Genomic DNA, 72,089 nt, shown 5'->3' with positions numbered 1-72,089 from the left:
TATATATATATATATATATATATATATATATATATATATATATATATATATATATATATATATATATACACACACACACACAAAGGAAGACGTCAACTAAAGCCAAATCATGCATTTCGTAAGCTTCGAGTAAATATTACCCAACACTCAAATTCAGAGGATATGCCATGGACTTTTCACTCCAGGTGTGCGAACAAGAAATGATAGGATTGAAAACAGGTGTCAGGGGGCCGGGAATATGATGTCATTAATTTAAAAAATTAATAATAATACAATCAGCCGTGGGCAATGGACGCGGAGGGCACACAATTGTTGCTGCTGGTGGTGATTACATGTGTTGGAGGCTATAGAAGGAGGTTTGCAGCACACACACACACACACACACACACACACACACACACACACACACACACACACACACAGCCTCGGGAATGTCACCAACCCTCTCCTCTCCTCAAGCCCATTCTCTCCCCCTTTTTTGCATCCATACCGTACCTTACCTGTCTACAGTCATCCATTCCAGTTTATAATAACAGCTGTCATGATAAGCCTTTAATTATAATCATATTCTCAACTGCTTTAATCTGTTTATCTGATGATCATTCTCTCTCTCTCTCTCTCTCTCTCTCTCTCTCTCTCTCTCTCAAATTGTAGATGTACAGTTGCTAATTGCTTAAACGCTCCATTGTTCCTCCATTCTTCTCCCATCAGTCCTCGCATTCATCACCAGTCCAGCTGTTCTCTCTCTGTAGTTGTTCCCACGCATAATTCTTTCAGTTCAAGGACTTCTTTTGTATTACAGCCTTGCCAACATCAGACGATCATATTTTACTTAGGATAGACTATTCGGCGTGGAGAATTTAGATGGAACCTTCAAAAACCCTTTCACAGGATTTAATTCCATAATACCATCCAGTAGTTGACTTGTATCCCATTCGCTTCCATGTCTCTGATTCAATACCTCTACTCCCAAACTCCCACTTTTTTCTTTCTCGCTCTTATCTTCTACCGTATCCTCCCTTTTTCTCTCCCTCTTTCCTCTCATCTCTAACCTCTTCTTCCTCTCTTCCCTCTCATCTCCCACATTTCTCTCCCTCTCTTCCCACCAGTCTCTCACTTCCTCCCCCTCCTCCTTTCCCTCTGCTCACACCATATACAGTACGTCCACTAAGCTCTCCTTTTCGGTAATATGTCTCGTAATGCTTCCCTGGTATTGCCTCAGGTCTCTCACCTTCCTTCCCTCCCTTCTTCCACCTTTCCTCTTCCTTCATATAGCCTAGCTCACTCCTAGCGTCTTCTCCATGCGTGTACTATCAAGCTTCACAGTATTCTCTTATTTTGTTTTGTTACTCTCTCTCTCTCTCTCTCTCTCTCTCTCTCTCTCTCTCCAGCATGACCCCTACCACCTCACATACCTAATGGTGGCAAACACTCAAGCCCATCATCGGGTCAGCGGCTGAGGTGGCACACGGACATCTACACATCAGCACCAGCCATCCATTGCAAGAGATGTGAACGCTGCGTCTTAAGGTTCAATGACTCTCTTGTTGTTTCCTTCCTGTGCAGTTCCTTGGGGGTTAGCAAGATACAATAGAGTACAGCCTATTTTTGTTACCGCTAAGCTCTTCATTATGACGATTTTCCCCCTAGCATATCGTGTCACCTCCAGAAGAGTCCAACAATTTCCATTAAGCGTTTCAGACCAATGATGTTTTATTAATGTTATTCACACCTCCTCTAGATGGCATTAAATCAGGAAAGATGTACACGTTCCAAAGGGGTATTATTAGTCAATTTCGTTTTGCATATGTGAATGAACAGTAATAAGAACGATGTAGGCCAAATTAAGTTTATAAAGAACAAGTGAGGAAGAGGAGGGAACATGGATAAGAGAAGTTTGTGGAGGTGAAGCGAGGCTGAGGGAATGGTGTAAAAGAAAAGGAGGAAACAGGGATAAAAGAGTGCTGTGGGAGTGGAAAGGGAAAAAGATGAGAGAGAAGTGAGGGATGTGTTAGGAGAAAGAGGGAACAGGGTTGAGAAAAATGTCAAAAAAATATTATATATATATATATATATATATATATATATATATATATATATATATATATATATATATATATATATGAAGAGTGATTCTGGGGTGAAACACAGAGTGGAGAAGGGAGTGGAGAAGGAAGGGTGAGAGATGATTGCGGGGTTGAAGGGCGAGACAAGGCAGAAGGAAAGGTGTTCTGAGGGTGAGGTGAGGGCGAAGTCAGACAACGGATGAGTCTGGGGAATGATGACATGTGGCAAGCGGTGGTGGAGTAGAGGTGACAGAAGCAGAGGCAGGTGATAGGGGGCAAAAGGGAGGAAGGGTGGCAGAGGAAAATTAGTAAAGCTTTTAGTAAGAATGGGTATGGAAGTAGAGGGAGAGCTGATGGAAGAGAACTCATAAAACAAACAAGAGAAACGGAAAAACAGTAGCTATATGGAAATGGGATGGGAAATGGAAGTTCGGCAAGGAGGAGGGAATTAAGAAAGAGTGGGAAAGTCCAGGGAGAAGTAATGGACGAAGGAAATAGCCACAGGAGAAACAGAAAAAAAGGAATTGGGATAGGTAAAAAACAGAGAGGAAAAGATTTAAATGTAATGGAAACTTGAAAGGAAGGAGCTGAGAAGAGGAGTAAAAGGGAAGGAAAGACTGGAAATAAGGAAGAAGAATGAAGAAGGAAAGTACAAGAAGTAATGAAGAAAGAAATAAAACTTAGCAGGAACTGAAGCACGTAAAGAAAAGGAAGGAATATAAGTAACTGTGTTGGAAAGGAAGGAAATGAGAAAGGGTGAAGTATGATGTACAGGAAGAAGGCTGGAGGTGTGGCGTGGAAGAGGAGGTCACGGGCAGTAAGTAGGGGTAAGAAGGGGCAATAAAAATGAAGGAAGGGGTGAAAGGCGGGGAAAAAATAACCACAGAATGAGGGGGTCTGGTGTGAAAAGAAAAGGGTTAAGAAAGGAAGGGCATAAGGAGGGAAGAGGTCAAGTGGGAAGGAGGAGAAGGTGAGAAGTGGGCTAGGAAGTGGAGCGGTGCGGAAAAGGAGGATCCAGGCTTACTAAGAGTGGATTAACTGTTTCATGGTCTGGATGACTCTATAATCCATCTAATGCCAGACAGTATAATTGAGCTGCGAGTGAGTCATAGGAGCCTGAGTGTTAACAGTACTGTCACCATTAAAAGTCTCATGGTCAGAACAACTCTACTATTCGATTCCAGCTAACGACAGACGATTATAGTCAAAGGAGCCTTAGTTTTCAGGACGATTAGCCTTTTTACTTTAAGATGTTTCATATGTAAAAAAAAAATGCTCTAACATTACCAAGGATTATATCAGAGGTCATCGTACTGAAGGTAGCTATTATTGGATGTATCTAACTCCTTCAGTGTAAAGGCCTCTCTTGAACTGGATAAATCGTCTGACGGTAAAAAGAATTACACAAAAAAGATGTCAGCTAATTGAAAGGATTGAGAAGGGTAGAGGTGAGGATAAAGCTGCAGGGGGTAAGACAGGGAAGAGAGAGGAGGGAGGCTAATGATAGATGGCGAGGAAGTTAAATATGGATAGGAAGGGATGAGGGAAGAGGCTGGGAAATTAACGTCAGTATTGTAAAATGATAGAGCGGTGATAATAGGTTAGGGGCCGAGGAGAGGATAAAGATGTTGATGAGGGAGGAGGGAGGATAAGGATAGACAAACTGATGAGGGAAGAAAGTGGAAAGATGGCAACAGAGATGACAATGAAGGAGGAGGTGCAGACAGGAACAGAAGAGATGATGAGGAAGGGGAAAGATAAGGATAGAGATGATAAGGGAGGGGGAGGACAGGGACAGAGAAGATTGAGGGGAGAATAGGAAGAGGGAATGTGAGGGAAAAGAGGTGGGGGGGCATAGAAGGTAAGGAAGGGGGTTGAGATGTTGAGGAATAGGGTGTACTGATACAGATGAACGGGGAAATCACAAGGTGCAGCTTATACTAGGGGGTCAGGGTGTGTGTTGGGAAGGCGGGAGTAGGGTGAGGGAGGGGGGAAGGACGGGAGATGGTAAGGAGGCTGAAGATAAAGAAGAAGACTTAGGATGAATACCTGTCAATTAGAGAGGTACTATGATGGACAACCAAATTTTTGCAAAGTCCTCATATTCCTCCAGACTATGACATGTAACCGTCGAATTTACATTATAAGTCCCTATTTCATTTCTAGGGATGAACAGGTATGAGTAAAAAAAAAAAAAAAAAGTCTTTGCCGAAAGGTACCATGGCTGGCCAGGAATCGAACCAGAGATTTCTCGGCGGAGGCCCAAAGGGAGGGTGGGGGGTTGAGAGTGAGTGAGGGGGGTTAGGGATTGGTGTGTGTGTGTGTGTGTGTGTGTGTGTGTGTGTGTGTGTGTGTGTGTGTGTGTGTGTGTAAGGGGGTGGCCAGGGGTGGGTGGGTCTCCAAGGGCAATTTACCCTGGGGGAAGAGGGTGAGGGAAAGGAGGGGCGAGGGACAGGGGTAAGCGTAGGTGATTCTCCCAGCACACGTTACTCTGGTGTGTCCTGCCCCGCCCCACGCTACCCGGGACCACACACACACACACACACACACACACACACACACACACACAAATCAAAACACCTGCCAATAACACATACACACACACACACACACACACACACAAATCAAAACACCTGCCAATAACACACACACACACACACACACACACACACACACACACAAGCTATATGCGTGTTCTATGCATAATCATACCGAAAGACACAACTCATTCAGTACAGTCACGAACAAACAAATGAGGTACAACAATACGAAAGCGTCCCATACTTAACAAATGTCGAATGTCAAATGATCTTCGGGCTCTAAAGGACGATGACGCTTATTTTTTCCCAAGCGATTCATCTTATTTCACACATTTGAAGCAAATATAAAATACATACAGCAGGTTGATCTTAAAACGCACATATATGCTGTTGTCTCGTCTGTTATAGTCACTGGTCGTCTACAAAAAAATGCATTTGTAACAGCGTGTATTGGTAGTCATTTGCCAGATATGATCCTGATGCTTACTGACAACAGCTACACTTAAGTCTGTCATCTTTGTCTGGCCCGAAGCATTGTATTCCAGCGTTAAGAATCAAGCATCATTAAAAAATTGGCTCACGATTGAAATACACAGACACAACCATTAAACTGCCTCAGGTCCACAAAGCTCTGCACAGCACCCATAGTTTTCTGTAAGTCACTGTATGCACTTCATGTATTCTGTTATACAAGTTTCCCCTGACAAGAATAGTCCGGCGTGTCATCATAAAGAAATCAGTACCGAGGTGGCTGCCAGTGAGGCGGCGAGAGGGAGCGGGAGCGACACCACCCACTCAGACGGCCCACACCACACTGGCCCGCCTTCCCGCCTCACAGTCTTATATACCTTCCCTCTGCCACCTCCATCCCAGTGTCCCTCTGCTCCCACCAATACAGCTGGGGACCTGGATGGAAAGTCGTTTGTTTCGTGTCGTATTCTAGGGAAATATTTGAACGGAGCAACAACCGATTATCTAACTTACACTAATGTAGCCGATACACATTAGTCATAACAGCCTCCTCTGCCTACTCCTATTTATTTACTACTATTTCATTATCTCTTTACCGTTGTGTAAAGTACCAGTTACTACAGTTCTTACTATTAATAATGCCTGGTGTATGTGCCTTGGTGTCCATTGCTCCAACCGACCCTGCTTCCCCCTCCATCCCCCGCCCCAGCACATTCCTCTAGTCCTAATACCCCTCCGTTCCCGCAACACCACCGCTCTTTCCCAAGTGGTTCACCTAGGCTCCTCTTGACTGCTCTTTATTGCTCTTATCGTTCCGTTTTCATCATCTCCCCTCCTATAGTTTTTCCTACCACTTGCACGGTACCAGCAAAATTCTCCCTCCACCGATTACGAGTATTTCCACTTTGCTCCTTCTGTCTTCTCCCTCCTCCCGCTACCCTTGTTAACCTATTTAGTACGATGAAGTCTGTTTTATTTTACTCTTGCTACCTCTGGATGGCTTTATTCAGCTTAAGAATTATTTTGGTACTGAAGGGATTAATGAAAGCCATGTCCAACTTTTCCATTTCGAAAAGTTTCTTCAAAGCTAAATAACATCGTCCGGAGGCTGCATTAAAATACTGGAAAGTACGCCCTTCCCTAAGCTGATTAAAGTAGTTTCGGTCAGCAAGAACAGGTCCTCGGGCTGTTGGGGTTAACTTCAGATGGTTTCCTGGCTGAGCGGTGCAATGTTGGCTGGCGTGAGGCAGGACGGAAGGGACAGTAACTGAGTACTGGGCGCCCTCACCATCACCGCCGCTAACGAGACAATAATCACCGGCAATGAGGCTCCCTTTCAACAATACAATAACACACCTTCATACTGATGTTCAGTCTTTCACCTCGGCCCACCAGAGACACAAAACAAATACAAGTAGCTTTAGGAAAAACTCACGCACACACACACACACACACACACACACACACACACAAAAATTGTGATTGTTTTCTTGCCTTCAACACAGCTAGGGTGATTGCGGTAACTTTCAAAGCCGATGGTTGTAAAGCCAACGTAGTTTAATCACTAGAAATGACAGACAGTCCAACATCCAGGCAGCATAGATAAAAAATTGCTGATGACCTAATTCAATGCACCTGAATATTACAAAAACGGATATAACATGAATCGAAGTCTTGAGTCACATGATGTACTTTATTGGTATAATCTTGCGGTCTACCAACGATTCCAGTAAGATTAGTGTCGACTTTTAGGACTGAAGGGGTTAGGTACAGTCTTCGTTATCCCCTTGAATACGAGATGTGTTTCCTAAGGTCACAAAAATCGTCCGTTAACTGCAAATTAAAATAAAATATACGTCTTCAGGCTTAACAGACTACTAAGGTAAAGTAAGCAAAACCATAATTACATGATTGTTTTATGGCAACCCCGAATGCATGAGATTGCTGTCAGCGATTAAATGGAACTGTGTGTGATTGGTATGGCGGAGTAACGGGAAATGTGTTGGTGTGGAATCCAGCAAGGTGGCAACACTCTTGACCCCTCCACCCTCCTACTGCCTCCTGTCCTCCCTCTCACACCATCCACTCATCTTATTCATCTACACCACCTCATCACCCTTCTTTCCCTGTTCATTCTCACAGTCGTGTTTTTGTTCTTTCTTCTATACTCCTGCTCTCTTACGTCCTTGTTTTCTGTTGTGATGTCTCCTGTCTCCACTGACCCACCGTACCTGTCTTCTTGTCTCCTCTCTGTACCATCCACTCATCTTATTCATTTCATACTGTGCTCCTTCTTTCACTTGTCAGTCTCATCGTCTTGTCCTCTTCTTTAGCTTCCTTTAGTCACTTTTTTATTTTGTTGGTTCTCGTGGCTCCTTCACCCATGCCTCCCGTCCTCACACCAGTCATTCTCATGTTATTCGTTTGTCACATCATCCACCTCCTTCCCCTCTTCATTCTCACAGTCCTTTTTCCTCCTTTGCCTGCACAGTATTTGTTTTTGTTGTTTCTCTCGATATTTCCTGCATGTGTCTCCTGTTGTTGTGGTAGGTGGAGGCGCTCACTATCCACTCACTCGATGTAGTGCTGCTGTCGGATGTCTGCCCTTTCCTCTCCTCCATCCTTCTTTCCTTCCATCCTCTTCTGTCTTCCTTTCCTTCATTCTTTCCTTGTTCTTCTGCCTACGGGTGACTTTACACTCTCTCTTCTGTCTTTCTTTCCTTCATTCTTTCTTCCTTCTGCCTGTCCCTACACTAAGTGACAAGCCAAATGGTTTCCTGTACACCAGGAAACCATTTACTAAGCTGGGTGGTAACCATATAACCAAATTTTGGCGCCTGGTGGTTTAGTGGGTAATCACTGCTTGAGCTGGTGAAGGTTTATATCCAAGGGGTGGTTGGGGTTGATTGCACATGTAATGCCACTCAGGGATGAGTGAGGCTGGTCACTCTCATCTTAGATGTCAGGACCAACTACCTAGCCCTGGGCACATACACTCTTCATGGGGCAATGTAGGAATGGATGATGATGATGATGATGATGATGATGATGATGATGATGTCTCCTGTTACCTCCACTATAATCATTCAGTGCGGTGGCTTTTTTGTAGTTTACTCTTGCTCTTAACAGACTATTTTATTCAGTGTAATGGCTATAACTGTGAAGGCTATATCTACCTGATCCAGTCCTATTAGTCTCCTTTAGCTTAAATTACTCTCCTCTAAGTTAATCCTCTCGAGACAGCACAAATAAAACGCAGATGACCTCGTCTTGGGCGGGTATGGACACATCTTTCTTTTATCTGTTTATTATTTATTGTCTGTCTCTCATTCCCTCCTCCTGGCTCGTCTGTCCACTGCCTGCTTTCATCGCGAAGAGCATAGTTCTCGTCGATTTATAATATTTTGTAACACTTCGACCTTAGACATTTATTTTGTCTGTTATACCCTAATATCCACTTCTATGGTATTATTACAAAATGCCGATATTAAAAATGTATAGACAACAATATGGCTGAGATTATTAATGTATAATACACATAATAAAATGCCAAGAAAAACTGCTACTATGTCTCCATTGCCAGCTAGATTCCAACCCAAAGAATCTATGCCATTTCAGCTGTTGCTTCATTCTCCTCCCAGTGTCCTCCCTCAGGTGTACATCAGCTCTTTGTGGGTTGGTAGGTAATGAATACCGAGGTTAACACCTAGGGGAGGGAACTGTGGTGACCTGGATGATGCAGTGGCCTTGTACCCCACGTTGTTGGGCGGATAACCAGTTACAGGCTCAAAGACCTATGTTACGGAGATGAGCACCACGACTAAGCGCCTCATTGCTTATGCTCCCACCTTTACCTTTTTATCACCTCCCAGTCCACCTTTTATTACTGCCCCCCCCCCCTCATCCTGGCCTTATCGCTTACTGATTCCTGTTCTCTTCTCTCATTCACTCATCCCTCTGTTCTTCCTACTCCTCACATCACTGTTATCCAGCTTCTTTCTCCCAGCATTACATTAAGGGGCACGGATGGAAAGCGACTAATTCGGATAATGTTCTAGTCGAAAGATGCGTCTAAGTATCTACCTTAATGCCTCTTGTAGTCGACAGCTAATAACCTAACTGCCTTTCTTCCTCCTATTTTCTGTCCACTTCCCTCTGATTCCTATTCTCTCATCATTCTCTATTTCCACCACAGTGTACTACCATAATATTGGAAGTTAAATACAATCGTCCGTCCTGTTGTTAGATCCATTCTTCCTCTTATATCCTCACCTACTCCTGTTCTGTTGTCTCTACACAGTGTCTCAGACCATATTATTATCTCTCACGTCGACCCACTGTAGATTTGCTTCTACTGCTAATGCTATTTCAATGACACAGCGCATTAAAATTTATGTTCTTTGCTATTGTATCTAAACCATCCACTCTCATATCTCTATCCTGAGGTAAATAATCGTGAAGAGAAAACATGAAGTTAAAAAAAAAAAAAAAAGACAGGGAAGGGGAGGGTATGGTGTGAGTGGAGGAGCTAATTTAAAGCTGTCTCAACGCTGCTTCTGAACGGTTCCTGTCCCTACAGCTATCATCTCCATCCTATTTCCTCTTCCCTCCCCTCTGTGTTCATTCTGTTGTCTCCTATCATTCCTTTCGTTTGTCTCTTATCTTTCGTTTCTGTTGTCTCCTGTCTTTCGTTTCTGTTATCTCCTATCTTTCGTTTCTGTTGTCTCCTATCTTTCGTTTCTGTTGTCTCCTATCTTTCGTTTCTGTTGTCTCCTATCTTTCGTTTCTGTTGTCTCCTATCTTTCTTTTCTGTTGTCTCCTATCCTTCCTTTCTTTTGTCTCCTATCTTTCCTTCCGTTGTCTCCTAACTTTCATTTCTGTTGTCTCCTATCCTTCCTTTCTTTTGTCTCCTATCTTTCTTTCTGTTGTCTCCTATGTTTCCTTTCCTGTCGCCTTCCATTCCCTAAGGTCCCTAATTGTGTATGCTTCTCAGCTTGTGTTACTAAATATTCTACTGCTCACTCCTCCATTTCCTCTTGGATTCTCTCTCTCTCTCTCTCTCTCTCTCTCTCTCTCTCTCTCTCTCTCTCTCTCTCTCTCTCTCTCTCTCTCTCTCTCTCTCTCCCCGAAATCCCAGTCTCCACCTGATGAAAATACTGCATGTAAATACTTGAGCTTGAGCATCTTCATAATTCTGCTCTGCATTCTTCTTTGTTCCATTTCATTGGTTCTAGTACTTCCCCTGATTTTATTTTCCCTGCTGATCTCCCTCGTAATGTCCCGGGGATAGCCCTTCTTATGCATACTCTTTTAATGCTCTTGTTAGAGTTCCAAATCCTTTTGATTTTGTCCCTCTGATAGCTTCTACCTCTGCTCCCAATATTCTGTCGAACTTCCTAGCTCTGCTAGCAGTGTCACTGGGACAGTTCTCACTCTTACTAAGAATGTCCCATGAGAGCCCCTGCCCCTGCTGGCAATGTCCCGCTACAGCTTCAGTCCCCGCCAGCGCCCCCGCACCCCTGCCACATCAGCGGGCGGCACAAGGTTACATCAACAGCATGTGACGCCTCAACTGCCAGCCAGCCCAGTAAAAATAAATGACTGTCGCTATCCGCCTTCCTCCGCCTCCCTTGGCCTCATCAGGGGAAACTCCATATCCTCTTATATTTTGTCATGAACCCACCCAACTTCGTCCTGAGTTAGATAACATCTCGTAACTCAATACAATATGGCTAAAAAAGAATAGTTGCTGAACCCCTAAAGCACAACGAAGGTTGATTACAGTAAAAGACTATTCTTTTAGGAAAAATAATAATCTAAGCTGCGTTGATATTATTCACGGAAGATAAACACCCAGTCCCTGAAGACTACATCACTATGCCAGTCATAATCTGTCTGTCGTCACATCAGGGACACTCCCTTATTAAGTCCGACCTCTCAGAAGTCACTCCATGTCTTCCCTTCTGCTCAATAGAGTAAAGCACGTACCATATCATTGACGGCATCTGATGCATGTGGTTTAGTCCTTATACTTGAAAGCAATGAGGCACTGTAGGAAACGAGACAAGTAAGAATTCAGTGGTATTACAGCATAATGCTGCACAGTGTTCTGTATTATTATCAGACTCGGTGTACCATGTTGACTTTTACATAATTGCAGGCACCAAATATTGTAATCAACAGGGCCGACTGCCGGGGAAGACAAATACAAGAGTCATGCAAGTGATGTAATACTCAAAACAAGCTAGTGAAATAATGAAACGGAAAGAATGTGGCTGTACTCACTGTATGTTCGTAGTCACACTGCTGGTGTGATCTACACTCACCTGCAAAAGAAGTAATTGTCATATATATATCATGTAGGTTTATCATGGCAAACTTTAACAGAGCTTTTCAATGATCTAAGCTTACTTATCCTCACAAAATATATTATGCACTGTATGAACTGTATTTTTCGTCTCAAACTAAGCCTCATAGCGAATTCACACGTTAAAATCAAAACTTTTCTGAGTTTCATGTTCTTGAACCAGTCAACTAATTCATTAACATGCCGTTATTTATACATCTGTTGTCTACAGTACTGGGATTATATTCCAGAGGAGTATGTGATTTACCCATCGCTCAGAGCAAAGAAAATCACTAAAGTTCTTGCTTCTCAGTGTACAACCACAGGCCGAAATTTGTGTCATGCTCAGTGTTCAGAAGAGCAGGGTCGCGAGATAACCTCCACCCCCCAGCCCCCTCCATCCACTTCCACTGCTTTGCCAGATGGGGCCAGATTGTGAGAGGGTATTTCTTGGCTTGTTATATTTATACGTATACATAAAATTCCTGTAAATATTGAGGATTACCTATGAACTGTAGGTCGACGTAGTGTGTGTGTGTGTGTGTGTGTGTGTGTGTGTGTGTGTGTGTGTGTGTGTGTGTGTGTGTGTGTGTGTGTGTGTGTGTGTGTGTGTGTGTGTGTGTGTGTGCGTGCGTGCGTGCGTGCGTGCGTGCGTGCGTGCGTGCGTGCGTGCGTGCGTGCGTGCGTGCGTGTGTGTGTGTGTGTGTGTGTGTGTGTGTGTGTGTGTGTGTGTGTGTGTGTGTGTGTGTCCACGGGAACCACTTTGTCGTGGTGGGGGGTTTATGTACCCCGTAAAATTGGTGGGCCGTACCAGCTAGGGGAGTCTCCCCCAGAGTCAGCAGGAGGTCAGGGTTACCCATGGTAGAGGAGTCACCAGTGAGGGATCAGAGTAAATGCTCCCAGGCCCACTGCCTTGTGGACTGCCTTTGGATGGGTTACGGCTACGGGAGTAAACCCCGAACGAAAAATCTGTAAGTGCAGTCCCATGGAAGGCGGGGCTCTACAAACAGAGCTCCCGGCAGACTGCTGTAACCCTGATCAGTAAATGGTTGCCGTGAAACTTCATGCCACCATCACAGGCAGAGAGGGGCCAAGGTATGTGGTGGTAAGGACTACGCACCTTCACTATCACACCATATCCATCCATTGTGCAAAACCAGTGTTATATCCATCTCCCATTTTATCATTTCACCAAAATCAAAAGACCTTTAGCGACAGGAGAGGATGACGGTGACAGGTCATGGATGTAGCTGGAAGTCGCTTGCTCGAGTCCTGCACGTATGCGAGACTGGCGACGTGGTTGATGGCATGATGGCATAGGAGCAGGTCATGCCTTCGGCACCACCCAGTGCAAGCAGCCGGAACTGAACGCCCAACTGCTTACCCCTGACGGAGAAGGATACAGAAAAGGTAACCTAGGTAACCTAAACATTTGCTGCTCCACACTACCTGGGCAAATAACCGAGGGTGTTGAGGCATCCCACACTGTGGTTTAAAAACCAAAAGAATACCTCTGACTCCTGCTACCTGGTAAAAACCTTGCTTGATACTGACCACGACACAAGACCACGCCGTAGAACTGCCCTTATTGCCCATGAATGGAAAAGATATAAATCTGACATTGCTGCCTTGTCTGAGAGTCACCTCTCAAGGGAGGGCAATCTAATAGATGCAGAAGGTTATACCTAATTTTGAAGGGGGGGACACCCAGACAATGTAATATGAAATCATGGTACTGGCTTTGCAGTCAGAAGCAACTTACTACAGAACATCCAAGAATCACCTGTGGGTATAGCAGAGAGGCTGATACCCTGGCGAATACCACTCTCTAAAGACCAATATGCAACACTCATCATTGATTATGCCCAAACGTTTGATCGTGAGGACACACTCAAAGATTCTTTTTTGTGACTCTTTGGATGCTACCATTCGCTCAGTAGCACATAATGACAAACTCAACCCACTTGGAAATTTTCATGCCAGAAAAGGAAAAGATAATCACCACTGGCCAGGCATTATAGGCTGCCATGGTGTTGACATATATATATATATATATATATATATATATATATAAGTGTGTATATATATATATATATAAGTGTGTATATATATATATATATAAGTGTGTATATATATATATATAAGTGTGTGTGTATATATATATATATATATAAGTGTGTATATATATATATATATATATATATATATATATATATATATATAAGTGTGTATATATATATATATATATAAGTGTGTATATATATATATATATATATATATATAAGTGTGACCTTAGGGTTAAGGGACTGAACAGGGAGGCTGCAATGGATCGTGCAGCGTGGAGAGCCGCCATTAGGTGACCAAGGCCGACACATGCAAGCATGTTGGAGCCTTTAAAAACGAAACGAAAACGAAACGATATATATATATATATATATATATATATATATATATATATATATATATATATATATATATATATATATATATATATATATATATATATATATATATATATACACACACACACACACACAGGGTGTTTCAAAAATAGTGTTCGTAAATTGTAGAATGAATAGAGTAAGAAAAAATAAATATACCAAGTGACATTTTTGGAAATTTGTCACATTTACCGTGATATTACACATTTTATGTTTAATAGGAAGCTCTAGGGGATGACAACCATCAGTAGCTTACCATCACCTCAGTACCTTTATTTTTTCACACATTTCTGTACGCCGATGTATTGTACACCACAGAATTACAATAGGTGCTCGAAATTTCTTCCCCCCCTCGTTGATACAGGCTTGGGCTCGGCGCAGAAGTGACTGGCGTACACGTTCAAATACCCCTGGTGTATTCCTCACTTCTCTGCACGCCTCTTGAGCTCTTTGTCACAATTCCTGACGAGTGTTGACTGGTGTAGCATACACCCTGCTCTTCAGGTGTCCCCAAAGATAAAAGTCAAGTGGAGTTGGGTCGGGTGATCTAGGTGGCCAGGCAATGGAACCTCCGCGGCCTATCCACTTGTCAGGGTACATAGCATTAAGGAAATCCCTCATACCTCGTGCAAAAAAGTGAGATGGAGCCCCATCATGCTGGAACTACATTTGTGTACGTGTTCTGAGGGGCACATCTTCAAGTAGTATGGGGAGGTCATCCTGAAGTAATCTGGTGTACACATTGCCTGCAAGTCGTTGTGGTAGCAAAAATGGTCCGATTAGACGATCACCAGGAATACCGGCCCACACATTGATCGCAAAGCATTCTTGATGTCCCCTTGTTGTTGTTACATGTGGGTTTTCTGCCTCCCATGTGTGTGTGTATTATGTTGGTTTAGCATGTCACCTCCTGTGAACATAGCCTCATCACTCCACAAAACATGTGCAAGAAAACTATTGTTCTCTCTCGCATGGGTAAGAAGCCACCTACAGAAATCCACTCGCTGAAGATAATCACATTCGGTCAGAGCATGGATGGGCTGGTGATGATACGGGTACAGGCTTTGTCTTTTACAATCCTCCATACAGATGCATGAGCCACACCGAATCGTGCAACTACTTGACGTGTACTTGTAGATGGTTCATCTCCGATGGCGTTGAGAATATCCTCTTCTACATCAAGTAGGTGCTCAGCATGAGGCCTTCCTCTGTTTACTGCACGTGGATTCAGTGTGCCATATTCCTGTAGTCGCCTTTCTACATGGAGGAGAGTAGGCCGAGATGGTTGCCTCCGGTTAGGATATCGGTCACCATACATTCTTACTAATTCAGCTGCAATTCTTCCTGCTGCACCCAACGTAAGTAACATGTCTGTGTACTCTGCATGTATGGCTCCATATCCGGTGCTGACTTAAGACTGCCGGTACATCCTTCTTTCTCTCACCTTCTCACAGTACCTTCAAATCACGAAGCTTCGTTCAAACCCAGGAGGCAAACATGATTTGCTGCTTCAGGTTCACATTTATGTAGGTTCCGTTAATAGTGTATATTACATCTGTGTACACAAGATTATGAAAAAATAAAGGTATTGAGGTGATGGTAAGCTACTGATCGTTTTCATCCCCTAGAGTTTCCTGTTAAACATAAAATGTGTAATATCACGGTAAATAAGACAAATTCCCAAAAATAACACATAGTAAAGTATATTTATATTTTCCTACTCTATTCATTCTGAAATTTATAAACATTTTTGAAACATAAGCACAAAGTACACACACACACACACACACACACACACACACACACACACACACACACACACACACACACACACACACACGAAGTATAAAGCATACGTGCAGGTTCGACACATCAAAGAGAGGGATATTATCAACACCGCGGCCTCATCACTGGAATATAAGTGTGGTATCCTGAGCCATCAGTCCACTCGCACACCTGTCCACCCACCGGTCCACACACGCCCAACACACCCATCTCCCTCTCCTCCACTCCCTCCCCTGGCCTCGGGTGCCGGCGGCTGAGGTGGCCACCAGGAAAAGATACACGAAATATTTCAGTATAAACTTCCTCATACAATGTGAGGTAGATATGTACAAGGTGCGATAAAGAAGGGTAAAGAAAATGAGATGAATGAAGTGGCCACGCGATCTAAGTGTTAAGAAAGTGTGACACAGTGCGGTATAGTGAAACTGTGCAATGGATGAGCCTGAATGGTGCTGTGCGAGACACTGAGGAACACAGCGTGACAGTGATCAAGTGGACACAATCTGTAGGCGTGGCAGAGACGGACGGTTAGGATGACTGTGACGGAGGGATATGAATTTGGTAAAGAGGTATTTATTCTGACTGTCATTAAAGAGAAATATTCTGTAAAGATTACAAATGTACATGTACGAAATCATTACTCATCCGATTAAATTTCATACTAAGTAGCCAACTGTGTATCTGAAATAGTTATGTTCGAGGTGGTCATTAAGTATCAGTTTACTAAGAAAAATTATATTACCAATAAATAAATAATAATTAATGGAGCGTCTCTAATAAATTACTCGTATCTAATAACTGGTACTACCCGCAGCATAAATATGAAAAGGTGAAATAAAGGATGAAGCATACCGTTAGAGTGGTTACACGAATTCATATACAATATAGCGACAATAATGCAGTTTCTCAAAAATTCATGTTAATAAATAGATTGAAACTAGCAAGTGATTCAAATGTCTGTAACATCATAAAACAACTGCTCTCTTAAGTTACTTGTAGACTTAAATATCAGGACGAAAACGCCTGGCCTTGGCCAACCCCAAATATTTTCTCGTCAAGTTCTAATGCTCTCTGAATCGGATATGATACTGACACATATGTTTACATTTCTTCTGGTATGCGTGACCGCTGACTGCCTCGTAGCACGTCCCACACGAACAAGTTCTACAACAACATGGGCAAATGTACTCCCCATACCAGATACCAAACAAAAGCAAAGACGCAGTGACCAACGAGGGAACAATATCGATGCAAAGCGAGTAGCAACACAACGGGCAGCGAGCATCGCGGGCAGGACACCCCACGAATATTTCAAACATGACGAGGAAGCTGTGTCAACAAATACGAGGTTGCAAGAGTTCATTAAAAGCCTCAGGGCAAATGAAGTATCACAGAGAGCAGTCGTTAAGTCTTATACAAATCAAACTGATGAACCAAGCATAAATAAATCTGATTTAATTGCAAAAATGCAACCACAAGGTCCCACAGACATAAGAACTATAAGAACATCGAAAAACACATCAAAACTGCGTGAAGTCACGGCAGACTTCAACACCACGCAGCCTTCGAGACAAATCAGTAGAGATCACACACAAGATACGGACAAAAGAGTCGCTGGCCTGGATATGAACACAACTGGTGACCATCTTGAGATTTCCGGTACTGTTGACGGCCACGGAGCCAGTCTATGGGTTCAAGGGCGGCAGGTGAGTAAACACGGCTCGTTTCTTCAATATCATCCAACAGCCATTTTTTCTCTGTCACTCGTTACAGTCATAGGGATTATTGGCTCTGGAGAAACGAAAAGGTTAAAGTATCTAGATTTGTGTTTTCACGTGCATCCATTGTCTGAGGGTAGTTTAACATCACTTCTCCTGATGTTACATGGAAAATTGAATAAAAAAATCCCAACCATTATTCTTTGGCTAGCACAACCAAACGAAAAGGAGGGATATTGTGGAGAGCCCAATCTACAATTCTGTTATGGAGAAAGGAGATTTTCATCGGACAATGTCCAGCTAATTTCGTTTTCATAAACTGATTTCAAAATATACAGACAGGAAAATAATTCATGGCAATAGTCGCTTGTTTCCTCCTACCTCGAGGGTATTATAGCTCCTCCTGCCTATGGCATAAATCTAAGTTTGAAATATTCTCCTTTTGCTGTATTTTACTTCACGATATATCTGACACACACACACACACACACACACACACACACACACACACACACACACACACACACACACACACACACACACACACACACACACACACACACACACACACACACACACACACACACACACACACACACACACACACACACACACACACACACACACACACACATACACACAAGCACACACACACACACACACACACACACACACACACACACACACACACACACACACACACACACACACACAATACTTTTGTCTTAAATCTAAGCCTGAAATCTCCCTTTTTAGGTGTACTCGGTGCGTGACCAGATCCGCAAGTGGGCTGGGGAACTGCGAAGGTACCACGCTGGAGTGCACGTGGTGGTGCTGCACGCCACCACAGGGCACGTGCTTGCCTCACAGCTCTTCCTCACGTGGCAGCCAGCGGCCCACAAGATGCTGGCTGATATGCTGGCCACGCTGCAGCCGGACAGGATCATCGTCTGCATCGGGGCGGTCAGTAAGGGGGCATGGGGGGAAGGCAAGATGGAGGGGAGGGAAATTGAAGACTAGGAAACCATATTCAGTTGGGAAGAAATGATAAGAACAGATATGAAGGGTAGAAGAAAGAGAGAGAGAGAGAGAGAGAGAGAGAGAGAGAGAGAGAGAGAGAGAGAGAGCGCATTTGTGAGCCCATAGGATGGCAAGGGGCAGGAAGATGGAGAGGAGGAGAAATGACTACTGGGAACCTTTTCAGACGGGAAGAAACACTAACCACAGACTTAAGAGAAGGGATGGGAATAAGAGTTCAGGGTGAGTTTAGGGATGGGGGAAAGAATGAAGACGCTGAGAGACTTGAGGAAAGTGAAAATGAATAGCTGGGAGCATCATCGCCTGTGTGGTCGTTGAAGGAACATAGGGTTAGGGAAGCGAAGGGTGAAACGGAAGGAAATTGAAGACTGGGAACCATTTTGGAAGACAAGAGGTAATAAACACAAACCTGAAAACAGTCACGGAAGGAATGCAAACGTAAGCTTAGGCTGATCTGCGGAAAGAGAAAAAGAGTGAAGAAGGAACTGATAGACGGTTAAAAAAAAATTGGAAAGTGACATATTGAGGAAAGGGCGAAGAGAATTAGGGAAAGGAAAGATGACTGGACGGACGAGAAAATAACATCCTCATTTTATGTGAAATTAAAAACTGCGCAAAAAAAAAAAAAAAAAAGTAAATGGGGAAATATATGGTACCAATGTAGCGGATGATGGTAAAAACGGTATTAATTGAAATAAAGAGTAAAAAAAGAAAAAAAGAAAAAAGAGTACAGCTAAAAGTTAAAGGCCAAGCTAGAAATTCTGACTGGGAAAGGAGTAAAACAGCAGAAAGAAGAAAGAGAAGCTGGTTATATAAATTCAGGCTAATTATATTTATCAGAAAGGACTGTTGTAACTCGTGGCGTTGAGTGAATAGCGATAAGAATGAAGGAGGCGAGAAGTGAATGGATGGTGTTATAAATACTGTAACAGGGCTGACTGAGAATTATTTTCATATGTATGCTTAGTAATTAACGTATTTGAATATCTGAATTAACATAATCTTCGTAGTAATTCATAATTAAAACTCAGTAAATGATAATGAGAACCTGTGACAACAGTATTCCAGAAATTTACCCCTTCCTTCTCTTTCCTTCCAGCAGAATGTAGTCCTTCATGAATTTTCCTATCTCTCTCTCTCTCTCTCTCTCTCTCTCTCTCTCTCTCGACCGAGCCAATCTCGCACCTTTCATTCTATCATAGAATACAAATCCAACGCTAATTACCTGTCCCCGTCCCGGAGGGTCTCGGGGACGGGTATTGCTTTCACTCGGTTTGTCTGTTTCTTTGCTTGTCTGTCTGTTAACAACTTTACGCGAAAACCACTGGTGCGATTTTGACTAAAATTTCAGGGATGATGGTCTATGACCTTCTGATCACCTATATAAATTTTAGCCAAGATTGGACCACTGCCCAGGCTGTAGGCCCAAAAAATGTAAAAGAAAAAAAAAATCATTTTTTCGCCACAACTCCATTCAGCTTAGTCATATCGACATGAAACCAAAATCAAAAGGTGCATCTTTCAAATTTGCGTCGTATAACATGCTTGGCGGTTGGGGGATCAATGTCAGGTGGGTCGGACCTAAAGTTTCAAATGGGCATAAAATTGTCAATTTTCGGCTGATTCACTCGAAATTTGATATGCGACATCTTTGACTAGATATCCTGTTGTGTTTATATGTCAGCACTAAAATGACCGCCTGGGACGGGTTTACTGTGTCTTGGCACCACTTCTTGTTAACTATCTCTTTCCATGACTTTTCTCTTTACCCTTTACTATTTCAAATGATTCCATCATTCATAATTCCATATGGGAAGCTGTTTTTAGAGGCCCCTTTAGTTCAAGAGGCCTCTCTCAAATTGAAGAAAATGAAAGAGACGTCACTGTGGTGAAAGGGTTAAAATTTACTCTGCCATCTCTCCAAAACCTGGGAAATTTATGACTCCTCACCAAGGTACGCTACTTCGTCCAACTTGTCGAAAATTTTGTCCTTCTGTAGTTTTTCTATCTTACTTCGGCTGAAGAATAAGGCTATGCTACTTCTCAAGATCTTTGTCATAACATTTCTTCATGACTTTTGCCATATCCAAATTCTTACTTCTTATTATAGCTCAGCATACAAGCTGGTGAAATGGCAGTTTTAGGCCAAGTTCAAGTTAAGATAATACAGTTCACATTCCCCTGCTGTGTCCTCAGCCAGACTTCTATGGGTGGTTGTTGCGAGAGGGCACCCTGGCTCTGCACAAGCTAGGGGCGCGACTAGGACTGCAGGCAGTGAAAGGTGAGGCGTGGGTGATGGCGGGGTACACGCCTCACACGCCACTCTACGAAGTGCTCATCACCGCCAAGAATGCCTCAGCCACAGACGCCTCGCCCTTAGCCTTCTCAGTCACGCTGCCCCGTAGTCCAGGTGCCGTATTCATTAAGCTTTGTTGAGCCCAGATTTTGTATATGATTGATTATTCATGCTTTATCTTCATCAACACAGTTAGCACACTTCACAACCAATCTAGAATGAATATTAATATGAAAAATGCAATAAGAGAAAATAATAATAATAATAATAATAATAATAATAATAATAATGATAATAATAATAATAATAATAATAATAGTAATAATAATAATAATAATAATAATCAATTGTTGTAAAGACTTACTTCCCGTAAAAAAGGTCTAAGATCTTGTATGAATGCGGTCACAGGTCTCCGCTTTACAGATTTTTTTTTTTTTTAATACTATATAGAGACTCTTAAAGGACGAATAGAAAAAACAGAATTTCTCTCCTTCAAGGCAGGAACAATAACAAGGCTTACGGTACTGTAATCGAGAGGAAGATAAAGTACAGTATAGAGAGCTGGTCTGTTCTATCAACTCAGTTTCTTTCTTAAGAAAATAGTTTCCATGGAGCCAAGAAGGGGCACTGCGTCTGTTGCATGAAACGTCTCGTACAACAATACGGAGCAACATACACACACACACACACACACACACACACACAAACACACACACACACACACATCCTTTTGTCTTCCGTTAAGATACTGGGTCCCTCCCGCCCTTCTGGCTGCCACCCCATCCCATCGTGGTGGCTACTCCCACCCACCTTGGCTGCTCACTGTCCCTGCCTTGTATCCCAAGCCTGGTGCAACATTTATTTACACTGGGCGTCTGCCTCTTCTCTGATGCGTCACGCACAAGACAACCTCTGGGCTAACACTAATCTTCCCTCTCATGCAAGTATGCCTCACCCGCAATAAGGAAACGCATTATGTGGTTTATATGTATCTTGCCTCCTTATGCCCCTCTTGCTTCAGTCAATATTGAACACTGTTCTTTGTATTCCGTACTTATTCATCAGCAACTGATTCGGCTGTACTTGACGACAGTGTTTGTTTATATTTTCATGGTTGATGTGTAGCTTACTCAGATTTTTTACACTAGCTCCTGTTATTCACCCGAAAGGAATATTTAAGCTCTGAAAAGGACAGGTATATTTTATTTTTTTGAAACGTGATTTGTGTGTCATATCATTGTGTCTCATTTTCTCCTTTTTTTTTTAAATATCATTATTCAAGATTTTTTTAAGTTTACATATACTTTTCTCATAAATACTGCATATCCTGGAATATCAAATTAGTCCTAGGAAGGTTATACTGCAAGTAGATTGAGAAGTTACTAGTCAAGCCCTGTGTGGACTGGTTAAATGGTTACTAATAATATCACCTACTGTTAATACTGTTGCTTCTGGTGGTTATGGTAAATAATCAAAATATACTTATGAATCCTGCAGTGCATTAGTGCGATGCCTCCTCCAGCGACTTAAGTCCAAATTCTTGTCAGATTAGGCGGATTTCTAGCACCACTTCCTTAATACTTTATTTCTGTATATCGTACAATATTATTCTCGTATTACTGCGAATATTAAAGTGGTATATGTAACCATTAAGATAATTATATGCAAGATTAACTTAATAAAGAAATGTTAGAAATTATCTGAACTGACGAGAATATGATCATCAGGAAGGAAGTGCCCTTGGCAGGGGAGGTCGGGTATGGCGGAGAGGGCTGAGTTCTGTGAGCGATACGAGGGTTACGGCCAGTTCTGTGACTGTCACCAGCCCCTCCACCTCACGCCAACCACTGCTGTGAGTCAAAACAATCATCTCTACTCGTACGCTGTCCTGCATCTCAAAACCACCAGCCACTGAGCGATGTTTCTGTTTATATATATATATATATATATATATATATATATATATATATATATATATATATATATATATATATATATATTAGTATTTATTATAGTTTTTCTACATCCAGTCAATCAGAGAGTCATGCTTCAGCATGTGGTTTTACGTTCACTCTCACTATTATAACAGATCTAAACTAACCTGGTATGCGAGTATCTTAGCCTACCTTGCACAGATGTAGCCATGCTCAATAGGGCTTTGCCTTGGTCAGTAGCTCAGACGGTACAGCACCAGCCTCGTGTTTCTAGTGAATATGAGGTTTGAGTTCGAATCTCTGACCGACTAACTATGTTGGTTCATTTACAGCGGTATGCCAGCCACCTTGCCAACCCGTCCAAAGTCAGTTTGGTGAGGTATGGCTAACTCCTGTCGAATGGAGAGGTCCGGTTTTGTGGTTGACCCATCCATGTTGATGAACCTACAATCGGCTTCAGGACCTTAAATAAAATACGAAAGCATTATGTCCTAATCTAATTGCCAAATTTTTCTTTACGCCTTCAACACGAGGACGTCTTATTCAATTAATTCTAGCTCACATCAAAGTATTCTTTTCAGTTTAGGAGAGCTGTCTTGTAGTGCAGGGGTTAATGAAGGTATTAGCAAAGTCCTTCAGTTTAATGTCTCTCCTAAGCTGAATAAAACTGTCTGATGATAGCAAGAATGCAGTAAAAACTACGTCATTGGATGGAAAGGACAATTTCAGTCTTGGCTATCTGTAAATACCGCAGTGCTTTGTAACCTACAGTATCTCTTGTACTCCTCTCCATGACCTTCTTTAGCCTGACCTAGAGATGGAAGAGGTTATCCCTGTGGCGCTGGTGACGGCACGACGACTGCCCATGGTGGCCAGGCAGGTGCAGCAGCTGTGGCAGAGTCCAGGTACCGTAGATGTAAAGTTTCATTAACCAAAAACGTGTTTCCTATTGCTTGTTTGTACTTTAACCTCACTCATACAGCTGCCAAACTATTGACACTTAAACTGGAATACATACATGAAAAATACGACCAACCAAGTTCTTCCTGACAATAATTCAATGCTATGGAGGCACCATCGTAAAAATTAGTTGTGATCCTTTATCAATACGACGCAGGTGGAGCAAAGACGCCACTGGTCATGATGGTGGACGGGTACAACACACAGGCCGTCATGCTGGCCAACATACTCAACATCACCATCGCCATCCATAACAATTCCGCCCCAGTAGGTATGTACAGTTGGAGACAAAACTTATTGTCTATTTTTCACTTTCTGCTTCTCACCGCTGCTTAAACTGAGAGAAGCTTTTTAAGTTTCTGTTCCCGCAGATGATTCCCTTTAATACTGTATGATGCGTCAGGGAGAAAGGGGATACATATCCTATGTGTGAAACGGACATACAGTAGCTGAAAAGCAGGCGAACTTTTATCCGACTGAATATAATGTTTACCAGTGTACACATTAGTACGCGTCCACACGTGTGCTCAAACATGTGTTGGCAACACAGCTGGCAACATGTTCGGGAACATGTTTGCAGCAGTATTTGGACAGATGTATGCAAACACGTTTCAGTGCAGCTTCGAACACTGGCAGTAGAGGTGATGTGATAAATGTGTCCATACGAGGGAGCTGAGACTTCATCATGATGTTGCCAATATGATCTGGACGCTGCTGTTCCCAACACGTTTGCAGCTTGTTCGTTACTGTGTTGCATACATTTTGCCAGCATTTGTTCGAGCACACGTGTGGACGCGGCCTTAAGCCCTGTCCACACGAGCGGGCAATGCCCGCGGGCATTGCCCGCTCGTGTGGACAGGGCTTTAGGTAGGTCAACCCGAGCTACGAAAAATTAGAGTTGAAACCCACAAGATAAGTAAACTAAAGTAACCAGCTACTCAGATCTGAGTATTCTTGGAATTGGAAAATACTCGTGCCAACAATTCTGCAATACATTCAATTTCGAAGGAGGAGCATAATCAGTTAATGAAAAACCAGCCAATGAACTATGAAGAACTACATCATATACTGTATAGAGAGAGAGAGAGAGAGAGTATATATGTGTGTGTGTGTGTGTGTGTGTGTGTGTGTGTGTGTGTGTGTGTGTGTGTGTGTGTGTGTGTGTGTGTGTGTGTGTGTGTGTGTGTGTGTGTGTGTGTGTGTGTGTGTGTGTGTGTGTGTGTGTGTGTGTGTGTGTGTGTGTGTGTGTGTGTATCTTTAATAGCATCAAACTGGGGACATTTTTATCTTCACTGTTTTGTATTAGTCAAACAACTGAATATTTAACACTGCCAAGACCCTTCGAGATGATCGGTTCAAATCTTATTGCTTACCATGAAAGTATAAGGTAGTGTGGTTCACAAAATGGTAGAGAAAAACTTTTACATGGCCTTTCATTTAAAATTACAATGTTCCTATCACTCTAGTCAAGGTACAAGCCTACTTACAATCCACTAATATATCTAATTCTGCCTGGCTCGTGGCTGGCTTGTTGCACCCTGGAGGCACCAAGCACCGCGTCAACCAGCACATCAAGTTTTCGCTCAGCACCATCTTCGCCCTCTTCCCTCACGTGGACAAGGCTATCATACTGGAGGACGACCTCAGCCTCGCTCCGGATTTCATAAGGCAAGTGTTGTCGAGTGCGTCTGAACATGGTCATTTAACCCCTTCGCTTCGACGACATTATAGTATTCTTGCTATTTCTAGACAAATTTTATTCAGTTTAGGAGAGACTTCGAAATGGAGGTGTTAGTTATGGCCTTCATTATCTTCTGTTCTACTCTGGGACTTCCTTAAGCTGCATATAATAGTCTGGCCGCTGCCAGAAATAACTGATAATGACGTACTGAGTCTAAACTGGTTAAGAACACCAGTATTGGGGGCATTCTTCAGAAATATAAATTTTCTACTTCACATAATGTCCTTTTCTTCTGCTGGCTGGTTGTAGGAACGACTTAATGAAAGAAATAGATATGGAGGGCGCGAAAAGGTTAAAGAAGAGAATACAGACAAACAAACGAAGCTCTCTGCATGTGACATATTCTTGTGTAAAAAACAATACTCAGTTCTTTAAAAAATCCGATTACGTTGTTTTTTGTAGTTTATGACTGTTCCCTCTAAAATGACTAAACTCTGGAGAAACCATTTGTAGTGACGGGTTATAAACATCCCCAATAATCCCTACACAAATTGATTTCTCGCCCTAACCTGAAGAAAATCGTCTGGTGATAGCAAAAATAACATTAGAAATACGTCCTTGGATGGAATCGGCCAAGTTCATTCTCATCTCTAGTAGTGTTATCTAAAACTATGTATACCCTGTCCCGCTAACGATCCCAACATTCCTCACTAACAATGCCTGGCTCTATTCGCCTTCCCTTGTCTGCTTTACGTCTCGCCAGTTCTCCTTATAAGGCTGACAACATCCACATCATCTTTCTTTTTGCCTCCCTCACTTGCTCCTGCACTTGCCCTAACCCATCATAACCTCTCTCGTAATCGACGTGACTGTAGGCTGTACTTCAGTTTACAACAGACGATTTCATACACGAAAAAGTGAGTGCAGGAGCCTGGGAGTGTTATTTTTATATTAACCCTCTCATGGTCAGGACAACTCATATATTCTGTTCCAACTAACCCTGGACGATTGATTCATGTCAGAGTGGATATTAGCACCGAATATTGTTAATCCTTTCAGTCCAAGGACGTCATTTATATATATATATATTTTTTTTTTTGCCCTCTTCAGACGAGTTTATTCTGTCTGGGAGAGATTTTTTCAGCTTGAGGAGTTGGTTATAGCCTTCATTAACCCTTCCAGTACAAGATTTCTTTCACAGCTTAAATCATCCCGAGGCAGTAGGATGAAGCTAATAAATCATCGTAGTCAAGGAGTTAAAACCTCATAGTGATCTGCCTTACACTTGTTCCATTGCTCTTCTAATTCTGTCATATATTTTTTCATCCCCTTGTTTGCAAACAGCTTAGGTCCTATTCGTTTCGTGGTGCGCTATCCTAGGCATGACTCCCCCTCACCTTTATCTTTCCTTCCGTGACTCCCATTTCTCACATTCCTCCCTCTTGAGACCCTCCACACTTCTCAGCTTAGGACCGTATCTCCTTTCTCTCTCTCTCTCTCCATTTATCTGTCTGCCTATCTATCTGTCAATCTACAATATCTCTATCTCTTTCATAATACCTAATGGACAACCCTTCAGTTTTCTTCTATTTTATTTTTTCTTTTTTAACTTCCATAAATCTCTCCCTGTGTTTTATTCCACTTTTCATTTTAGAACAACCCCTACTTAAACTACTGTACGTCTTCGTGATTCTCCCTTCTTAAATATCCATAACTCTCCACATCACGGACACGGCTTCTCCTTGTGTCTCTTATCCTCTAGTCCTTACTTTCTAAAATATACCTCCTGCCACTCGACATCTACAATTCTGGACTGTACTCTTCCTCACACAGCATAATAGTTTCAGTCTGTATTATTAGTCTCTAACCTGTCCAGACTCATGGAAATCTCCTCCTATCTTTTATCCTCTTCACAGTCTTGCTGCTTCCCAACATTTACATTCGGCTTAGGGACAGTTTTTCATAATGGAGGGATAGAATATAGCCTAGACTAACCCCTCCATTGCTAGAGATCATTCAGAAGATGAAGGAAATTTTCTAGAGTGGAAAGATTAAACTAAAAACGTCATCGCCGTAAAAAGTGTCAAAAGCCTGCACATTATCCTCTGACTAACTCCCCGTCTGGTCCTTTCAGTTACTTTCAGCAGACATCCATTCTGATGAGTGTGGACAAGACCATCCTGTGCGTCAACGCCTACAACTACAACTCTTTCCCCCACACTGCCTCGGACCCTTCACGCATTTACAGGGTCCAGTCCTACCCCTACTATGGTTGGATGACTAGCAGGGCCCACGCCACCCGCCTCCTCTCTAACTGGGCTCCTCTTGATGTGGTTAGTCTTCTCCGTTCATTTGGGTGAGCTAAATTTAAACGGCTGTATCTGAATACAATAATTATGTAGTCTGGACTGACCTATTTGCAATAAGTAACGATATATGACACGTTTACACTAAATTCCCAGACCAAGACATAGTGCGATGTTCATTTCAAACCGGCTACAATATAACCTGTAATGATGCACGGATGCAGTCTTAATCACCTCTATACAGCTATATAAAGAAAATGCCTCGACAAAATTCAGTATGTTTTTGTGGCTGCAAGAATGAGTGCATACATTGTGAACATACAGTTCCATGTCCTAATCAGTTATTTGAATACAGTGCCTTCACAAAGAACATTTATTGACGGCCGGAATATGAGTGAAACTTGTGAACACACAGTTCCCTGTCTGAAACCTTGGTCTGTTCAAGAAGAGGGTGTAAGTGACCTTCCTTCCTTTTACCCATCTTCGAGACAGATGTCAAGGTCATAATTATGTTTGTGGAGAATGCGTTCCATGCAGAATGCAAAACTGTATTATCTTTCAATCTCCTTAGGAAAGTATACAAATATTTCCAGTAAAGCTACGCCATGAACTGCTTACTGAATGCCTGAGTTTACTAGTTCGATATAACCTGCTCTGCATGGAGGGAGTTTCAAAGATAACATCAAAATTAGTACATGAACTTCAATGCTAAACTAACGTTTTTGTTACGATGTTGCTGAACACAGGTTGATTGTGTACGGTTCCGAATAACTCTTGTGGTTTTCACTACCAGAATGCCGACTGGGACCTGTACCTGAGGAAGTTCCACATTGATGACCAGCACGAGGTGATCATCCCTGAGGTACCCCGCACGAGGCACCATGGCGGCGCAGGGGTGCACGTGTCAGGCCTGGTGCAGGAGACCACGTACAGCCAGCGGCCCCTCAACACACACCCCACACCCATCATCACACTCAGGCGGCAGTGGCACCTCGCTTACACTATCGATCTCATGCAAACTCTTCTGGAGGCACAAGTGGTGAAGGTCACACGCCACCCTTGTATTGAGTCACCCATTCCCAAGTACCAGGTAAGTGAGTGTGCACAGTCAGGTAACGTCATGCAAAAGACTGGCATGTTCATCCAGTCAGCCTCACCTGCTGATAATAAACTTGAATTCCGGTGGTAAATCTTGAAAAGTAATTTTCAAGTCAGTCTCTTCATGTATGAAGACTTACTTGAAATTTGGTAGCTTACAAAGTAAAATAAAAAGTCTAGCACTGAATCACTTAATATGCACAAAGGAACATATTATTCTGTTTCTCCTACAGAATGTAAAGAGACTTTAGTTCACGGACGACCAAAGGGTCTGGTATAATTACAGTTTAGTATTAGGTAAACCACAGCTTACACTGCCAAGCATGAAAAACGCCATAATTCACTGACGATACATACAGGACCCAACCTTGCAAAATATAACTTACATGAGCCTAACATAACTTCGACCAACCTAGCCCAACCTGTGTTAACTGACTTAACTATCTGAGCTTACCAATCGTAACCAGACCACGCCACAGTATCATTATAGTTATATTTTCGTCACGACCAACAATCCGCAGACATGTCACTTGTGTTCATGGGTACGATTTTTTCCTGTTAAATTAAATGTCCGGGGGGAGAGAAATGATGGCTTACATGTCATCCTTGTTATAACTGCTGATATACTCAATATAACCATGGCCAAAACTCATTCCTTATCTTTCTTTCTTATCTCACTGTACTGGAATTCATACTGAGACTCCTGATCAGCTCCCAGTCTTCTGTCTATTTGTCTGTCTTTAAATCTACATCTGTATCTACGGTATATCTGTCAATCTATCCATGTATCTATTTATAGATAAACAGATAAATATATAGATATATAGACGGAGATGGAGATGTCACATTACAATCTTTTAACTCTTTCACTGGTACTGTCACACTTAGACGTCTTCTCGTAAGCGCCAGATTTTACCTCCTAAGGGGAAATCCTTAATAATTAAAGAGTTTAACGAAGTTCTGTTGCCTCTATTTTTTATTACAGATAAGCATATACTTTTTCTTCTTTTTTAACAATAACTTGCTGTAACAAGAGTTTTTGTCACAAGAATTTAATAGAGTGAGAATGTAATGCTGCCAACATCTCAGTTAGCATTTGTTGTGGAATAAATCATCAGTACTTACTCTTTCCTTTATACTCCCTGCACAGCGGAACACAACGCATGTGATCTATATCGCGGTGGGCGGCGAGAACGACAAGAAGCATGCCTACCAAGTTCTGGGCAAGGTGAGTGGCTCAGGTGTAGGCAAGGGAGGTGGGGAGGTGGCAAGATTGAATGATGGTAATACGTTAGAAACACACACACACACACACACACACACACACACACACACACACACACACACACACACACACACACACACAGAAAACAAAACGACAAACAGCATGTGTGAGTCGGAGAGGAGGGGAGAGAGGGCATGCAGTATTGGAGGACGAGTGGCAGTATTTTAGCCTAAAAATATATATAACAACCGTGTGCATAATTGATTAAATATATATAACAACCGTGTGCATAATTGATTCTAAGTGTGTAGGATCCATTCATTTATTTTTCACCGAGAATAACAATTAAATTCATCTCATTTATCTCCCTACATTCGTGAGGCCTTCTAATTGACGTTTAAACATATGGATGGAAAACACACAATATAGCAAATGTACATATCACCAGGAGGGATGGGTAGGAGTAGGTGGTATAGGGAGGGAGAGGTGGAAGAGGGAGGTGGCAGTTCTTAACTCTTCCAACAATTTTTTTTTTATTCTCGCTGCTTTCACATAATTTTATTCAACTTAAGAAAACACGCTGATAATGATGGGGTTGGAGCAGGCTGTATTTAACCGTCCTAGTTGGTATAGTCTATCAGAACTGAAAAAGTCGTCAGGATATAGCAAGATGATTAAACAAGGCGTCATCGGAGTGAAGTGGTAAAGAAAACACAACACACACCTAGTTCGGTACAACTCATGTGCTGCATGAAAGGAAAAGACGGCATCGATAGTACAGGGGTGGCTATATATCTGAAAGTATTACACACACACACACACACACACACACACACACACACACACACATATATATATATATATATATATATATATATATATATATATATATATATATATATATATATATATATATATATATATATACGTATGCTAAAATAGTTTGTGGTTGGCAGGCATTAAGCAGGAATGTTGTGATCGTAATGAAAGTTACCGGAGCTTGTTTCTCATCCTTTGATTGCAACAGTCTCTCCATACTCTTAGAAAAATCGTAGGGGTGGTAAGAATAATTCGGCTTGGTACTGAAAAGGTCACAGCGAAAACGAATTAGTTTAATTCATTCTTGTTACCTTCAGACTACTTTATTCAAATTACGACGGACCCCAAATAGTGTACGGGTTAATGAGTGTTGTATTTAGGTAGTCAGGTTAGGAAAGTTCCCTCAAAACTAAATAAAGAAAACCCAGAGATAGCTTGAATAAAGTATAAAAGATGTTCTTGGAGTGAAAACGTTAACCAGTACACCTCCTTTGTCCATACGTGCACACCTGCTTCTTGTTCGTCGGCCGTTCTGGTGGTGGTTTTGGGGTGCAGTGCCTGGGCTTCTACCACCAGGGTATGTTCGAGCACTACCGTGGCACCTACTCCTTCAAGTTCTACGAAACGCCTGTCATCCTCGTGTCCTGCTACTCCTCCGTGTACTGGTAAGGGACTCAGTTTAACTGCATTCTTCCTCCCTCCCTCACAATATGCATCAACCAAAGAAATCTCGGTAATGAGATACTGAAGTTTTATTCTGCTCTATGTACTCCTCCATGTGGTGAAGACCATGATACATTTGCACAGTTTCTATATTTTTTTCTTTTTCCTCCCCCCCCCCTTTTTTTTCCTCTCTTCCAAACACTTGTCAAAATGCGTGTCAGTCCTTCATTTTGTTCACAGTTCAAGCTTGCAACATTTGTTCGCTGGGAAAATAGCAAAAGATTTTTCTCCCTAGTTAGACCTTTAAAAGTGTTTTGTGGTGTCATAGGCCAAGCCATACAAACACTGTATATGAAATGGAGTAACACAAATCCCTTGAGCTTACCAACTTCTGCAAAAAGGTATTAGAGTTTCCTGCTTTTGTGTGTGTGTGTGTGTGTGTGTGTGTGTGTGTGTGTGTGTGTGTGTGTGTGTGTGTGTGTGTGTGTGTGTGTGTGTGTGTGTGTGTGTGTGTGTGTGTGTGTGTGTGTGTGTGTGTGTGTGTGCGCGCGCGTGCGTGCGCGCGCGAGCACTTTCGAGCACTTGAGAAAGCCTCTAATACTGGGTGTCTGCAAAAGTTGTCCCTCCCAGAGAAAGTTGAGCAAAAGAGAGCCAGAATCAGCATCCGTTCCTTTCGAGGCGCCTTGACAAATCGCGTTTAAAAGACTGGAGATCATAGGTGAATGTAGCAGGAGATGAGAATGGAAAAATGTTGAATGTTATGAGGAAGTAAACTTTGTGGAAAATAAAAAATTGAGGAAGTAGGGAGGAAAGAAGAAATGCAGGTGAAAGGACAGAACGAAGCATGCAGTAGGATGCTGGAAGGATGACATGGGGAATTAAAATACTGATAGATAATAGATATGAGATGGAAAGCAAGAAATACAGAGACAAGGCAGGACTGGGGAGGGAAATCGAGAAGGATAAGAGGAGTAAGAGAGTGAGAAAGGAAACATCAAGGTGGACAGTAAGAAACAACTGACTAGAGAGGAACGAATAATCACAATGGAACAGAATAAACAGAATCAAAAGGTAATATGCAGGATGGAAAAAAAAGGAATACGAGTGTGAGGTAAAGAAAGGTGTGCACATAACCCAGTTTTACGTTAACAAATCTAAACGTATGTCAGTCCGAAACCTTATCTCTCACCCTGGTCTTGTCCACATCTAACTGCTTTGAGCTGATCTTGTTTTGTGACCTTGAATTTTGACCATCCTCTGTGAAATTGACCTTTGACTGATTGTTCTCAAAATCAAATTAATTTATCCTTGCCTTACCCTGAACACATCCACAAAGTTTGACGCAAATCAGATAAAAGCTGTTTAATTTGGCCTTGCCATGTGTTCTTCAACTTTGACCTATTATTCGAAATAAAAAAAAGTAGCTCAACTCCTTGGCTGATCCTCAACATACGACCAAGTTTGATCCAAATCGGATCAAAACTAATATAGTTATTTTGTTCACATACGCTCACACTGTTCGAATTTTGACCTTATCCTGTGACAGCATTTCGGTGATCGTTCTCAAAATCGAACCCTTCCGTTCTTGCATTACCCTCAACCCTTTCACAAAATTTAGTTTAAATCAAATGAAAACTGTCTAAACTGATCGCGCTAGGTCAAAACCTTGACCAAGACCTGTGACCTGTTGTTCTAAAAAAAAAAAGAAAAAAAAAAAAAAGGTCAGTCCTACCACTCCATCATATTTGGAAAAATCGAACAAGAATTGATTTTATTATTTTGTTTACACACACACACACACACACACACACACACACACACACACACACACGTCGATCAATCTATAACACCCTCTCTCGCTTCGCGAGTCATGGATGGCCCTTACATTCTTGCATCCACCTCCATTCCCTTGACATGTACACTATATTTTAATCATTCACTATTTGCAGCCACACACTAAACCGTTCTATATGATGATGTCTTTAAATATTACTCAAGGTTCTTCAAACGATTTTATTCTTCCAGAGGTAAATATCTTTTTGTGAAGGCGTTTGTGTGAAGGCAATTTCTAACCTCTTCAGTTTCAAGTCCCTCATAGATTCTTGTGAAATCGTCAGAGGGTGGCAAAAATAAAATGTAAAATGACGACATCACAATGAAAGAGTTGGCCTCTCCAGTTCGAAAAGTCTCTCCTAATATGAGTAAAATAGTTTGATGCCAAGAATTATTCACAAAAAATAAAGGCTTTGTAATGAAAGGTTAATTTATCCTCCGCCTCTGCCCTCCCTCACTCTATCTCTTCATACAGCTCTCAGTACCTCTCTCCCCACCTCTCATTCACTGCTCAGTCCCTTCCTCCCTCCACTTCTCAGTCTCTCTTCCTCATCCGTCTCTCAAGCTCTCCTTCTTCTCATCCATCTCTGTCTCTCTTTCCTCTCATCCGTCTCTGTCTCTCCTTCTCTAGACTCTCCTTCCTCTCATCCATCTCTGTCTCTCCTTGCTCTCATCCATCTCTCAGTCTCCCCTTCCTCTCATCCATCTCAGTCTCTCCTTCCCTCCACTTCTCACCCGTCCTTCCACCTATCCTTTCCACCCTCTCTCATCCATCTCTCCGTCCCTCCTTCCCTCTCTCTCTGCACTTATCCACTCGCTCTCCGGTCCCTCCCTGGCTACCCCCACCCCTGGCAGACTGGGCACACAATGACACCAGAAATACCTGCCCTCTCACACACCCCCACGACCTCACACCGGTACCTCTAACCTTCCTTATTTTTATTCACACTCTTTTCACTCTTCTCCATCTTTCAGTTTCTCTCTCTTTTTTACACTACTCTTCTTTCATCTATTATCTATTTCCTCCGTCGTCCACTCGTCTTTCATTACTTCGTCTTTTTCATCTAAACACCTTTATTCTTGCACCTTCACTAGCCTCTCTCCTTCCGCATCCTTTTCCCCTCATACGCCAGTCAATTATCAATAAAATCCCCACACTTCCTTATGCTATTCCCCTCTCTCTCTCCCTCTTTCACTCTAAAGTTTCTTTCTCACCAATTGCATTCTTCCATCCAAATCAGCCCTACAGTTTTATCACATCACTCTATCTGTCTCTCCTCTGTAAATTAAATATACCTGTGAATCTCTCTCTCTCTCTCTTCCAAATCATCCTTACCTCATCACTCTCATTCTTCTACCCTAATCAGCCTACCTAACCTCCTAACTTCTCCCTTGTCTCTCCACTGACTAACAATTATATTCCTACACTTGTTCTCTCCTTCTCTATATTTATTTCCCCCTATCTCTTCATCATTTTCCTCACTTATTATTTAATCTTTCTGGCGCCATCACCTTCATTCTCCTACCTATACAAACCTCCTCTTTGCCACCTCATCTTCTCCCCCTTCTATGCTTTCTACCATAAATTTAGCGGCTACACCTCCTCTCTCCTTCCCTGCTTTTATTCCTACTCTCTGTTCTTCGTTTTGATCATTCATCCCATCTATGTCTTCCTCATCTGCATCCCCTTCACTGTTCCATTCCACTTTATCGTTGTGCGTCCACCTGTCCCCTCCATTATATATTGATAGATGGATAAATTAACAGATAGATAGATACAGACAGACAGATAGATAGGTAGATAGGTAGATAGACAGATGGACAGACAGATAGATAGATAGACAGACAGATAAACAGATAGATAGATAGACAGACAGATAAACAGATAGATAGATAGACAGACAAATGTTCGTTCTTTTCTGCCTTTCTCTACCCTCCCGTGCCTCACCAGATCACGAGTGTATCACAGCAGCTTCACAAAACTAAGTCTGGTATAACCTCTGTGGTCACTGGCATTCCACGTTTTACCTCTTATTATGCAGTTCACTCACACCTTACGTCACCCCTCCAGTCCTTCTCCTTCCCTCTTCCCTTCTCCCATTCCAGCTTCTCTTCTACCCACACCCACCTCTCTCTCTCCGTGTCTCCTCCCCCTCTCCTTCTCCCTCAAGTGACGCTGCACAAGTGATCACCAGCAAGATATCTCACACCATCACGCCTCACTTCTCCCTTCTTGTGTCCCTCCTTGCCTCTCCTTTCTTTTTTCCCTCCTTTCCTACAGTTTCCTTGCATTCCCTTACATTTTTCTCCTTCAGTTGTGTCCCTCCTTGCGACTCCTTTCCTTCTCTCTCCTCCCCTATTTTCTCCCTTTATATTCTCATTTTTTATTCCTCCCTACCTCTAATCCCTTTTCCTCAATAACCTACACTTATCGTCATATCTCCCATCGTCTCCTATTATATCTCTTTCCCGTTATCTTCTTCATTCTCTTCACCCTCTTCCTACCTTCCTACCTTTATCTCCTTCCTTTCTCTATTCTTCATATCTGTCTAGATTTATCTCCATCCCTCCTCCCTACCCGTCTCGCTCTACCTCCTCTCCCCCTCTCACTCCCTAACTACGTGTACCTTTTGTTTCTCCCTAGTCGCCCTTCTTCCTGCCCGTTTCTTTCTATTTTTTGACTTCTTACCGTTTCCTGAATTATATCCCTTCCACACCTCATCATCTCTTCTTTCTTCCGTCATACCTGTCTCTTATACCTTTTCCTTTTTTCTCACTTCCTATCTGTTCCTCCTCTTCTTCCCACCATCACTCTCCTTCTCTGCAAGCTTTCTTACTCTTTCCTTTCCTAACTTTCCATCCTTCCCTTTTTCCTTCCTTATCTGTCTTCCTCTGTCTCCATCCTTTCTCTCTCCTTCCCTGCCTGTACTTCTCTGACAGTATTTTTTCCCTTCCCCTCTCTCTCTCTCGTCCTTTCCCCTTCTTAACATTCCTTGTGTTTTCTTCCCTGTCTTATCTCTCCTTACCTGTCCTTCTCTATATCCTCCACTGCCTCCCTGCCATCTAGTTTTACCGTGCAGCTGCGGTCAAATCCGAACTAATGAAGCGAGAATGCAACCCTTCCAACCGACTTAACTATCACTGGATGGTTTGGACAAATCTCCTCGGCTTTTTACACTGTTTTTGAGACACTGTAAAAGAACTACTGACCCCAACTGTACACATATTTGCAAAGACCATCACACCTCTTTCCTTCAGCCTCCCTTCATCCTTTTCTCGTACCTTCAACTCTGCTTCTTTCCTGCCTCTCCTCTAGCCCTTCATCTTATTAAGCTATTCATTTCCCTCTTTTCACCCAACCGTTTATTACTCCCACTGACTGAGCTATATTTGTGTTCTGCATCTCTAGTATCTCAGGCTACTCTTCTCTGTCTTCCTTCTCTCATGGCATCTACATTCGGTTACTTCTTCCACACTGCACTATATTCTACCGTTCCTCTTTCTTCCCTCTCTCCTCAGTTTCATACTCCAAGACTCGCGTATAACTCTCGTCCCTTACACGTCACTACCATTAATATTTCTGCATTATCTCTTCCCGTTCCTTTCCCATACTTCCATCTCTCACCAGATTCGCACCATTACGCTCCCACTAGACTTTTTCCTTCCTTACGCCTCCACCATTAGTTTCTCTTTCTTCCAGTTCTTTTTATTTTTCTTCCCTGTCACACCAGCTTTACACTTGCCTGACTCTCTTCTTCTTTACGCCACTGTCACGGGCCAGTTCCCCCCCTCCTCTTTATCTCAGTCTCGTCTCCTCCTTGCCTCCTTGCCTGTTTGACGCACGAGTGGAAGCAGACGTGATCTACAGTACAGCCCCTCCCTACAATCTAGCTTATCGTTTCCCACCATCCTGTGTCAATACCATACTCGCTCATTCTCTCACGCTCTCCCAGTTCGTCTTAATCCATCTGTCACTACTGAACACACTGATAATTTTAGAGCGCCCTGAAATTCTATCATTTCAGACGAGAGCAAAGATAACCTTTTCTTTTAAGTCTTTCCTCAATTCATTCATATATAATATTTTCGTCAGAATCTTCCACACGACTACCTCCTTCTCATCAGCAACACAATACACCTTCTCTCAGTATCTTCGAGTTCTCTTTTTGCCGCAACCACAGAGCCTATGCTTGTCCCTAACTGTGTCATTTTTTCACTCACGCACCCACTCACTCACTCAGTCACTCACTGAGTTACTGAACTTTCTTGAAGAATAGGGTCCAGGCCTTACCGGGGGGGGGGGGTTAGAAAAACCAAATTTTACTAAAAGGTAAACCTCCCTCCTCGCCAGGTTTCAAGCAAGATGAAAATTCCGAGGGCGGCACCCCACACGGGGGTGACAGATACCGGATGTCCCATCTAAAACCCTCAGGCATGCCAATTTTCTTCTTTTTTTTTTTTTTTTCTCGCCAGGAAAGAGAATTTTTACACTATGGAAGAGCTTCACTCGAGCAGGTTATAATTATAGCAGGACCCCCGAGGGTCACCCCAGGTGATCTTGACAAAATCGTTATTTACGGGTAAAGTTTTAAACCGAAAAACATGGAATTTTGCCTACTGGTAGATGTTCAGCCCAGCCACATTTTAAGATGATTGGAACCACCGAAGGTCGCCCCTCGCGGAAGTGAGCACGGCCTCCGTGAGTCCCGACAAAATCATTATGCATGGCCATAGTTTTTAATATAGGAACATGATATACCACATACTGGTAAGCGTTTAACCCAGCCTTACTTTAGGTAAAGTGAGACCCACAAAGGCCACCCCACACGGGACGGGGGAGAGGGGGAGGTGCGGCCCGCGAGGATCCTGGCCAAAGCCTATATTTATAGTCATGGTTCTTAACCAAGGAACATGAAATTTTGAACACTGGTAGATGTTGACTCCTACCTCGTCTTAGGCAGGGCAGTACCTCCGATGGCCACCCGCAAGGGGAGAAATTCTCCGAGAGGGACAACGACATAGTTTTTACGTAGGCAAACGAAATTTTGCCCATTACAAGACCTTCACCTGGACCACAGCTTATAGAGACTGGGACTCCTGGCAGGTTCGGATCTCCCCCTCCTCCGAAAAAATTAATTCCTCTTGCATTACAGCAGGGGTGGATGCAGCTATCAAAGGTGTCCTTTGTCCTGCTTTATTGTGATCTTGCCTCATAAGATCACATTCCTTTTCTTGTTAAATAGCCACCAAGAGAATGAGTAAGCAAAGACATCCCAGTATTGTCGTTAACAGCGCCCAGTCCCTGAAACTGTGCACGGGCCTGATTCGCTCATGTGTGCATGAAGTACAGTATTCATGTGCGGTGCAATTCACACGAGATCTTATGACATCAATGATTTTTCGTCTAATCCACACTTATTTAACTAAATGACTTCAATCGCTCCTCTCATGGCAGTGATCCATCACGATCTTTTTGTACGGTTGTTATTCCTGTTTACGCTCCTCGCCTGCACTCTGTGTCTGCATGCCTTCCCCTTCATGGCAAGAAAGCAACATGTTTTTTTAGTGAAAATATGCCTGACAAACTGGTTTATTACAAAGCCGTTTGGAGGTAGGGGTGAAATGTCGCCGCTAAGAGAAGAAAGGCCCTTAGGTCTAAATGGTGTATTAACAAGTGGTACCAGGCATAACAAACCTCGCTCGACAGCAGTTGTTTTATTGCTGTTAAATACTGACTCATTTGTGCCACTTAGTGTCAATGCACAATTAAAGTCTAAGATAATGGCGTAAATGTTTTCAACTTACGCCCTCTGAAAGTCCGTGATCTTGCGTTTGATCTTTCAAGGTCACTCAAGGTCAAAGTTCATGCTGCCAAATGAAAGCCCAGATGAGATATCCTATATATTGGTAATAGTAAATATCTCTATCTTCAACGAGTTTCGAGTTATAGCCCCCTGAATATCCGTGACCTTGAGTCTGACCTTTCGTCTCTTACGGTCAAAGGTCAAGGTACCAATTAAAAACCCATATCGGATTTCCTGTATGTAAATAATAGTAAATCTCTCTCTCTCTCGTCAATCCGTTTCGAGTTATAGTCCCCTGAATATCCGTGACCTTGAGTTTGACCTTTCAAGGTCATTCAGTATCAAAGGTCTGGGTTCCTAATGAAAGCCAATATTACCAGTTCCTGTATGTTTATAACAGTAAATATCTCTATCTTCAACCGTTTTCAAGTTATAGCCCTCTGAAAATCCGTGACCTTGATTTTGACCTTTCAAGGTCACTCAGTTACCTCCAAAATTTAATCACTTTCTTTTGGGACCAGTGCCCACATATCCTGAAAGTGTCATGTAATTTCATTCAGCTGTTTTCCACAATTTTCCTAACAAACAGACATAGAAACTCGACCGAAAACAGTACCTTGTGGACTCCGTCCCGGCAAGGTAATTAACGAAGCATGCACTGACACTTGTCTACCCATAATGTCACGCATAAAAACCCTTTCCACATAACCCATTTTTACATACCGGTAGTTAACCAGTTGGCTCAGTTATTCAAGTACATAACTAAAGAACTCTGGAACGATATTCGTTAATTTCTCTCTCCCCAGGCCGATGACCTCTAGTTTATCCAGGGCAGCGTGTTCAGGCATCTTAAAATGATCGACTCTTGAAATGGGTTTGTTGTGTGTATGAGATGAGAGGCAGGCATTTGCTTTCATTACGTCCTTCGTCCCAATTATGTTTTTAGTTTACTCTTCTATCCCCAGGAGGCTTATTCACCTTAGGATGGAATGTTGAGGGGATGGATATAATCTTCCTTAATCCCTTTACCGCCACAAATCTATCTTAATCTAAACAAAGCCTAAATTAATATAAAAAAAAGTAATAAGACTGAAGAAGTTAAATCTCTCTCTCTCTCTCTCTCTCTCTCTCTCTCTCGGACGCAAACCTTGGCCTCACCCCACAGCGACGACAGACGTGTGAGGGAAGACGTGATCTACCGTCCCACCGCAGGCAATGTGACCTACGCCAAGAAACACCCGTGGCGCCACACCAACGAGACCTCGACCATCCTGTGGCGGGTCACTCCAAGCTCCGTCTGGGAGGAGGTCAACTTGCTCAACGTGGCCGGCATAGAGGTGGTGCTCAAGGAGTGAAGACAGCGGGTTGGGTGTAATGTGGCTGGATGACGAGATTCCCGAGTTGTTGCAGGGAGGGAATGGTAGATGCAATGAATGAATGAATGAATGTGAGAGAGAGAGAGAGAGAGAGAGAGAGAGAGAGAGAGAGAGAGATCAAAGCATAAACCACACAAACATTGTGCTTCTTTCTAGGTGGTCCGTCCTAAATTCTGAATTTATAGATGGTTAAGAATAACAGACAAATAAAAACTGGATACCATGCCATAAGACTCTATCCTATCCTTTGAACCATCCGGCAGTTTTTCGTTAAAAAAAAAAAAAAAAAAAACTTGCTGGAGGGTCACACCGTGCATGATTGAAATGCTCGAAGGAAATTTCATGTAAACAGTAGACAGAAATTATTAAAATGAAGGAACAAATCCGAAAATATAAAATTAATTCTGCTGAGAATATATATTTTTTAACATGCACATGCACATTCATGCATACACGTATTATACAAATATCAATCATTTCCTGTGACACCCCACGGGATGCATAGGGCCTCGATGAACCCTCTCCACCAATATTTGTCTCTTGCCATCTCCTTCAGGTCCCACCAACACTCCTCTCCTGCTTCCTTTTTCAATGTCCTCACCCAGGTTTCCCTAGGCCTACCTCTACCTCTTCTTCCTCTAACAGTCCACTCTGGCACATCGTGTATTAAACTACCTTCTTTTCTGTATATGTGCCCCAGCAACTTCCAGCGAGACAGTCTCACATATTCATTAACTGATTCCACTCTCGTAATATCCCTTACTCTTGCATTTGTAACTCCGCCTTGCCACTTTACCCCAAGAATCCTTCTCAGTATTTTATTCTCAAATCCTAATACTTTCTGATCTATTGCAATTGTACTGTACCATGACTCATGCCCATAAATTGAAATTGGTCTAACCATGGACTTGTAAATTTTCACTTTAGTATGTACCGAAAGCATATTATTATTCCAAACAGATTTCAACATTGCAACAGCTCGCCAAGCCTGTCTAATCCTCTCCTCAATTTCATTGTTTAATGATCCATTAGATGATACAATCGTTCCCAGATATTTAAAGTTTTCTACATTCTTCACCACATTATTCCCAATTACACAATCGATTTGGTTCTCCACGTTCATATTAATAATTTCAGTCTTTCCACAATTTATTACCAATCCCACTTTTTCTCCTTCCTCCACCAGACAATCAAGCACCCTCTGCATCTCATAAATACTTCCACAAATCAGTACAATATCATCACCATAGTCCAAATCCATCAGCTTCTTATTTTCTTTCCAGTTAATTCCTGCACCTGTTCTCCTTACAACCTTTTTCATAACATAATCCATAACCAAAACAAACAACAATGGCGAAAGAATTCCTCCTTGAATCACTCCTGACCTAACCTGAAATGGATCACTCAAAGAACCACCCACCATAACCTTACAAAAAGTACCTTCATTCAGGCTTCTAATAATATTTACAAACTTTTCTGGTATACCATAGAATCTCATAATTTTCAACATAGCTCCACGTGAAACACTATCAAACGCCTTTTCAAAATCCACAAAACACATACTAAGTGGCATTTTCATCTCATTAGCTTGGTGCATTAGATGCCTTACAAAAAAATTCTGATCATTACAACCTCGACCCTTTCTAAATCCCGCTTGTTTTGTAATTTTATCAATTACTGGCTCTATTCTGTTCAACAAGATTTTGGAAAAGACTTTTGCAACTACAGGTGTCAAAGTTATCCCCCTCCAATTGCCACACACACTTAAATCTCCCTTTTTTGGTATTTTTATAATCACTCCATTTTTCCACTCTTCTGGAATTCCACCATTATCCCAAGCCACATTAAAAAGTTTCAAAAGAGCATTTATCAACTCGTCATTTTCCACCTTAAGCATTTCAGGGAATATTCCATCCTCTCCTGGGGCCTTAAAATTCTTTAACTCCTTTATAGATTTTGCTACCTCTTCCAAAGTTATATCCCCTGTATCTATCTGCAAATCTCTCTCGGCTGGCAAAATGTCCTCTTCAGCTGGGATTGGTCTATTTAGAACAGGTTCAAAGTGCTCTTTCCACCTTCCTTTTATATCCAAATCTTTAGTCATCAAATTACCATTTCAATCTCGTACAGGTATTTCCTTCCTTCTCTTTTCAGTCCCAGTTAACTCTTTTATAGCCTGATACGCTGCTCTTGTGCTCTGACCGTCATTTTTACTTAATTTAATTTCTGTCTCTGTTGCCTTTTCATCATATAGCCTCCTCTTATCACGTCTAACGAGTCTTTTTACTTCAGAATGTAAACTCCAGTACTTTGCTCTAAGTACTTCAACTACCTGGCCATCAACATGTTGTTCTTCACTTCTTAACATAGCCTCTTTCCTTTTCTGAATCGCATTCCATGTTTCATCTGACATCCACTTTTTCCTTCTCGCTTTTCCCTTTTTCTTAATAGTAACCTTAGCACTCTCATGCAAAACCTCTTTAACCTCTCTCCACATTTGATTAATATCATTGTTTTCAGATTCCATCAAAGTCTGCAGGACTAGAAACCTGTTCCTACATTCCCACCGAAACTTTTCCCTCGTGCTCTCATCACTTCTCAGCTCATCAAAATCATAACCATTACCTCCTGTACAATTACCATTAACGTTTCTCTTAAGTTTTATTTTAATCTTTGACACAACAAGTTGATGATCACTACCTATATCTGCCCCCCTCCTTACGCAAACATCTTGCAAATAACTCCTATGCCTTCTGCTAATAGCAATGTGGTCAATCTGGTTACAGTATTTACCACATGGTGAAATCCAAGTAGTCTTATGTATTTTTCTATGCTCAAAGATAGTTCCACCAATTATAAGGTCATTTGCCAAACAAAAGCTTCCAAAGCGCACCCCATTTTCGTTTCTTATACCAACACCCTCCTTACCCATACAATCTTCAAAGCCATCCCTACTACTGCCAACAATCGCATTAAAATCACCAATGCAAACTAACACATCATGTCTTGCCACTCTATTCACTACATCCTGCAGCTTCTCATAAAAGCTATCCTTCATTTCATCGCAGCCTCATTTGTCGGAGCGTACCCTACAACCATAATGATATTACCATGGTCAGATTTTAAACGAGCATAAAGCAAGCGCTCATTAATTGGTTCAAACTCACATACTAACTTACAAGCATCTCTACTCAGCAGTAAGCCTACTCCTTGGTAATGATTTCCATCACTCCTACCAGAAACCAACATAGTAATACCATCTTCCAAATTCATTTTATCAACTCCAAGCAACCTCGTTTCTGTAGCTTAAAAGCAACCCAACAGCTTGTTTATTCATTCATTGCCAAGGATTAAGGGACTCAACTGATTACATAATCTATGATTAGGTATTTCATACAAGACATAATTGCGTATGAATGCATAAGATTAGCCAAGTAGTTCCTTTCCACTCTTTGATGGTGACTTTTGCCTAGGCAACGTTCACTGCTGGTAAGTAATGAAGTAGTCTTTACGTAAATATGGTTGTGGTTGTGTGGTAAATATGGTTGTGTTTTAAGAAGTTTCTGGGTCCTTGTTTCATTCGTTAATAGCATCATTGGCATAGAAAACATATACTCCCACGGATGAGCATATCTATGACATGTGTAGACATTACTCGTGTATACGCAAAAACATCTATGACGAACTTATAGCAGTATCACAATCGATCTTAATCAGCGCTTGTGCGTGGAAAGGTCTTGGTTGCTTCTCTGCAGTGTTGGGAGAATTTAAACTCTCTTGAAATAATTGTTACCTCTAGATGGTTAATGTTGTTTGACTCACGTTTTTAAAGGCGGTTTTATATTCATTTCTTCATTAGTATTAGCTTGTAGCACTAAATATTTACGCTAAATGGCACGGGCAGTTAAATAAACACTTAGCTATTCTCTTTTAATCTTGCAGTAACTTCTTCCGATCTTTGTCATTAAAGATGGTTTCATCAGTTTTACTGTCGACCGTAATTCTGATATGAAGTTATTTAATTCCACATCAGTGTAAATAATGAACTGAATTAGTCCCGAAACTGGTCCCTGTAACACATCACTGACACCCATAAAAATGATTCTCCGTTAAGTACCGTATATATTTTTTGAACATGCAAGCAGCAATCCAACCAACTCTGGTGTTGCACTTTGAACAACATTTTATTATGGCACACATCATCAAAGGCTTTATGAAATCTTAGGTAGCAGTATATCTTAGGTTAGTGATTTAGTAATCAGGGATGCGAAAAGTTTGTTATAAAACCCAAGCAAACTAATGAAACATGATCTTGGCCCCTTATGACACCTCTAATGAACATCATATTTCTAGGTGGCTTATACCTTTGCCCCTCATAATGATTCTTTCAACTAACATCAAACAACTGGAGACAGAGTTACTGGTCTGTAAGTTTCTGGTAACTTCCAGTCACCGTTCTTCAAGTTCAGGGACACACTCTCTTGTGGAATCATGTTAGAAATATGAGTCAGATGCCAGTCAAGTATACCTTTAACTTGTTTGTGAATTCTTTTTCTTTTTTCTTTTAGTTTTATAAAATCACCATCCATTGTAATGCTGTCTGGTAGTATGTAGGCAAGTTATATGAGCTGTGTTAGTAATTGTCTTTCTGTTGTGGTAAATACTAACTTAAAGAACTCGTTCATGGATGATTTTTTATTTTTAAATTTATCTAATGTTACTTCCTTTCTCGTTTGGACTGATTGGAGTCAGCTACTTGTTCTCATTAGCACTTTGTTATTTATAGAACAGAAACATGTTTTAGAGTAATTCACACTCTCGTGCAATATGTAGTAAGCGGATTTATTTCTTGAGCTCTCGTCTAGTAATACTGAATATATAAATGCTACACTTGGATTATTATCGGATTTCTTACGTGTAGAGTCTATTCGTATATAATACAGAATAAACAATTTCTGTTATAAGATCTAGTCTCCCTGTGTGTTGATAGTTTTATATCACGAAGTTGAATGCTATCTGCATTTAAGTTCATAAAATGATACATGTAAAGTTGATACATATATCTTTCACTGGAATTATATTATTAACTTCTATTCCTTCCTAAGAAATATTTAGACCAGAATAATATGATGCACAAAAAGTAAGCACCCGACCAGTATTCCTATACTGTGTTAATGGTCACAGTGTCCAACATGCCCTACAGTCGGGGTAGCAGTAACTATGGGTTTTCACACTTCATAAAACAAGGACTAACATATTCGACTGTCTGGTCGGTTCGTTGACTGATAAGTAAATGAATTAACTTCAGTAAAGTCTACTGTATGTGCCGTTTTCATTACCATTATTGATGTAGTATGTATTAGAATGGTTAAAGTCACAAACTACAATCGATTCTTTATTTTGCACGGCTGTGTTTAGGCTGTTGTAAAGTTCCGTGTGATGATTCACACTGATGGTAAACTGCGTTACGCTTTACTATGGTCAGACTTGCCATTACGTTCATACTTAAATACGCATTGTGCTCTGTTTACGCTGTGTACGGTTCATGGTGTTGTGCCTGATTTACGGTACTTCTTATGTAAAGTGCTAAGCCACCTATGTGTATCGAGGCATTACTGACCTTACTTTAGCTTGCTTTTAAAATCTGAATTAATATTGATTTGCAGTTACTAGTATGCAGTGATGAAGCCATTTTTTGTGTATCTAGAAATATTTCATCCATATCAATATACTGTACAGTAATACAATACTCACTGACAGTCAAACATTTAAAGTCTAAGAACGTATTTTGGCATAAGGTCCTGTTACTAAAAATTAATCACGTATGACCACATTGTTTGTATTATTATTAGCTCTACAATCCACACAATCTTTACAGATGACACCCCGAGCCATTGTCTGTCTTCTCCAGTTGCCCTCACCTCGTCTTTTCTGATTCTGTATAGTCTTGCCTGGGTGGGAGATTCTGGCTTATCTTGTCTTTCCTGATCTGACGTATCTTCTGGCACTGCATTCACTACCCTGCTCCCTTGAATGTAGACTTGATTTTGTTTTGCCTAATATTCTGAAAATGGACACTAAGAGGTGGTAAGTACTGAGAGTGGTGTACCTAACGGCTAAGGTCTCAGACCTTTCCCTGTGCAGGTGGATTTTTTTTTTTTTTTTTTTTTTTCATGTATAAAATTACCTTGATCCCAGTGCAAGCCTCCCACGTGGCTTGAAATGTTTTTATGAGCCTTTAAGCACATGTTCTCTAGTCAAGGATTCATATCAACAGAAAAACCGAATTCACAGGTGTTTGCAATTGGTTTTTGTCAGTTTGGCGATTAGTAGCCTCCTGTATTTATGTACAAGTCGTTCACTTACTGCACTTCTGTAAATCTCATAATCAGTATTAACAGGGGTTTCGCTCGTATCACTCACTGATCTAGTAAAGACGCTTGCACTATGGTGGAAATGGTAGGAAAGCCACAAAAGGATCAAAACACATAAAAACCAATAATGAGAAGCAATGCACAGAGAAAATCACGAAGAAAATGGTGTTAAGAAATCTCAAAAGCCACAAAGAAATACGCCCTTGACTGACATATGGCAGGTTGGGACCGTAGATCTACTCGACTTTTGTGCCGAAAAAAGTGGCCAAAACATCCCCCTTCGGCCGCATTCACACGAGGCCACCGGTGGCGGCCACCGGTGGCCTCGTGTGAAAGCGGCCTTACGGGACATCAGTCTGGACCACACTCCCAGTGCATGCAAGGTTTTCTCTTTTCCGGGATAAGGAGTTTTGGCACACACATATAAACTGCATGAATAATATAGTTGATATAAGCAATTAGAAACTATAATTTGATTTCTATCTTGCTGTGTCTGATGGTGCTTGTGAGTCCTGAAGCATGAGTCCCACGAGAGATGTTTGTACACTCGTGAACCATAGTTTAGTCTCACCCTCTACCCTTTGCCCTGGCTGAAAGACAGTCATAGCCAGAAGTGAGATTCCGAAAGACATTTATGATCGATTTCCTGCCGTAACTGTGATTTGTTTTCCCAGGAATGACAAGCAAAGAAAATTCAGAGTCTTACAACATCTCTTCATCCTCCTACATAGACATATCTTGGCTACGAGGAAAAAAAAATGTCGCAGGTGTAGACTATATATTTCTTTTAACAGGAAGGACATGGAAAGAAGAATGGAGAAATTCTGATGGCTCAAGTTCTTCCTGCAATAACAAGTCTAAATTACGACAAGGAATCGGTCGTAAATATTTTCAAGAGTCTCACCACCGAATGAGGCCTGTTGTTTATAATTTGAAGACTGCCAGAGTGCACGCGTCGCAGTGTCTTCGCGAAATGCTTATCATTCAATGTATCACAACCTCGAAATATCATAATACCTCCAGTCAGGCGTTGTGGTACAGGAGGATGAGTAGAATGTGTGGCTTAGGTGTTTATATCCTGCCTTTACTGTGTTCCCTGGCAGTAATATCCTTCCCTAGGATCTCACTAACCTGAGTCTGTACTAAAATAGATTAGATCAGATTACTAAGGAAGCAAGTAAGTCCATTTATTACCTCTACAATCCCGCTGAAGTCTGTAAAACTGGCACCAATTTCACACACACACATACACACACACACACACACACACACACACTCTCTCTCTCTCTCTCTCTCTCTCTCTCTCTCTCTCTCTCTCACACACACACACACACACACACACACACCAAAGCAGCCCTCACACACGAAATTCAAGTTATCAAGTTTCGGGCTGCTATGGCGCACTCTGATCTGAATGAAATTATTTGATGTTAGCCGGAATACAGCGCTAGTTATTTTACTTTTACTATGAGAGGACTAATGATACCAACATTATCATTCTCACTCATTTATGCTCACTTCAGCTAATTAAACGTAAGTGGTGTTAGATGGAACAGAACAGGAGTGGAGTCGCGTTCACGAAAGGGTTGATTTCAGCCGAAACTGAAAATTCTTTGACGAAAGGAAAAGAACCAAAATGCCTCTAGATTACTGACACGATAGAACAACGTGATGCCGATTATAATGTAAAAAGCAGAGATCTAAATGTAAAGCAATATTCATATGTATTAACGCAGGTATAGCCGAACCAATATTGATATACACATTCTGGGACACTACAGTTACAGCGCAGTTTCGTTCCATCTTTAGAGCGCCATTTCTATAAAAATGATGATCTTATAGGTTGTCGGGAACACATATATAAGATAAACGGGATGATAATAATATCTTCCATCCTACAGAACACACGTCTCCCTCTCTGCCCCACCACCCACTCAAAGAATAAAGAGGAAAGTTTGCATACGTTACACCCAATACCACCCTAGTCCGTCCACCCTTCCCCTCCCTCCCGACCCCATCCATAGTTTGGTTCACCTCTCCACGGAAATTTGAGGAGACATCTCTGACTTAACTCCTACCAAATTGTATACCTTCAGTTTTATATCTTCTAATCATGTCCCTCCACCCACAGACATTTCATCTCACCTTGCACACTCATCTCCGCCCACCCTACCCATTTATTATCTCCTTTTCTATCCTCTCCAATTTTGAGGAGAAAATTTCAACTTAAAGATTGCAGGACAACCTACAATATCGTATTCAGAAAATGTACACCGCTGTCCTGCCTCTCCACCCACCATCATCGTGGGCTGTCTCCTTTAATCCACCTCTCCCCCTGCACACGCTTCTCATCTTCCCCCTTTCCCCACCATAGAATTAAAAACACAAATATATATGCAGTAATAAAATAAAATATCCTACACCTCTTCCTCTTCTTCTTCTTCCTCCTCCTCCTCCTCCTCCTCCTCCTTCTCATCATCATCATCATCATCATCATCATCATCATCATCATCATCATCAATCATCATCATCAACATCCATACAAGGATTTGAGGTAGGGATGGGGGACGTACCCCCCTCCCTCATTTTCGCAGATCAATGACTACTTTTAAGAGAGTAATATTATTTACCAAAATATATTCGTTAGTAGCTTACTGAAGTCATATTTGCCTATATTATTGTACTTATATCATCTAAACGAGTAAAACAAAAAGACATTCCAAATTTTTCGATTGCTCAAATGTATTATGTAGAAATTTTGCTAGGAGTCATGCTCCCCCTTTTTCCAGAGTGCTGAATGTGACCTTGATCATCATCATAACCTTATTCCCCCACCACCACCACCACCACCACCACCGAAAAATGCTGTTAATATACTACAGAGTAAAAACACCTCACAATCCAGTGTCACTAAACACTTGGAATCCAGTGTCACTAAACACTTGTTTTTAATCATGTTTTCCTAAGCTTGACATGACTCAGATACATGTTACCTAATTGGATCTGACGGAGTTTGAGTGACTGAAAGGATTCATAACGACTCTGAGGTGAAACGAATTTAGTACAGCAAAGTCGGCATGATTAGTGCCCAATACCAAAATAAATATGGATTAAATAAATGTAACCTGACCTAACCTGATTCCTTAACTGCTATGAAGTCACCTTAATGGACGTGAGTTGATCGGTGTTGTTGTGAACTGACGAAGTGTACCGACACTGCTGTGAATATGGCTGAATTGACGGAAAAAGGACAAGAATGGATTGTGACTGACGTGAATGGTTCTGAATAGATGTGAATGAGCCTGCGCGATACTGGAATGGTTTAAAGGAGCCTGAAGTGGTCTGAGTAGTCTGAATTCACATGTTTGGACCTGAAGTCACACAAACGATTGGAATGGGCCTGGCTGGCTCTGGATGGATGAGAATGACCATGAAGTGGAGGAATGGGTCTCACTGCACCTACATGCATTGAACAGGCCTCACAGACCTAACTGGACCTGATTTGGCCTGAACGGGTATAAATGGAGCTGAATGAATCGAATTGGCTCTGAGTAGGCTGGACGATGAGAAAAGACGTTACTGAGCCTAGACTGACCTGACTAGGTTTGACTAGGCTTCAACTGACCTAACTGGGCGTGCATGGAGGTGAATGGGGCTGCATAAAATTGAATGTACTCCAGCGGACCAAACTGAATTTGCAGTGGCTGAGTGAATTTGAAACTGCCTTGGATGTTTTTGAACTAACCTAACTGCCCTGAAAGAATCTTCATTTAACTTAACTGATCAATGTGGAAATGAATGATTACTGGCTTAATTTGTTGCTAATCGAGTCTTCATCATCATCATAATCATCATCATCATCATCATGACATTTTTTCCCTCCTTAAGGTAGGAGCGATAGGATCCACAGAGAAGAAAAAAGTAAGAAAGTAAAAGAAATATCAACAGCATGTCCAGAAAAATGGGCCACGCAACCATTTACACATCATTCAAACTCCTGGTATTCTAACTTCACTTCACAGTCCAAACAGTCTACATTTTTTTTTTTTTCGTTTTTCTTGAAAGGTGCGATTCACATACTGCATACCTGCCCGCAAGAGCTATTGGGTCCTCCCTTCCCATGTATATCTCTAACCAACTCGATTCGTTGTCAGTTTTCTAGCTTTATCAACTTTCATACCTCGATTTCTCACACACTCACTCATCATAGCCATCCACCTTCTTCTTGGCCTTCCACGCTTCCTTCCACCGCATTTAATTACATGTGCTCGTTTCACCATTATATTTTTGTCCATCCTCTTCTCATGAGCATACCGTATAAGTACACTCTCCTCTACCCAGTTATCAACAGACTTCCTTATTCACCATTTCTACGACTCACTTCGTTTCTTTTCTAATGCACTCAAACGCCTACACACACATTCCTCAGGTCATGTAGGAATATAACGTGCAGTTTCAGCTTAAGATTCTCTCACGTTTATGGCGAAGCGACGTAGGTACACGGTCGATGATCGTGTTTGTTTTCGTAACAGGCGCGCCAGAAAAGGACGACCATCTCCTGAGTTATAATTTTTGGGATGCAATACTCTTTAAAACATTCACATTACTACCGATATATTCTTTCTCTGACAGCAAAAAACTTAACTGTCCAACTCATCAAGCCGCGTGGTTGGCCTCACAACTAACAACTGTTCATCAAGGCCGGACACCGCATTCTGGAATCTGACTTTAGTGTGTGGATGCGCTTCTTTCATGGCCGTAACCCTTTCACTCCAGTGGCTTATTTTTCATATCAGTCTTGCTACCTTCAGACAAACTTTAACTCTGTAAAGACTTTTAGAACTTGAGGTGGTAGCTATAAACTACGTTAGCCTCTTCAGTTCGAGGTGTCTCTTAAATCATATAAAATCGTCCGGTGATATGAAGAATATAATATTAAAACCGTCCGCTAGCTGAAAGGTTAAAAGGATTTTCATTATTCGTGCATGTATCACTGGCGAATGTTTATTTTCCGGTCTTATACTGATGAAAACGTCAGGCAGAAGCAGGTTTATTAACACGAAAAACTACCAGTACTATTCCTTCACTGAGATCAGCCTCCAAAATTATACTATTGTGTGCAATAAAACAAATACATAAATAAAGATAACACACACTCCGGAATTCTCGATTTCGTCATGGACGGTCGTAGATATTTTTTTTATATAACCGTGTGTCGCAAAACAGCAAGTAGCCTATGTAGGCGCAGAAAAGAAAAAAAAAAAGTTGATTTGGATCACCACACCCATACCTAATAATCTTCAACGGGCATCTTTGTGTCCGCATATTCTTCTCAGCTCCCCTCTCCATGCCTATCCCACTCACCCATTGTATGCCCGAATCTCATTCCCATCACCACCGCCGTCTCACATACAACATCAGTCATCAAAGGGTGCACATCTCACGTCCTGCTCACATCTGTCCACCCACCCCATCCATTTTTCTTTCCTCACTCCCTTTTTACCTTTCTCAGGGAAGTATATACTGTCCATCATACACTGCCTATCCTCCTAACCTGCCTCACTTCCCACCACCATCCCGTCAGTTCCGCCTGCATCATCAAATTTTTAATCACACCACTTCGTTGTGGAAGAAAAATAGTTGCCATATTGTACCTATATCTTGGAAAATGACATTAACTGCAATTTACACAGAACGATTCTCAGTTTTTTAATTCCTGTGGAGATGGCTGGGTGTCATGGCATCCATAATTCTCGGGCAGGTGGGTCATAAGCCAAATTCCGCTGAAAAACACTGACTTCTGTCGTATTTGATACTATATTATTGGGATCTGTGATATATAATAATAAACTTCCTTACCTTATAAATATTCATGAATAAGTAGATGTGACCTGCGTTGGGTCATGTGATTCTGAAAGGGGGAGTAAAGAAATGGGAGTTGGGGACAAAGGAATGCGTGAGAAGGGCTGAAAATTAGAAGGAAGTTGTGGCTGGTACCTGTGCAAATGGGTGTTGTAGGATTAATGTTTGGAGGACAGTGACGGTTAATCCCCAAACATTCTCCTAAAATGGAAGTGTTGGTGGGGGTACTGTAAGGAAGCAGGTGTGAGAGAAAAGAAATGGGTGGGATGAGTTCGAACTGTGGTGGGGGTGAGGCAGGGTCATGAAAGTATATAGGCCTACCACGAAAAGGAGTGATGTAGGATCAAATATTTGAGCGCAGCTTTCTCGAACGAGATAAGCTTGCATTGCTTTCATTTATTTAGTCTCGCAACGCAAGTAAGAGCATATGGCAACTACCCCCACCCCACACTTGACCCAACCCAGACAAGGAGGAAGTTAAACCAGAGGATCGTATTGTTTATTTTAAACACTCTCTACTCCCCCCCCCCCCACCTCTGGCGGCGATGGTGACGTGTTTTGTTGGCGGTGGGTGGCGGGAAAAGCAACCAGCTCCTACAACTTCATTTACATATCTTATTTTTCTATGGCGCACGTAATATATTCACTGACACTACCAAATTAAAGTAATTACTTAAATCAGTATACAAATTCATGACTAACCTATACAGTAAACCATATTTAAGTTTACACTCAATAGATGGACTGTTAAAGATTATATATCTCCCGGGCCGTCAACCAACAGGGTACCGGCGAGGAAGTTACAGCGCAACACGTAGCTTGCCCCTGAATTATGCCACATTTTTCCTAGTGGCTGTTGCGGCGGGTGGGCACGGAGGACGGCAGTGGCTGGAGTGATGTGGCAGTGCTCGACGTGTTCTGGGCACGCATTCACAAAGCATCTTGGGCTTAGATTGTGTATAAAATTGCATGTTTATGCTGTCGTCTTCACTCAAACAGCTACCAAACACTTCACAGCATGAGCTGAGTGAATTATAAATTGAAAATGTACGAACAAACAAAGTGATATCTGACAATAATTCAGTATCGTGGAGGCTTCACCATAACAACTGGTTAGGAAAATCAATAAATATGACTCTTGGTCTCTGGCTTCCCATCACATTTTCCCTAAACCATGATCAGCTCTGACCACTGCTATTTTTAGCAGTGGGTCATCAGATACTGAGATTAATTCAGTTACACGTGATATGGACGCTCTGCAAACAGTTACGAATGAATCAATCAGAATGTTGATCTCTGGACTGAATGGATAGATTTTACGGTGCGGTTCATACGCAACTGTTTTTACTTATCAGTTGGAGGGAAAAAAAACCTACAACAGCTGCTCTCCGGATGCCATATTTTGTAGATAAAATTATAGTGTGGTGCGTATTACAAGTGGCATACACATTACAGTGACATATGAGAAATGTAAAGAAATAAACAGCTGGTGACGAGATTCTGGTAAAAAAGGAAAATAAATAAATCATGAACTGATCAGCTAACTCGCGGAAAACATTCACCGACAAAAAGATAGAACTCGGAAATAATGATAATACCCTACCGTAGAGCCTGAGCTGTGTTGTGAATCGACAAAGAACAATCATCTACTTAAATATTTACATGAAAGACTGCAATATAAGTGAACAGAAAATAAAGAGTGCTCAACACTGTCAACAAAAATTACAATTATGGCAGAAATGAAGGGTATACAGAATGTTCCTAAAATCAAGTGTTTCCCTTAAAAAAGTAATCTGATATAATAAGGAAATGATAAAACTGAGTATCACATCATTGAATGGACAGCATAATTCGTAACTGACAGGGGAAACAGCCAACAAACATTCCTCCACACTGCACAACCATCGCTTTATAAATTCGGGTCCCCCATTAGGAATAACATAATACAAAACCAGAACAAGTGGAATATCATGGCTGGGCGGAGGATGAAGAAGGCAGTGTTTCTGGTGGCCTCCGTCTCAGTCTACCTCACAGCCACCAAGTTCCTTCTGGATTCTGGATTGAGCGACAGCGATCTCTTTCCTTCCTCTCGTACTCGTATATCTTCTTATCTTTCTCAGACACCAATCTACTCTTCTTCCTTCTATTTATACACTTCCGCTCTTCCTTCTTCGTATTCTTCTTCAATCAGATCGTTGTCTCCTAAATTAGATTTTACTAAAATGATTGGAGACGAAATAGGTATTGGAGATGGAAGAGATAGTGGAGGAATACGTAAAAGAACAATAACTTCCTCAGATACTGGAGCAAAGCCAAAGCTTACCAGTGCAGATAACAATAAAGCCACAATACACAGAATGGCAAGATCGTTAACAACACCAGAAGCAGTCACAAATAGGCACCTCGAGAAAGAGTGGAAGGATTTGGAAGAAAATGGAAAGAAAATGGGTGATCTACAGCACGAGGTGAATCTCTTATGTAACAGTAAGGAGAACCTAAGGGAGAACCGAGAGGGTTTGGAGGCTGAGAAGAACAAAGCAGAGTCAAAAACCAAGCTACCATTGAGCCTGGAGGTGGAGGCGACGCTGGCAGCTTCTGGGGTAACTGTGAGGGTGGACGGCCGCCAGGTCAGAACTAGTAGCATGTGATTGTACAGTTACGCATATAAGACTGTAGTTACAAACAGAACGCATATATTGCATCCAGTGTAGACAAGATTTGAAATTAGAGTAACAGTACAAACTTTGATAATTTTATAAATCTAATGAGAGCCAAATATAGTAAAAATCAACTGAAACTTCGTATAAATATTATTCAACAGTCAAGTAAACCAAGCCAGTACTGTGATATTAAGGAACCAGATCACAGAGACAGAAGTTAAGAGTGGTGTGTGTATGTGTGTGCTTCTCAGGTTTACAAGGTTGTAAACCGAACAATGGCGTGGGGTGACGGGTGGGTGAGGCTGCACGCGGGGGTCCACCTGCTGACCTTGCACCAGCGATCAGGCCAGGTCATTCGTGCCTCCAACTTTCTCACGTGGCAACCGGAAATCTCACGTCAGTTAGCCGCGGCGCTCAGAGACGCTGGAGAGGGCAGACTTCTGCTGCTACTGGCCACAGTATGTATCACCAGGCTCTGACTGTGCCACAAACAACACTCATAACACTCTACTAACATAAAATACACAGTTCACACACACACACACACACACACACAGTATCTCTCTCTCTCTCTCTCTCTCTCTCTCTCTATCTCATCACCCGTTTGTGTGTCCACTGCAGGACCGGCCTATCCCGACAGAAGTGGAGACGATACAGCCAATGTATCTCTACCAAGTGGCTTAGGTTGTCTGGTAGAGATTGTATGTAGGGTGAGAAGTGCTTGTAAGTGTAATTATTGTGTTGTAGTGGCTTTGCATGTGCGTGTAATCTGTGCACCAAGTGTAATTTAATCGGGCCGCGCAAGCCGACTGGGTGCAAGCATACTTCATAGCATGCGACACTGGTTCAACCACAGCACCCCCTGTGTCCACCAAAGCAGTATGTGGCCAGAAGAACGTTCCGAAAGTTTATTATTCTGGCGGGGCGCGAACCCTCGTTCTTCAGTGTGCGAAAACGCACACTTAACCACTGTACCACAAAGTCCTCACACACACACACACACACACACACACACACACACACATATATATATATATATATATATATATATATATATATATATATATATATATATATATATATATATATATATATATCTGGAGCGTCTGTGGTTCAGTGGTAGAGAGTGCGTCTCGCACGCTGGTGGACGTGGGTTCACTTCCCGCCAGAGTTCCAAAAAATATGGGAAGTGTTCACCGAGCCACTAACTACTTTGGCGGACGTAAGGGGTGCTGTGGTTGAACCAGTGTCGCATACTAGTATGCTTGCACCCAGTCGGCTTAAAGCGGGGCGAGTACATTTGGTTCACAGACTACACACACATCCAAAGCCACTACAACACTACAATCACACTCACAAGCACTTCTCATCCTACATACAGTCTCTACCAGACAGCCTAAGCCACTGGGTAGAGATACATTGGCTGTATCGTTCCTGCTTCGGTAGGGATAGGCCGGTCCTGCAGTGGACCTCAGCGGCTGCTGCTGCTGCTGATGATGATATATATATACGTATATATATGTATATATATAAAAATTAGAGTTATCTCGACCACGAAAAGATTAAGATATTAACACAAAACTGTAAATCAAACACGTACATGAATATCATAAAACAAAACAAACAGGAGCATTCGGTATTCAACAGCATAATACATCACATAACAATGGCATAATAATCATCCTTCTTGATCTTAACTGATATCTGCTGCACGTAGGTTCTCATAATATCTACTTATACTGACTGTCCTCGTTGGTTTCCCTCCTTTTTTTCCGTACCGGTGAGCAGCCGGAATTCACCTTGCACCTTGGCAAAGAGGTGGTGCAGTACCTCACCCATCTGGGCTCTCACTTCGCTGGACGGCTGGCGCGGGACGAGGCGTGGTGCCTGGTGGCGTGGCAGGGCGTGGGTGTCCTACACGAGACCCTCACCACCGCCCATCACTACGCCAGCAATGGTGACGCTCCACCCACCGCCATCACACTGCTCATTCCTAGGAGGCTGGGTGCGGTATATATAAAACCTCTTACGTTTAAGCTGTATTTAAGATTGTTTATTTATACTTTTATCCTCACCCATATGACTACCAAACACTCCGCATCCAAACTAAAGTGAAAGATACTGTACTGTGAAATATACGACAACAGTATTTTTTGACAGTTCACTGCTGTGGAGGCTTTTTTCATGGTAAAAACTGTTTAGGATGATATATGAATAAAGCCCCGAGTCACTGCATACTCCCACACTACAGTAGAGTGCTATCGTTATTCTAGCTGAACGCTTGGTAGTCTGGTGGGTAAAGGCACCAGTTGGAATGATGGCCTGTCTTGTGTGCATGGACCTGAAACTCCAAGAAGACGCCTGGAGGGTTTTCGGTCGTGTAATGCCAAAGAGGATGCAGGATGATCGATATCTACAAAATTATCATTCCGTACGAGATCCACTGTAGGAATGGACCATCTCTTCACTAAGAAAGTGAGAACAAAATGAACTCTTCCCAATTATGGCCATGCACGAATCAGGAAGGTAAATCTGTAGGAAGTGTGGTTCATATAACACTGGTAATGCCGATATGGCTATGATGGTGTGTGTCCGAGTCTATGAGCCCCATCCGTGTGTACCGCCAGGGTGTGAAGATATATTAGTATGTGAAAGGACAGGCCACCAACACCCACATGAACGTCCACCACAGCTTGATGTGTAACCTAGATTCAGGGCATAAACTGATCGGAAAGAAACTGCGCTACAACTTAGGCAGCCGTGGATTCATATCTAATAATCTATTAATAATTACCTGGACTTCGATACCCTCGGATCTCAATACTTGAGAGGAGGAGGATACAGAACTGGATATTATCAATTTCTTAGATAAGCTATGATCCAGGGTACTCCACAGCTAAGCAAAATTGTATCAAGCCATCTTCCCTCCCTCCCCCCCCACACACACATAATGAATTTACTGGCCTAACACTTCATCAGTTACCTGCATGTTACATATTTTTTTTACGAAGATGAACGGAGGTAGGAAAAGAATAATAAATATAAAACAAAATCCATATACCACGCTACAGATGTCCTCCATTTATAATAAAATTTGTAAGAGTTGGCCTTGAACTGCTGTGGGTTGCAGTTTGGGAGGAACTAAACTGGGGAAGCGAATTCCAAAGAAAGGCCGTTCGGGGAATATACGAATTTTGGTAGGCAGTAGTTCTGCAATATGGCTGTGTGGCGGTCAAGTCATGAGTTCTACCAGATGCCGGTGTAGCACAGAGGAAGGCGTGGAGAGGTGGCACAATGGATGCAACCTTGTCTAAACATTTGCAATAAATGTATCTGTAATATAAAGCAAGGAAGGCAACATTCCGTCTGACTTGTAGAGGAGGTCGTTTATTTGTGATTGTTGGGCTATCAATTATTTTTATAATTTTTTGAATTTTGCCCACCTGTTCTAGTACAGCCTCCCAACATCCATTGCATAAAGGTAAACAACACTTCAGCTGAAAGCGCAATTTTCATATTATCTGCTGCTGTATAACAGTATGAGGATTTGCCAGGCCCCTAGTTTTTTTAATACCATATTTTTATGGCTAATTCTACCCCATCTTATAAAAAATGGGGTGGGGTTGATGGAGCGTTGCATAAGACTTTAATTGTTGGTGGTTTATATCCAAGAGATAGTTGGGTTTCATTGCTCACGTAATGCCACTCAGGGATGAGTGAGGCAGATCATTCTCATCTTAAATGTCAGGACCAACTTGCCTAGCCCCGGGCTCCTACGCTCCTACTGGGGCAATGTAGGATTGGATGATGATGATGATGGTTCTATGTATGTTCTAAGTTAGATTCAGTGACTGTGGGAGAAAGAACCGTGTATAATTTTTCCACTCTTCTGTTCACCTCAATTTTTTTCTTGATCATCAGACGTACAATACATACAAACTTGTTGCATTGCTTGGCCTACATAAGTTGTTGCTCCTGCTGTTCAATCCCAGTCTCTCTGGACAGGCAGACTCGTCAACAACAGGTAAGCAACTGCTTCTGTAGGGCCTTTCCACAGTTATAGCACAATATACGAGTATACGCCGTGTAGGGATCCGGGGCCCCTTTGTGGCAGACAACGCCTCACCAGGGTCTGATCAGAATCCCTCCCACGGTGAGATGCAGATAAATATGAGGTTTAGCTCCCAAAAGTACATGGATGGAGTAATAAAAGAGGTACAGGGTAGGGCAGTGGATGTTGGAGTGGCCCTAGTGAGAGAGGGTAGTGTTTGGTAACTCCCTAAGTGTTGTTAAGTGAAGACGAAGGGGAGCTTCAAGGCTTGGTGGATGAGTTTGGGAGAGTGTGTAAGAAACGGACTCTAAAGGTGAATGTAGGGAAGAGTAAAGTGATGGTCTTTGAGAGAGTTGTAGTCAGTGAATGTACAGTGAGGTTGGATGGTGAGGAAATGGAAAATGTGAGTACGTTTAAATACTTGGGGAGTGTGATGAGTAAGGATGGAGGTTTGGAGGGTGAAGTGCTTGAAAGGGTAAAACAAGGAAGAAAGGTTGCTGGTTCCTTGAAAGTAGTGATAAGAAACAAGGAAGTGAGCATGGAAGTGAAAAAGTTACTATATGACAGTATTGTGATACCAACTCAAACGTATGGAAGTGAAGCTTGGACGTTGTTGGAAGGACACAAATCAAGAGTGATAGCAGTGGAAATGAGTTAATTGAGAGGAGCCTGTGGAGTCACATGGAAAGACAGGCTGACAAATGAGGATATAAAGGAGCATTGTGGTGTGGATGTGGATGTGATAGGAAACGTTAGGAGGAACACACTGAGGTGGTTTGGCCATGTGGAGAGGATGGAGGGTGAGAGACTGACGAGGAGAGTGTATGTGAGTGAGGTGGAGGGGGGGGAGAGGGATGGGGAGGCCGAGAATGAGATGGAGGGTTGGAGTGGAGAGGTATATGAGAGAGGGGGGTGTGAGTTGGGAACAGGGCAGTGAAATGGCGGGAGACAAGGCGACGTGGAGGCGATTTGTTTGTGGCCACCTCGTACGGGATTAAGGCGTCTGGCAATAGATAGACAGATGGATAGAAGTACCTCACAGATGCTCCACCCAGGGTCCACAGCGTCTCCATGTGAATGGTCCTCGTCAGCGATGCTTTCAAAGGAAAACTATTTTCAGTAATATGACGAGGGTCATGATGACAAAAACGTACAGGGAAAGGTAGATTCACGCCAAGGTCTACAATTTCTGCATGTTTTCAATGTGCTTTTTGTGAATGTACGAGGGGGATACTGTAATAATCATTCCCACTCGCATGGCAGGTAAGTAATACTTTTTGTATTTTTCTGGCTGTCCGCCTGATCACGTTCAAACATTTGAAAGCCTTAAACCCAGGAGTCTCAGTCTTTGTAGGACAAAAACTGTTCGTCATGCTATGTATTGAAGGTCAAGGTCACAGGTGTAGAAAGAAAAGTACCCCAAATCCAAAACAGGGTTTGTTCCCCATCTTAAGGCATTCTGGTTTTTGTTACTTCATTCCAGTTTTGTTTCACTTAAATAAAATTAGGAATAGTACTATTCTATAAACTTTACTTGCTCATCTCCCTCTCTCTCTCTCTCTCGTTAATTTTCAACATAATACCATGGAATTAACTGAGTTTTGAATATCAGAAACTCTAGATTTAAGCTCAGGCATTCTTAATGTCTTCATATCCAAAATCCATCCATCCATCCATCCATTGCCAGACGCCATGTATCCCAAACGGGGTGGCCAAGGGCTTAGAGTTAATTGTTTTACAGGGAGGGGCACTAATCCTCCACCAACCCCACTTGACAAGATACAATAGATCTGATTCTTATAATGAGCTGTGAAAGTGGTAAAGGATTAGTCATAAAGGTCTACTGGATTCTCGGTTTCAATCATCATAACCGTCTTCGGTTGCATGAAATAATCATTTTTGTTACACCAAAGACATCTCTTTCGAGTTTTGTCTACTTTCCTCTGGCTTCACGGTTAGGCTAGGCTGGGCTTCATGATAAACTAACCTAAACAACAAGGAGCATTCAGAGAGTGCAACACCTGCATCCTGCAAATGGAAAGGGATGAACATATTTTCCCCGGTGACTTGGTCATTGAACGATTGTTATCAAAATCGAATTACTTCATTCTTGCCTGACCCTCAACGCTTTCGCTGTTTGGTCAAAATCAGATCAAAATTGTTTGAGCTGACCTTACCCTCTAACCTCGATCTTTGACTTATTATTCTCACGATCAAATCCCTTATTACTTGTCTGATCCTGAACACATCCGAAAAGTTTAGTCTAAATCAGAATAAATAAAAATGTTTAACTTGGCCTTCCCATGTGACTTTCACCTTCGACCTATTGTCCTCAAAAACAAAAGGTCTGTTCCTCAGTCCCCCCACAAAGTTTGCTCCAGATCAGATCAGCACTGATTCAGTTATTCACATCACGCACAGACATACTACTCGAACTTTATCAGTGCCTTTTGATCTTGACCTTTGATTGAATGTTCTCAGAATCTAATTCCTTCATTCCTGTCTAACCTGTATCCCTTCTTTAACATTTGGTCTAAATCGGACAACAATTTTTTAGTTGATCTTTTCATGTGACCTTGACCTTTGATTTGTTGTTCTCGAAAAATAAAAAATTGGTCAACTCCTTGGTTAATCCTAAACCCTTCCACTAAGTGTGGTTAAATGTGGATCAAAACTGACTGATGCTGTTAACGTTCAGTCAGCTAAACACTCGGCGAGGAAAACAGTAGGCTACCCAGCTCGCATTACAGTGCGGGTGAGTGTAATTTACCTTAGATTTCTGTAGAAGTCACGAAGTTCAGTCCCAACTGCGGCATCCTTCTATTAGCAGAGGGAAAGTTGACTAAACTCGATTAAAAACATGATTCATTATCCCTTCGATTATTATGAATATCCCGTATTTGAATGTAATCGCATGGAGTTACCCAAATGCTGCAGTGCCAGTGAAAGGATTGATATGTGTTGCTACTTGCCTCCTATTATATAAGCCGACTGAGTTGTAGGCAAATGAACACTAATGCGAAAAACTAAAATGACACTGCTGAGGTTAAATCAATCTTTTCCATGGAATACAAGGGCATTATGCTTATCTTTTATCCTCACGGGATGTAAATACTTTTAAAATTTATATAAATCTATACATACATACATACATACATGTAAGATCAGATCACATACCCATGCGGTTCTAAGCTTAATAGAAAAATCCTTGTATTTGTACTGGACTTTAGGAAAATTTTCCTATTACAGAGCCACGGTGCACCTGGTACAACCAACTGAAATTGAGAGAACGAGCCCAGTTCTGCCGCCGATACGACGGCTACGGTGACTTTTGCAGGTGCTGGCAGCCGCCGTGGTCGCCCCGGCTGCCACAACCTTCCCCTCTGAAGCAGGAAGTAATCCCGGTGGCTCTGGTGACGGGTGGCCGCCTCCCACAGGTCCTGCGTCAGGTGGACCAGCTGCGATCTGGGCCAGGCGGCGTCGCGACACCCGTCATCATCTTTTTCGACGGCATTAGCGACGAGGCTGCCGCCCTCGCCAGCCTCCTCCAGGTCAAAATCACCTTCAACACAATCAATCCCGCGCCCAGAGGTCAGCTCAACAGCAAAATCTAGGGCATGTTCCATTACCACTTTTTACAGTAGTACTGATATACGTGCTGGAAAGTAGTACATTTTAATACTAACATTTTGTACTCATTACTGAATACATTTCAGATGGATATACTAAATTTCATTTTATTTCTCGTTCTCCAGGCACTACCGCCAGGGTCAATGAGCACATCAAATTCGCCCTTCAGGGTGTGTTTCAGTCTTACCCAGAAGTTAATTTCGCCATCATTTTAGAGGATGATCTTGAACTGGCACCAGACTTCATATCGTAAGGCCGTCCATCATACTGACATTATTGCAATGCAGGTCCATACATTTATTGAGAACTAGATTTTTTTTTCTCATATTTTTCATTTTACCATAAATCAGACAATCATATCAATGAATGCTAATTGAAGTACACATTGTGTTTAACTGGATTATAATGACAAACTACAAGTTTAGTTTTGTGAAAATATCCAAGTCTGCAGGTGCACTATCCGATGCTTCTAATATCGGCATATATCGCATTTCTTGTTCGTATTACTTGCTCACTGCAAAGCCTCCAAGACCTCAAAGAATAATAAAATATTTAGTGCATATTTAACATAATGAACATAGATTACTGTGGTACCGAATGAATCATTCATACAATAGCAGCCCAACCCTGACAACATTTCTTCCTCCAGATACTTCCATCAGACAGCACCCCTACTGAAATCTGACCCCTTCTTGCTCTTCATCAACGCCTTCAACTACAACTCGTACCCGCACACCGCCAGTGATCCATCCCGCCTCTACCGCGCCCACGGTATCCCCGGATATGGCTGGATGACTTCCCGGGCCGCTGCTCAGGAGATGCTGGCGGCCTGGGCACCTCTCAATCAGGTCAGGAGGTTAGCATACGATACCGGTAATGTAGTGAGATGACAACAGCTTATGGCAGATCATGTCACGCGGCACCACATATAATATGCAAGTATTAACATACAGTGAAAGTAGCCGGTTAGGCGACGATGGCCAGCTCTAAGCGGACTGAGCTTTGTCAGTGACTGGAAGTGAGTTTCGGTATGAAATGTCACTCCTGTATGGCAGTACCGAAGGACAACATCCCATCCAAAAATCATGGGCCTGGCGGATATAGCTCATGCATGTAAGAAGCACACTTGTAGTACTCATTAATGTCTATAAGCACACAAAATTTCATTTGATTCCATCCACCCACTGTGCAGCTTGGGAAACTGAAATTCGAAGAATGGCCCCTAGAGGTACAACTTGTAGGTGGCGCTGCCAGAGGCTGGAAGTGAGTTTCGACACTACATGTCATTTTTGTATGGAGGTAAGCTAGTGCAACATTCCACCCAAGAATCATGGCGCTGGCTTAATGATCTTCGGAGCCTTAGCATTTTGCGCGAGCATATTCGTGATTTTAGCTATTTTCACCGCTTTCGCATTTGATGACCTTTGACCCCTGACCAGGCCAATGTAGTACAGTCGTGGCCATAAATAGTCACCTATCCTCCCGTGCCCCGTGCCTCAGACTGGCTCCTTTATGCGCGGCAAGTCACACCCTAGTAAGAGGGGCTGAGAGGGAGGGGCCAGAGAGAGTAGGGAAGGTGGGTGGGGGGACGGGCGATGCTGGGGTGGGGTAATCGATGGGAGGGAGGGTAGGTTGGGGAGGGAGAATGAAATGTGAAGTTGGGGTCACATAATTTGTCTATTTCTTTCATTCAGGGCATCATACAAAGGATTAACTGTTCGGTAGATAAAACTGTATTACACCTTGTATTGTGGCGTCAGATAACAAACTTTAGATACGTGGTGATATCAAGGACTGGCTCATGACAGAAGTATACTGACGTGACAGATCACACATTAGTGCAGAGACATCGAGATTGTGTGGACCCAGATTGTCAACGCGTGGAAGCCAGAGAACGAGAGGATACGGGCCCGCCTCTTCCAGCACACCAAGGACGAGTGGGAGCTGTTCAGACGAAACCAGCAAACCATCAACAACATTGTTTCACCGGTGCCGCGAAGCCTGCTTGAGGTTTTTAAGGCATGAGACCACTGGACTACTTACTAAGGCGTTCTTTGCTGCTTTGGCTTGACCAGTGTCGGTAAACATTGACATACATATATTTTGGGAGTTTGGGTAGGATTTTGTTTCATTTTCCCTCTAACAGAATATGAGAGATACCGTTATCATATCCACCCATGAGCACAGACATCAAATTTATATTCCTTTTATGCACAGTTTTTTTAAGTAGCCTTTTCATAAAGAGATGTCATTAAATAATTATTGAACTGACATGATGGTGACTATAGACGCAATGTATACCACAAGGGTGATCATATTTACCGTGGACACAGCCATGTCAAAGGTTGCATATTATATTTAGTTCCAAACATTAATTACATGTAAGGGTAGAGGACGTTTCTTACACAAACATTACGGAAGTCAAAGCCATCCAGACTCCACTCTGCGTCTGAAGACAAAATACACGGATAAACACAAATATCTGGTTCCGCACTAATGTCTGATCTGTCACGCCAGTGTATTTCTCTCAGGAACCAGACCTTGATATCACGCCCATCTAAAGACTGTTATCTGACGCCGCTATACAAGGTGTAATGAAGCATTATCCGTCCCCTCCCTCACCCCACCCGAGCACCATCGTTCGTCCCCCCACCCACCTTCCCTTCTCTCTTTGGCCCCTCCCACTCAGCCCCTCTTACTAGGGTGTGACTTGCCGCGCATAAAGAAGCCAGTCTGAGGCACGGAATGCAGGAGGATAGGTGATTATTTATGGCCACGACTGTACACAGGTGTACATAGAAAGTTGTAGTACTAGTCAAATTCTATATACATGAAAACTTTCATTCACTTCCATCGAGCCACTTGGGAACTAGGGGGCATTTTTGAAAACCGGTACTGGTGCTAGGGACGCTGAGGTCAATCTTCACAGGGTTGCCACTCGAAAAACTAGAGGAGAGAGAGAAAATGATGACACACTTACGATAGGGAATGACCTCAGGATTACGCCTAAAGAAGTCAGAGCTTTCTGCGTCCATTAGCAATGCTTCTACAGCTCAAAACGTGAAAAGTACGACAAAAGTGGCTTTTCGGCCGTTGCCAGGCAACGAGTGGTTGTCTAGCAACTAAAACCTTGTGGAGACAACTAGGTCCTAGGCTGGTCATTGTGTCCATGTTTGGTTGGAATCGGTTAATTCTTAAGGGTAGAAGTGCCTGAACCAATTAAACAAGAAAGAATCCAAGCAAGAAAACGCGACTAACGATAAGGGCAGCATACGCAGGTCAACAAGTAAAGAAAATTACCCTCATATCGTTAATGCCAATCCTGAGAAAAACAGACTTCTTACTTCGTTCCCTATTAATATTTTTGATCAATAGCTATATCGCCGTCTATTTTGTTGCTTCTGTCTTATGACTGTAATGTATTTTACGAGCTGCCTAGTAAAGGTAACAGTTCTACTGGTTAGTCTCATTTCTTTTGTTCTCATGAAACAGCGTCATATCTTTTCTTTCTACATACTTTCGTCGTTTCAACTAATCCTGTGCACTTGTCAGACGGGTGCATCGTGGGACTGGTGGGTGAGGGCGCGAGTGATGGGGCCGAGGGACATGGTAATACCTGAGGTGCCTCGTACCAGGCACAGGGGCGGAGGGGGCACACACATCTCAGGCTTCGATCAAGTCCTCTTCTCCAGTCAGCCACTCAACCGGGATCCCAACATCACCCTGGACGTGAACAGGTGAGTCAGGAATCTCTCTCTCCATCATTATTATCTTGATAAGATATGAAAATTTTCTTTTCATTTTTTCTTTTCCTCTCTCAATCTTTTGACTGCTAGAATTTCTCTCGACTGAGCAGAACAAAAAAATCCTCTATTATTAGCCTGAATAAATACCAAAGCGCACAAAGTGGAACGAATGGAATAAATTCACTGGAATATAGCCTCACGAAATAATTACCAGCACTTAGTCTTACTACACGCAATACCCTAATGTTGACGGTGTGATGCATGTGTTTGTCTGTACCTGTGTGTCAGCGTGCAAGAAGGTGAATACGAGGCTCGTCTGCTGGATGATCTGAATTCAGCGCAGCTTGTGGTGCTCACTCGCCATCCTTGCGATGTCCTGCCTCTCCCTTTATATAAGGTCAGCACCCTTCACCTCACCACGTGGGATCATCTTGCAATAGCTGGTCATGTTCAGCATTAATACAGCCTCGCCCTTAGGAAATGCAATGTATTTTTTTAGTTTAATTACTTACCTCCCTTCAAACGTATTAACAAACTCACCTTTGCATCTCACAAGTTATACACCAACTGAGCAAAAAGATCATCGTAGTCCAGTAGCTCAAATATAAGAGTTCATATTCTCCCTAAACTGACGATAAACATCCATTACCTTTGACCTATCCTTGTTATTGCCTCCCACTCAGACCAACAAGACCTACGTCACATACATCAACCAGCCAGACGAGAACCATCACCATTACGCCTACGAGGTTGTCGCCACGGTAGGTCATGATATGTGTGTGTGTGTGTGTGTGTGTGTGTGTGTGTGTGTGTGTGTGTGTGTGTGTGTGTGTGTGTGTGTGTGTGTGTGTGTGTGTGTGTATGTGTGTGTGTATTTACCTAAATGTATTTACCTACTTAGAGTACACAGGATTTCAAGTAGGTTCGTGTTGTCCTGCCTCCATATCTACTCGTATGTTTATCAAATCTGTTTCTTATCACACGGATGTTCTTTGCTCATACAGTACTGTTTTAACATAATGACCAATCTTATCTGTTATCACAAAACTCGACTTCTAACCCGCTGGCTGGCAAGCGTTACCGTCCCAGCTCAGCCATACGGGCTGGACAGGCAGTGTATTTGTGCTTTTAATAAATACATATGGTATCGAATATATATATATATATATATATATATATATATATATATATATATATATATATATATATATATATATATATATGTATATTCTCACATCAAATTACACGAGAGGAAAGGAACAATATACTGTAATATCATAATTATCTTTTTGAAAAATAGTGACAAGCTGGGACAATATGCCGTCAGGACACAAAACTTTAATACATTCCTAATAATTATGTAAAGTCCTAACGTCCTTTAACGCTGAAAAAATCTTGTCTGTTGCCATGCCGTATTAGCTCTCTTCAAAAACCCCTTCACTTCCCCGTGACAGTGTCTAGGAATCAACAACAGGGACATTCACGAGAACCTGAGGATGATGGTCACCTTCCCTTTCTTTGGCAACCAAGTCTACCTGGTGGCGTGCCCCAACTCACCGTACTGGTAAGTGCCGGTCATGGGAAGGGAAAGACTTGGAGAGAGAGACAACTGAAGGAAGAATAAAAATCGAACACCTCTTATTTGTTACTTTAGGATGGATCCAGCAGGAAGGGTTAATACTCTCAGACTCTTAGGACTTGTTCTCGGGTAAATAAGATCGCCAGGCGTTAGTTGGAATGGAATACTAGGTTGCTCCGACCATAAGAGGGGTTAATGATTTAAGCATTGACCCTCAGGTTCCTGTAACTCACTGCCTGCCATATCTAGTATACTGGTGTTAGCTGAAGTAGAATACTAGAGCTCTCTCGACTCCGAGAGGATGAAGGAAGGAGCTAAATGAAATGCTTCACCAAAACCCATAATTCATTTTATACTTTTTTTTTACTGGGATTGCCTTTCATTTCAATGCCTAAGTCTTTTAATATGTAAATATTGTATGAGGCAAAAAAAAAAAAAAAATTACAGAACTGGACAAGGCAAAATGAAGATGAAAACCTGCAATAGTTTCGATGATGAGAGAAGACTGAGGATGGGAAGAACCCTGTCCATTCCCTCTAATCATGATCGCCTACGTTCCATTTCTTTTACATCTCCCTCTTACCTCCACTGATCAGTTCCTAATTGGCTACATTTAACCCTTTCAAACCCATGACGTATCTTTCTTCTTAATTCTTGTGATTTACAGATGATTTAATTCACCTTTGGACAGATATTTCTAAGTGGAGGAATTAGGTACAGTATAGCCTACAATGTTTTTCGCTACAATGCTTTTCGCCGCAAAGGGGCGCTCATAAATTGAATACAATTGTCTGGAGGTAGAAAGGCTACACTAAAAATGACACCGCTTTCGAGGGTTAATTCTCGCCTTAATTTTCTCCCACCAGCAAACCCGGTCGCGGCAAAGTGATCTACACAGCCACCCGAGATGACCTGGAGTACGCCAAGCAGAGCGCGTTACTCCGGCCTGCCCTCACAGTCTCCTACGGCCTCAGGACTCAGCCACAGGACCCCAGCCTGGAGTTTTCCTTAGAAAATCGCTTCCTGGTCAACTTCACCATTGGAGGCGTGAAAGTGGTCGATTCGTAAGCTAAGACGGATGAGGGATCTCTAGTGATAACGCAATAAAAAAAAAAATGTTTAATACTCTACAGAAAGAATTGTTGACGAGTAAATAAAAATATTGTTTACAACAGTATTCATTGTATAATTAGTACGTATGACACAAAATGTATAACAGACATTATACTGGTTCTAATATATAATTATAATCATTCATACAACATGTGATATACCACCACCACCACCACCACCACCACTAGACAATCCACTACAGGACGTAGATATCTCTTCTCTTCTCCAATCTGACCTTCTGGTTGTTAGTCTACTCCATCTATCACCAGTATATCTACGAATTTCACCCACTATCTATTCCACAGTCTTCCTCTTCGTTTCGATTGATATCTGGGCTGCCACTTATTTTATCTGATTGTCCGTCTGTTATCTCCTCTACTAAAAGCGGGTCTTGTCCGTGTCCAATTCTGCTTACTGTGTAGATGTGGGGCCAGTGTAAGATAGACAGACTGATAGATAGATAGACAGAAAGATATAGACACAGAGAGAAAGCCAGCCAGCCAGCCAGACAGATAGAAAAACAGATAGATAGAGACAGACAGACAGAAAGAGAAGTTGCTGCAACATCTTTCGTTGCGTAAACATCTCTCGGACCAGCCCAACCCATCTGTCCCACACCAATAACTTTTTGGAAGCGAGATGCATCACTCTCGCAGATTTTAGCACTCTAGCAAAGCCACATACTAGGGCCCTGAAACGCCTGCTTCATGCCCTTAAGCTTTAGCAAATGTAGCGAAGGTCCTGATAACGAATCTGAAGCTCCTGTACTTTTAAACTTCAAAAGAAAAAGCGACTGTAAGATCAAAGAAAGATCCATGAAGCAATCGCCAAGAGAAAGAATAGTCTATTAAAAATCTAGCATCGCAGAAAATGGCGAGACTTCAAAGAATAAAAAAGACATGGGAGAGAAAAGCTATTACTGACATAGTCATATCCTGAAATAATATGTTTGCCCTGAGACTAGTGGAATTATTACAAACTACAAAAACGAAATTTTGAAGATAGCTAAAGAATTATGCTCAAAACTATGGTAGTATCATGATCGAATAGTTAGTTCAAGATAGAAAACTGGTAGGCATAGTGATTATCATCATTATATAACATGGACCCAATACAGCCTTGACAGAAAGGACGAAGGGTGCGGCAGGAGTTCAGGATGGTCCTCACCGTTTGTCTGACCAGCACAGCTACTTACCAAACGCTTAAAGATCTAGGCAGAAACAAGATCATGGAAAATTCGTCTTTTCCTGCACAACAGAATAACATTGTATACTTAAATAATGTCGTCTAATAAGTCTTCACCCATTTGTCTTCGGATGTTTTGCTAAAATATATGAATACGACAGTATTGTGATATCAACTCTAACGTCTGGAAGTGAAGCTTGGACGTTGTTGGAGGACCACAAGTCCAGAGTGAGAGCAGTGGAAATGAGTTATTTGAGAGGAGCATATGGAGTCATAGAGAGACAGACTGACAAATAAGGATGTGAAGGAGCGTTGTGGTGTGGATGTGGATGTGATAGAACGCGTTAGGAGAAACACACTTAGGTGGTTTGGCCATGTGGAGAGGATGGAGAGTGAGAGACTGACGAGGAGAATGTATGTGAGTGAGGTGGAGGGGGAGAGAGGGAGGGGAAGGCCAAGAATGAGATGGAGGGATGGAGTGGAGAGGTATATGAGAGAGGGGTGTGTGAATCGAGAGCGGGACAGTGAAATGGCGGGGGACAGGGTGACGAGAAGGCTATTTGTTTATGGCCACCCCGTATAAGAGATGAAGGCGTCTGGCAATAAACAGATAGATAGATATAGTCCTACAATTGATCCAAAACAGTTAAGGAAGCATGCCGGAATCAGTAGTAGTTCAACAAAAACAAACAAAATCTATTACATCCGCATCTTGCGCAGCGAGTGCAGGCTGTGTGTGTGTGTGTGTGTGTGTGTGTGTGTGTGTGTGTGTGTGTGTGTGTGTGTGTGTGTGTGTGTGTGTGTGTGTGTTTTACCTGTTTATCTGTTTGTTTATGTGTATGTTTTTATCCATTACACTCTTCTTTCCTTAGTTAGGTACCGTACACTGAAAAGATGAAAGTGCAGAAAGAATATATCAAACATGTTCTATTTTTTCCTTCATCATCGTTATTTCTTGATCCACTAAGAAACTGTATATTCACTGTCTTTGCCCGGGGTTTTCTTCAGCCAATTCGAATCCACGGATGTGATTTTATTAAGAATTTAATCCTATAACCCTTCACTATGATGATGTATTAGTTCAATTTGTTCTTGTTACCTCAGGACGATTCTTTTCGTCCTAGGACAGACTCTTCCAGCAATAGTGTTTGGATAAAGACTTCATCAACTTGAGTTCTAGAAGCCCTACGTAAGTTGCCTAAAATCGTCAAGTAGTAGCAAGAATATACTGAAAAATACCTGACCGGATTTAAGGGAAAAAGCTCAGTCGTTGTCAGAATCTTACCGGTAAGAATAAGTCATTCCATACAACGCAGACAATAAAACAAATAAAATAAGAAGCGGTGCCAAGGCACAGCATACCCGTCCCCGGCAGTCATTTTAGTGCTGACGTACTGTATAAACACAACAGGATATCTAGTCAAAGATGTCATTTATCAAATTTGGAGTAAATCGGGTGAAAACTGACGATTATATGCCCATCTGATAT

General features: G+C 42.1%; 2 protein-coding genes across 2 annotated transcripts; both read left to right on the top strand.

Annotated features, from left to right (window-relative positions):
* The first annotated feature begins 16,085 nt into the window (after nt 1-16,085).
* LOC145412158 (protein O-linked-mannose beta-1,2-N-acetylglucosaminyltransferase 1-like) lies at nt 16,086-40,379 on the top strand. Its single transcript, XM_080282093.1, has 13 exons — nt 16,086-16,176; nt 16,850-17,355; nt 18,124-18,330; nt 20,602-20,815; nt 22,429-22,553; nt 23,441-23,540; nt 23,753-23,866; nt 25,140-25,263; nt 27,411-27,609; nt 28,376-28,672; nt 29,831-29,908; nt 31,280-31,389; nt 40,190-40,379. Exons 1-13 carry the CDS (start codon nt 16,086-16,088, stop codon nt 40,377-40,379), a joined length of 2,355 nt encoding a protein of 784 aa, XP_080138219.1.
* Nucleotides 40,380-55,571: 15,192 nt separating this feature from the next.
* On the top strand, nt 55,572-69,370 carry LOC145412157 (protein O-linked-mannose beta-1,2-N-acetylglucosaminyltransferase 1-like). The gene is made up of 10 exons (XM_080282092.1): nt 55,572-55,754; nt 57,085-57,301; nt 62,597-62,909; nt 63,077-63,226; nt 63,627-63,825; nt 66,530-66,714; nt 67,012-67,120; nt 67,407-67,484; nt 68,178-68,287; nt 69,169-69,370. Exons 1-10 carry the CDS (start codon nt 55,572-55,574, stop codon nt 69,368-69,370), a joined length of 1,746 nt encoding a protein of 581 aa, XP_080138218.1.
* The last annotated feature ends 2,719 nt before the right edge of the window (nt 69,371-72,089 follow it).

Source organism: Coenobita brevimanus, chromosome 92 (genome assembly GCF_032717465.1).
Source record: "Coenobita brevimanus isolate Jiangsu-jjx chromosome 92, ASM3271746v2, whole genome shotgun sequence".
Classification (NCBI taxonomy): domain Eukaryota; kingdom Metazoa; phylum Arthropoda; class Malacostraca; order Decapoda; family Coenobitidae; genus Coenobita; species Coenobita brevimanus.
The sequence above is the reverse complement of the archived record's forward strand: the minus strand, read 5'-3'. Positions and strand labels throughout refer to the sequence as shown.

Coding starts and splice junctions, on each gene's coding strand:
- LOC145412158 (XM_080282093.1), top strand. CDS start 16,086: ATGAGCCTGAATGGTGCTGTGCGAGACACTGAGGAACACAGCGTGACA. Junction 18,331..20,601: donor TCATCGTCTGCATCGGGGCG/GTCAGTAAGGGG, acceptor CTGTGTCCTCAG/CCAGACTTCTATGGGTGGTT. Junction 31,390..40,189: donor TGCTACTCCTCCGTGTACTG/GTAAGGGACTCA, acceptor CTCACCCCACAG/CGACGACAGACGTGTGAGGG.
- LOC145412157 (XM_080282092.1), top strand. CDS start 55,572: ATGGCGTGGGGTGACGGGTGGGTGAGGCTGCACGCGGGGGTCCACCTG. Junction 57,302..62,596: donor GCTCATTCCTAGGAGGCTGG/GTGCGGTATATA, acceptor TTCCTATTACAG/AGCCACGGTGCACCTGGTAC. Junction 66,715..67,011: donor ATCACCCTGGACGTGAACAG/GTGAGTCAGGAA, acceptor CCTGTGTGTCAG/CGTGCAAGAAGGTGAATACG.